At 32.8% G+C, this 72,089-nt stretch overlaps 6 protein-coding genes and 2 long non-coding RNA genes across 9 annotated transcripts in view; 5 read left to right on the top strand and 3 right to left on the bottom strand.

The window, feature by feature from the left end:
- Positions 1 to 1,188, top strand: part of LOC103848822 (probable inorganic phosphate transporter 1-3) — a 9,005-nt gene extending 7,817 nt beyond the window's left edge. Inside the window, exon 2 of the mRNA XM_009125647.3 lies at positions 1 to 1,188. This exon is cut by the window's left edge and continues 5,913 nt beyond it. The gene's annotated coding sequence lies outside the window, so the exon portion shown is untranslated.
- A 10,373-nt stretch (positions 1,189 to 11,561) lies between these two features.
- Positions 11,562 to 12,719, top strand: LOC103848821 (60S ribosomal protein L9-1). The gene is made up of 3 exons (XM_009125646.3): positions 11,562 to 12,006; positions 12,067 to 12,189; positions 12,441 to 12,719. The coding sequence occupies exons 1-3, from the start codon at positions 11,632 to 11,634 to the stop codon at positions 12,525 to 12,527; spliced, it is 585 nt and encodes a 194-aa protein (XP_009123894.1). The 5' UTR covers positions 11,562 to 11,631; the 3' UTR covers positions 12,528 to 12,719.
- Positions 12,720 to 18,087: 5,368 nt separating this feature from the next.
- LOC103848874 (probable inorganic phosphate transporter 1-3) lies at positions 18,088 to 28,397 on the bottom strand. The gene is made up of 2 exons (XM_009125698.3): positions 26,323 to 28,397; positions 18,088 to 26,227 (listed from the first exon to the last, which is right to left on the bottom strand). Exons 1-2 carry the CDS (start codon positions 26,721 to 26,723, stop codon positions 25,063 to 25,065), a joined length of 1,566 nt encoding a protein of 521 aa, XP_009123946.2. The 5' UTR covers positions 26,724 to 28,397; the 3' UTR covers positions 18,088 to 25,062.
- Positions 28,398 to 34,648: 6,251 nt separating this feature from the next.
- LOC117131862 lies at positions 34,649 to 38,408 on the bottom strand. Its single transcript, XR_004455263.1, has 2 exons — positions 38,280 to 38,408; positions 34,649 to 38,209 (listed from the first exon to the last, which is right to left on the bottom strand). It is a non-coding gene; the product is annotated as an uncharacterized LOC117131862 (long non-coding RNA).
- Positions 38,409 to 46,767: 8,359 nt separating this feature from the next.
- Positions 46,768 to 48,707, top strand: LOC103848818 (probable inorganic phosphate transporter 1-3). Its single transcript, XM_009125645.2, has 2 exons — positions 46,768 to 47,226; positions 47,322 to 48,707. Exons 1-2 carry the CDS (start codon positions 46,826 to 46,828, stop codon positions 48,484 to 48,486), a joined length of 1,566 nt encoding a protein of 521 aa, XP_009123893.1. The 5' UTR covers positions 46,768 to 46,825; the 3' UTR covers positions 48,487 to 48,707.
- Positions 48,708 to 58,434: 9,727 nt separating this feature from the next.
- On the bottom strand, positions 58,435 to 67,865 carry LOC117131861. The gene is made up of 2 exons (XR_004455262.1): positions 67,821 to 67,865; positions 58,435 to 65,246 (listed from the first exon to the last, which is right to left on the bottom strand). It is a non-coding gene; the product is annotated as an uncharacterized LOC117131861 (long non-coding RNA).
- On the top strand, positions 65,097 to 67,357 carry LOC103848815 (probable inorganic phosphate transporter 1-3). Its single transcript, XM_009125641.3, has 3 exons — positions 65,097 to 65,173; positions 65,521 to 65,943; positions 66,011 to 67,357. Exons 2-3 carry the CDS (start codon positions 65,543 to 65,545, stop codon positions 67,173 to 67,175), a joined length of 1,566 nt encoding a protein of 521 aa, XP_009123889.1. The 5' UTR covers positions 65,097 to 65,173; positions 65,521 to 65,542; the 3' UTR covers positions 67,176 to 67,357.
- On the top strand, positions 67,780 to 69,927 carry LOC103848817 (probable inorganic phosphate transporter 1-6). 2 transcript variants are annotated; one of them, XM_009125643.3, is made up of 2 exons: positions 67,780 to 67,865; positions 68,201 to 69,927. In XM_009125643.3, the coding sequence occupies exon 2, from the start codon at positions 68,210 to 68,212 to the stop codon at positions 69,761 to 69,763; it is 1,554 nt and encodes a 517-aa protein (XP_009123891.2). In that variant the 5' UTR covers positions 67,780 to 67,865; positions 68,201 to 68,209; the 3' UTR covers positions 69,764 to 69,927. The 2 variants fall into 2 exon arrangements, with proteins under 2 accessions (XP_009123891.2, XP_033140607.1); XM_033284716.1 differs by lacking the exon at positions 67,780 to 67,865 and adding an exon at positions 68,099 to 68,116.
- The last annotated feature ends 2,162 nt before the right edge of the window (positions 69,928 to 72,089 follow it).

The following is a 72,089-nucleotide window of genomic DNA, read 5'->3' as shown; positions in this document are numbered from 1 at the left end:
TGAGATGACCATGGCAGTCAATGGTGCAAGCATCGTGGCTCGGTTAGAGCTGATGAGGGAATGGTCCAAGCAGCAAACATGTAGTTGGAAGCCGGTAGTGGAGTGTTGAATTTTATTAAACAAAAATATTGTAATGGTGGAAATTGAATGAATGTTGAATTAATATGTAGAAAGAGATAAGATGATGTGGAGATTTATTTTCTTAACATCTCATTAATTCATTAATTTAAATCAATCACTAGAGTTGATATATACACAAAACATCAATAATAAACAGACTCAAATACGAAGTCATAATTACAAAGCCAAAAATTAAAAGGAAATGATGAAGAACTGAATTTCTACGATGCTTTGAGAACCAAAGCCTTACTCGTCAAAGGACTTTAAATTTGTTTATTTTCTTCTCCAGAATCAATTACAAAACAATGAAATCGTTACTCCTGGCTATCTCCTTCTCCTGATGAAATACCATGGTCTTCTAATATTATTGATGATGTTCAATATTTTTTATGTTGATTCTTCGGTTCTCCATAAGTGTGATATACTCAGATCTTAAATTCTTTGGTTAATACACCATAGAACTCTTTGAAATTATATCCCGTTGATTGAGATTTTGAATACCGTGCACATGAAAGATTAGAAAGATATTTCATGGAGATAGCGGGTTCATTATGGTTGATGAAATCATAAAGACGACTCATCTCATTAACAAACCATGAATGAATCATCCCCCAGATCGGAGGAAAATATCGGAAACATAATTGTTTCCTTTTGACAAGCAAGAAGTCATTAAACGAGACAAAAATATTTTCTTCGAAGGTTGTGTCCTTCTTCTGATAAAATAACATGGTCCTCTAATATTATTGATGATGTTTAATATATTCTCTTTTGTAAATTTTTGAGTCTTCCATAAGTAAGATAACCTGAATCCCAAATTTGTTGGTCGATACACCATAGAACTCTTTGAAGTTTATACTCAATTGATTGATATTTTGAGTCTTGTGCATCATGAAAGATTAGAAAACAGTTTCATGGAGATAGCAGGTTCATTATGGCAGATGAAATCACAAAACCAACTCATCCCAATAACAAATCATGGATGAATAATCTCCTAAATTAGAAAAATATTAGAAACATAACTGTTCCTTTTGACAAGAAATAATTCGTTAAAGGAGACTACATAAACTATTTGATTTGATGGATGTGTAATAATACCTCTTAAATTCAGATATGCAAATGATAATTTGAAACTAAGATTGTACAAAAAGTACTGAGGGACATGAGTCTGCTGTAAATCTGATCGCTACAAGCATCCAAAATAGAGAAAGGATCAAACAATTGTCTGATGAAAAGAAATCACACCCATTGCAATTATTGTAGAGAATGAAACTAACAAGAGAGTAGAACGAGAGAGAGCCACCAGCAAAATGATTGCGGCCTCAATAGAGTCAGGAAAAAAACTATGTTGATCGCCTTTAGATCACAAGAAAAAAGAAGAGAAAAGTGGTTTTGTCTGTGCTATGATGTGGAGAGTCAGAATGTATAAAAAATATTGTAAATATTGTTTAAAATTAACAATTGTACATAGTTTAACTATTTGAAATAGTATCTTTTGGGAAGAATCAATGTAGTATGGTGGAAGCTTTCTTTTATTGTGGTACTCGAATACAAATCACAAGCACGTATTCTTATTTTTATTTTATTTTGAATTTTTTTTAATTTTAAAAGCAATATTATTTTTGGGGTTTTAAGTTTCAAGCACATCTGCAACCATTGTACATAGTTTAACGATTTATAAAAAAGGACATACCTCTCTACGATCCTGTGAAGATGTTGTAACCTTTTTCTCCCTTTCTCCGGTCTAGCGAGTTCGAACTGAGTGTCCGAATGGAGGAGCGGGAAAAGTGTAGTTCTTCTGTACTGCATTCACCATTCACTATTTTCTGTTTGCAAAAGCAGTTCAAGCGAGAGATCTGCATGCAGTTCAATATTTTTTGTCTTTTTGTGGAAAAAGCATCTCACCCCCCAACATTTGGTGGTGTTGATCTGTTTTTTTTTGTTTGGTCAATAAATAACTTTGTTACAACACAACTTTAAAAATATATTTATCTAGTTTTATGAATACAATATTTTTATTTTATTTTATTTACAACTTTAACAATACAAAATTATCATTCTCTACTTATTATTTTTTGTCATATAATTTTTAATTGTAATAAATAAGAAAATAAAAGAAGTATATGTATCTTATAAAACATTTAAATGCATTTCGGTCAATCCTATAACATCTAAGATATTTGTTTAGATATCTAATTGTCATTTTTATTGTTTTAATATATGATCTATAGTTTTGAATTGATTTTGTCATTCATAAGTTATAATAAATTATTTAATATGGTTTTCTCCTGCATGATCCGCTTGATCTGCACTTGTCCCGCTTGATCTGCACTTGTCCTGCTTAATCTGCATGATCTGCTTGATCTGTCCTGCTTGAACTGCTTTTACCATTCGAAGCATGAGGCTAAATATTCATTCTTCCATTCTTCATATGATATGCATGCTGCTATGGATTCGTTAAAACTCAATCGAGAGATATTTTAAACGTAGATCGAAGGTCTTCAGTCGTCGGTACTGCGTGGAGCTGCGGTGAGGATGACAGAATGCTTGGCTAAGGTAGGGTCATATTTTTTGAAGATATCATTAGATCTGTTTTTCCTATATGAGATCTACAACATTTCATTTTTCACGGAGGCTCATGGTGACGGGAGGTCCCTCATTCATCATGGTTCTATCCTCTGCCGAGGCAGTGATTGCTTTTTCTGGTGGTTCTGTCAGGAGGTTCATCATGGGGTTGGATTTGTTGTGTTAGAGCAGGAGATTTTGTTCGTGTCTAGCGCAGTTTAAATCTTTGTGCTTCTGGTGTACTTCTCTGGCTCGAGGTGGAAGGTTATGGTGGAGCTGTATTTAGTTCCGGTCTTGGGAGGTTCAAGTATGTTCAGAGAGTTAGGTTCACTGATGTGTCCAGCGCCAGATGGGAGATCAATGAACTTTTGACCGAGTGTGTAACCACATGGGGCGGTGCAGGTGCTTTCACTCACGACATTATTGGTCCTTCGACACCTCTCGTTATGTTTCTTTCTTCGCCAAGTTAGATTATGTTTGTGTTTGGGTTCTTCTTGTTGAGTCTAGTTGTGGCTCTCTTTTCCGTTTCCAGTTTGACTCCGCTTCATCTTTGAGTTCTTGTTGGCCCTTTTGCAGCAGTCTCTCTTCTTGTAGTTGATTATTCTTTGGAAGTCATATCTAACCCCTTAATGCAGCAAAATGAAAAAGACGTTCAATGGGTTTACAGTTCTTGGTTTCTTCCTTCTGGTTGTAGGGATTGATCATATCGTCTTACAAATGTCTTCGGTACAAAGCGTTTATTTACTTGGCGTCCTTTCTTTTCAGATGTTGATTCTGTTCCCGCGGTGTCTTGTTTCCTTTTCATTGCTAGTCAGTTTAATCATAAATGTATTGTTACAATTACATGGTTTTTCTTTATGATGGGTGTATTAGTTCCCTTTGTTGGGTCGTGGTTTCCGGGATATATCTGTATTCCACCAGCTTAGGTATCTGTATGGGTTATTGTAAAATTGTGTTGTTCTAATATAGTTTCATTTTGGAAAAATATCGTAGTTGTCTGCAATAGTATCTTTTGGGAAGAATAAATGTGTTATGCTGGAAGCTTCCTATTACTATTTGAATTCAAATCGCAAGCACATCATCTTATTCTTTATTTTTTTCAAAAAAAAAGGCATAGTATATTTTTTTTTGGATTTTAAGTTTCAATCACATCCATAAACCATATAATTATGTACAAAAGCAATGTTGGTTTGTGTTAGCTGTTACATTTTTTTCTAGAATTAAATGCGTTTAATGTCTCACTAGATGGTTGACCAGTATGATTGTACATGTATAAATGTTCTATGTTAAAAATAATATAATTGTTATAAAAACAAATATAATAATTTTTTATACAGACAAATATCTGACTGAATGTCCACTATTTTTAGGATATTTTTAATTAAAAATATTTACATTTAAAATGTAATAAACTTTTTATATTAAATTTGGAAGAATGAAAACAGAAGAAGTCAAAAGATCAAAAATTTGCGAATCACGGTCAATGAGGTTCCATGGACAGGTATATGTACATAGTTACGAGACAGGCCTTGAAAGGCTAAATCATGATAAAAAAAAGTGTGTCGAATAATGAGTTTGGGGACGCAGATTGACCCGGTTACCAGTTTTTGGGACACAAATGACACATTCTACCATAGACGTGTTTTCAGAATGTTGTAGTAGGAAACACCTTTGTAAAGAAATCAGAAGGATTGTCGCATGAAGTTATATACTTCGTGTCCACTTCTTGACTTTTCTCGAGCTCTCATATGTATGAGAAAATCTTGGAGGAATATACGTTGTTTTGTTGTTCTTGATATGGCATTCTTTTGAGTTGAGCGACACAAGCCAAATTATATTCAAACACTTTTGTTAGTTATTTTTGGTAACTATTCCGCTTAATTATTGTATGTGATGACACATTGACCTAAACCATACACATTCTCGACATACTTCGTGAAGCACAATAGTTTATGCATTATTCAAAAAAGTCACAACCAAAGTTTGTTTCTAGGAACATCATGAGATTTCGATTCCACCATAGTAAAACATATCATGTTTGCAACCATATGGAGATTTGATAAGTATCCAACATATGCAAAACTAACCACACCAATCTCATGATTCTAGAATAAATTAAGCCTAAGTCAACTACCTTGGATATGATTTATTCCGTTCCAAGGCATGTGAGTATGAGAATAACTATATCTTGCAAGTAAGTTAGTAGCAAAGGCAATATAAGGTTTTACTACAATTTTCAAGATACATAAGCCCACCAATAGCCCTCATATAAAGTATTTCTGGACCTATTTTCGGTATCGTCACACGGTCTAAAAGCATCTTTCTCAATATCGAAAGATCTATTAACCATTGGAGTACTCACAGGAATTTTTTATCCATATAAAGCGTCTGAATATCCTTTTCGTATAATTTGATTGATGAACAAATATTTCTTCTTGGAAATGCTCAATTTAGAGCTCAAAATAAAACTTTCTCTTTCTGAGATTTTTCATTTAGAACGCTTCTTTTATAGGAGTTCATGCATCATCCTCATCCTTTTGAGTTCCAATTAATGGAATGTGTAGTGGTGATGTGCAAAACCATTTGGAGATGAGGACAAGTATCCATATGAGATGAATAATCATCATCTTTAGCATTTGAATGTTTATATGAGACTAGAATTAATAACACCTGATTGAATAACAATTAAATTAAAAAAGTTAAGAATTGTGTTAAATACATCAAAGGTTCAAATCCAATTTACCTATCACAACCATACATCGCAGAAGTGAAGAGTTACTCTCTTTTGACATAAAATCAAGCATAATTAGTAAAATCAAGTTTTAACATTCTCTAGATATCTAAACATGTAAAAGCACACAAAAGGAGGAAAAAATTTGATAAACAAAAAAATCAGAAAATATTCGATCCTTGCAGACATACTCACAAAGCCAACGAGGAGAATAAAAAAGTTTAAGTTTGACAAAATATGGCTAGATAACGAGGAGTTAAGGCAAGTCATTCTCAAGGGATGGAAATCACCTGATCTTCCTCCTAATGCGACTATAATGGAACACATTTCGAGTTGCCGCAAAGCCTTGAACGAATGGAGGAGACAACATAATGTTAATTCCGCGAAATTGGTGGAGGAGCTTAAGGAGAAAGTGGAGGGCCTATATGCTGATGATAATGCTACAACTGAAGTGATTGCAGCAGCTCTGAAGGAACTATCCGATGCTCTTAAAGCAGAAGAAATGTTCTGGAAACAGAAGAGTCAAGTGTTTTGGCTGCGTGAAGGGGACAGAAATACAAAATTCTTTCATGCTTTGACGAAGCAAAGACGGGTACGGAACAAGATAACGCAGCTCCGGGATGAAAATGGTAATGTTGTTGAGGATGAAGAAGGATTAGTAGCCATTGCTACAAGCTATTTTAGACAGATTTTTGAATCGTCTAACCCATAGGATATTGAAGAAGCATTGGCTCAGGTCCCAAAGACGATTACTTGGAGCAATGAATGACAATCTGACAAGCCCGGTCACTGAATGGGAGATCAAAGTAGCGCTTTTTGCCATGCATCCCGAGAAGGCCCCAGGCCCAGATGGGATGACTGCGCTTTTTTACCAGAAATTCTGGGATATTGTGAAGGATGATTTAACTCATATGGTTAATAAATTTCTTTTTGAGGGGACTGTGGCAGCGGGCTTGAATGATACGAATATATGCCTCATCCCGAAGACTACAAAGCCTAATGAAATGACCCAATTTAGGCCAATTAGCTTATGTAATGTAAGTTACAAGATAATCTCTAAGGTCTTATGCCAGAGATTGAAGAGAGTACTGCCAGGCTTGATATCAGAAACTCAGTCAGCTTTTGTGGCAGGACGACAAATCTCAGATAATATTATGATAGCCCAAGAAATGTTCCACGCCCTGAGAACCAAACCAAGTGGTCGAAACAAAAGGATGGTTATCAAGACGGACATGAGTAAAGCATACGACAGGATGGAATGGTCATTTATTGAGGCTGTCATGCGAAAGATGGGCTTCTCGGAAACATGGATCACTTGGATAATGCGATGCATTACGTCGGTTAAGTACAAGGTACTTATGAATGGACAGCCAAGAGGAAATATTGTTCCCAGTAGAGGCCTACGCCAAGGAGATCCTTTGTCTCCTTTCATTTTTATTCTATGCACGGAAGCGCTCGCTAGCCTTCTCAATCATGCAGAGAACCAAGGGAAGATAACGGGGATGCGCGTAACACGCGCGTGCCCTTCGGTATCTCACCTTCTCTTTGCTGATGATAGCCTTTTCTTCTGTAAGGCGGAGCCCCGTGAATGTGAAGAAGTAATGAAAGTGGTCAGGAAGTATGGCAAAGCATCAGGTCAATGTATCTACTTTGATAAATCATCCTTACTCTTTGGTAAGCGAATCAATGCAAATAGTAGGCAAGGGATTAAAGATGTACTTGGAATCCAAAATGAAGGAGGAATGGGAACCTACCTTGGTATCCCAGAAGACATAAGTGGGTCTAAGTGCAAGCTCATTGCGTTTCTCAAGGATAAGCTAATGCATAGAGTGAATGGTTGGATAGGTAGGTGGCTATCAAAAGGAGGCAAGGAAGTACTGATTAAATTTATTTTGCTAGTGCTCCCAACTTATGTAATGTCTACTTTCCTTCTCTCCTTGGAGATATGCGAAAACCTAGCAGCGGCTATTGCTAAATTTTGGTGGAGCTCAAATCCACCGAAACGTGGAATGCACTCGGCGAAATGGGAAAAAGTCTGTCTACCAAGAGAGGAGGGTGGGATTGGCTTTCATTTGATCCATGAGTTTAATATGGCTCTTTTGGCGAAACAACTATGGAGGCTTGTCCAGTTCCCTGACTCTTTGGTTGCCCGGGTTTTGAAGGGAAGATATTATAGGTTGTGCTCACCACTAAGTGTAATCCCAGCTAGTAGCCCATCATATGTGTAGACTAGTATCTCGGCGGCAAGGGAGTTGTTGATGATGGAAATCAGACAGAAGGTACACTCAGGATATGAAGTCAAGACCTGGCAGGATCCGTGGATTCCAACGGTACCGGCGAGAGCAGCTCACTCTGTGGCCCCAGTTATGAACCCCAACATGAGAGTGAGCGATCTTATTAATCAGGAGTCGAAGGATTGGGATGTGAGTCTTTTGGAGAAAAACGTCAATCGGGATGACATACCTCTTATAAGGAGCTTAGCCATAAGCTCGGCTCACTGACGGGACACATTTTGCTGGAGCTACATAAGAAATGGATAATACACAGTCAAATCTGGATATTGTGTGGCTCGGACTTTATTAAAGACAGAGGAAGAAAAGGAAGTCGTGGAGCCAAGTATTACTGAGCTTCAAGCCTTTGCTTGGAAGATGAAGGCACCGAAGAAGATATGTCATCTTATATGGCAATTGTTAACTGGTCATGTGGCAGTAACAAGAAACTTAGTAAGACGCAAGATCAGGTGTGATAACTACTGTCCAAGATGCGGAGAACCTGAAGAATCAGTAACCCATGCCATTTTTGAGTGTCCACCAGCTATGCAGGCCTGGTTATTATCATCAACTCCAACAAGTCAGAATTTGTTTCCAGTATCAAGCGTCTACACGAACATGGATTATCTATTCTGGAGGAAAAGCATCATTGACCCAGAACAAGACATGGATCCTTATCCGTGGATAATCTGGTATATCTGGAAGGCTAGGAATGATAAACTCTTTAGAGGGATAGACAGAGACCCATTAGAGCTGGTTAGATATGCAGAAAGTGAATGCCAAGCCTGGTTTGATGCGAATGAAGTGCCACAACTAGTGATACAGGAAAACAACACCGAGGAACCCCAAGTCTTAAGCTTGGGTAATATATGCTTGTTAGATGGATCATGGACATCTACTGATCACTTTAGTGGATATGGATGGGTGTGGATGGACAATGGGAGCAACATACAGCTTATGGGGACCAGAAATATCACTAGACGCGAATCAGCCCTGCATTCGGAACTTGAAGCACTGCGGTGGGCAATGGAGAATATGCTCCAACATTCGACATGTCAGAGTTTTGGGACAGACTGTAAGGACCTGATCGCAATGTTAGAGGAACCTCATGCTTGGCCAAGCTTTGCGACGGAACTGGAGAGGATAGAGACGCTTCAAATATGCTTCCCGGAATTCAGCATCATTCATGTACCAAGAGCGCGCAATCAGACTTCAGACTTTTTAGCTAAAACTGCGAGATCCTTCCATAGGGAGTTACTTTTTATTGGTTGTTCTATTCCGGTCTGGTTACCTAGACCACCTCTAGCTTGAGTAATAGAATGACCTTTCGACGTCAAAAAAAAAACAGAAAATATAATTTAAACCAAATGGGAAGAGAACTCCGACTGAATGGAAGCAAAAAACAAAACTGAATAAAACTTTTTCTCTCAAAGATCCAAAGAGATTGAAGCGAGAGAATCTAAAATCGAGTTTTGTTTATGTCAACTAATAATTTGATATTACTTTTTAACAACTTTAATTTGATATTCATATATTTTAATAATTGAAAATTTTACGCGATTTCAAAATTTCTTGAAAAAATCAGTTTTTCAGTATCATTCTTACCTTTTTTCTCTTTAAAAGGCATGAAAATATAATTGAGAACAAAAAATCAAACCAAAACTGAATTGAAATATCCAAACTTGAAACCGAACTCAAAACTGAACCGATGTTCACAAATAACCAAGTGATTCATATATTTCTATAACCAGAAACCAAAACCAAAACGGAACCACAAACCATATAGGTACCCTAATATATATCTAAACATAGTTTATATACCTACAATATCAATACTATTAAAAGGAAAGAAGTCTAAAAATATCTAGCTATAAAAGTTGTTTGGACCCTTTCATTTAACTCATTATTTTTTGGTCTTACCTTAAATTTATCCTAACAATATGTTACCATATATTTCTCTAACAATAATTTAGTCAATTCTTTTATTTATTTAAATCTCACTCCTAAATCATAATCATTACTATTACTATATTTATCATTTTGATTTTTAATCATAAAAGCATTGAAACTAATGTTTTATATTATCACTTTTATCATATAATATATGATTTAAAGCAAGATAAATTAGAAGACATATATGTGTACATTCTAACTTCCTCTTTCGTTTATAATAAAGTAATTATATAAACTTTCCCACTAAAATCTTATATCATATACTAAACTTTCAACCGTCTATAGTTTGATAATATTTTCATATTTAAAAATGATTTTTCTGAATATTCATGTTACCTTCACAAAAATGAAGAAATCCATTGGTTCTATTAAAGCTAACTTGACTTCACGATATCAGTATTGATTATTCAAGATTTTGAAAATTATTTGTTTAGATATTATACGTTTATATACTTTTCACTTAAAACGAATCAATACTATTAAAAAAGAAAGAGTTTAAAAAAAAATCTAATATAAAAAAGTTGTTGGAGTTATGTATAACTATTTATTATTTTTCTGATAATACATTAATCATTCTAAACATACAATATTTTAAATATTTTTAACAGATCTTAATATTATTTCTTATGATACTTTTACTCAGAAAAATATTAAATAGTAAAAAATATTTCATCAACCATGTTTTTGTACAATAACGTTAAAAATCTAATCAAAAGGTTGTTGGACCTGATACGGACGTAATGGGTCCACATCTGTTCGGGTATTTAAGATCCTAAAAGAATTTGAAATATATGAAAAATCTGAAAAATATCCGAAACACGAAAAGTATTTGAAACTCCAAACAAATACAAAAAAATTCAAATACCTAAAAATTTAAAATCTTATTCAAAATCTGACACGATGAACTGAAAATACCCAAAATTTTATCCAAATACCCAATTTTTTTTTTTAATTTGAAAAATTTACCTGAAATCAAAACTCTAATCGTAAACCAAAAACTTAAAAACAATATCCATAATACCAGAAACATATTTGGAATATCCAAATATACCTAATAAACACATTTATGATCTGGTCTAGGGTAGGATCCGGACTCAAACAAATACATGCGGGTCAAAAAAACCCAATAGATTATCTTTTCTAGACCTGAACTAAACCTATAATTTTGGGTCGGTTCGGTTTGTTTTTTTGATCCGGATATAATTCTCATGTCGAAAAGAAACTTACATAAAAGTGTACATATAAAATCTCAAATAAACTAATTTGTAGATTATATACATAGCTGTTAAAAATTATGTTTTTTGATATAATAAAACTTTGTATTATAATATAGTCCAACAACTCCGCGCTTTCCAAGCGCGGATCAAAATCTAGTTAAAGTTTTAATATTACCAAATGTTTTTAAAATACCAATTATATACTAGCTACCAAAAAAAAACTGAATTACCCAAATATTTATTTATCAAAAATATTTTAAAATTACATAAATTATCTGAAAGAATCAAATTATTTGAATAACTTTGATCGGAAATATTTAAATATATTTGATACCCGATATTTAATATGAAAAAACTGAAAAAATCTGATTTTCAACAAAAAATATCTAAAAAAATATACCGAACTGAAATCAAATTGAAAATGAAGATTTTATCGGATTTTTGCAGATTCCTAATATTTTACCCGAACTAAAGTGAAAATCGAACCCGAAATGAAGCCGACTCAATGTTCATAAATAATCAAAATTTCATGTGTCGCTAGAACGAAAAAAATCAGAATCCAACCGAACGTCGAGGACTAGTTAAAAATAATATAAAAAGACGTCAAACATCTAAATAATCTTAAAGCTGGCCCATAGGAGCTCAAAGAGATGGGCCGGGCCATTCTTGATACTAATTTGTAAGTAACTAGGGTTTCTGCTTTGTAGGAAGTACGTTTAAATTCTTCGCCGCTGTTTAGTAGTGAGAGAGAGAGAGAGAGAAGAGAAGTGCGGAAACGATGAAGACGATCCTTTCTTCTGAGACGATGGACATTCCCGAAGGCGTTAGCATAAAGGTTAACGCCAAGGTGATCGAGGTGGAAGGACCTCGCGGGAAGCTCATTCGCGATTTCAAGCATCTCAACCTTGATTTCCAGCTCATCAAGGAGGCCGAGACTGGGAGAAAGAAGCTCAAGATCGACTCGTGGTTTGGATCTCGCAAATCGAGCGCGTCCATCAGAACCGCTCTTAGCCACGTCGATAACCTCATCACCGGTGTGACCAGAGGTTTCAGATACAAGATGAGGTTCGTGTATGCTCATTTTCCCATCAACGCTTCCATTGGTGGGGATAGCAAGTCTATCGAGATCCGTAACTTCCTTGGCGAGAAGAAGGTTTGTTTTCTTGATCATCATTTATCACCGTGGAATCGACACTGAACTTTTCAACAACAGGTGAGAAAGGTGGAGATGTTGGACGGTGTAACCATTGTTCGGTCTGAGAAAGTTAAAGACGAGATTGTTCTTGATGGTAATGACATCGAACTTGTGTCGAGGTCATGCGCCCTTATCAACCAGGTATACTCTTTTATTTAATTTCATACCATCTTTCAGTTTTTGTTTTGATAGATGAAATTTGTTATTATATTTTTAAGTGGTCTTGATTCACTCTTGCGACATTGCATGTTGGTTAGTGTAACCGTATCACTTACTGATCTTAAACTTTAGTGAAGATGGGCTTTTTCTGGATTTTCGTATTACATTTGCATCGTGAAACCACATCACTGAGCGTTTTTGTAATCGCTTTGGGTTTTTATTTAAATGTGCAGAAATGTCACGTAAAGAAGAAGGATATCAGGAAGTTCCTTGATGGTATCTATGTTAGCGAGAAGAGCAAGATTGTTGAAGAGGAATAGACAAATTTTTCTCGTCATCATTATCTTTTTAATGTTTAGTTTTGTTTTACAGACCAAAGCACACCGGTGTCAAAACTCAGCTTGTCCTTTGTTTCTTTTTTGTTCGAGATTTTTATTTACTCAACTAGTTTTGGAGATCCACTTTGTCTTTTTTTTTTTTTTGACAAAACTTTATCTTTGTCTTTACCCCGATCATTCTGTTTTTAGATTGCCTATATATATATATATCAAAATTGGCATAACTTAGTAGCTAACCTAGGTAGCCAAATGAACGCTCCTGAGTGCACTATATCGATCGATATCTTTGTAATTGTGGTCAAAACCTCTTTGTAAGGTTGATCGTGCAATCTCGGTTTTTTGTATATTGAAATTGAGCCATATTTTTATATATATATGAACTGTATCATTATCGCAAACTTGCATGAGAGTGAATCACTTCATAATCACTTACCGGTTTCACTTAGTGCGCACTTCAATTCTTTTTTTATCTTTGTGGTATCCACTCTATGTTTTCTTTCTTCTTGTGCTTCCTTGTTTAGCTCACCGAAATTCACTTCAGCTATCTTGTTTTACTTGTTAATCATTTTGAAACTTAGGGTTCCGTTTCCTTTGATCGTGGAAAACTGATTTCTACCAAACTCTGGTCCTAACGGTTTCCCCGCTACCCACTGCATTTCGAAACATTCATGTAAACTGCTTTGTACCGTTTCGAACCACTTTGTACCGCTCAAAATCAAAAGCTCATTCCCACAAGCGTTTGTGGTTGATTGCGGACGGTTGCGGTTAGATAAAAATATTAAATTTTAAATTAAATTTGGATTTCTTATATCCTAACTAATCACATCCTAACTATAACGTACAAACTAATCTATTTTATTTTTAGTCAGTGTTATATATGTATACTAGGATAACAACTGCGTCTTGCGCAGTGTGAATTTATATGAAAATTATTTAAGAAATATCGTACGAAAAATAAAATTTATATTTTTGATCGAATTTATATTTTTGGCCCTTAAACAATTTTTTTTGTTAATTACATAATTTTTTACTGATGAGCTCATCCCATTTTTAAATAAATTTTAGGTCAAAAAATTACTTATCGTATAAGAACCTAATGGTTAGGCCGAAAAATTTAAGTCATACTATTTATATCATGATTTAGCAATTTAAAAGTTAATTATGTTTATGAGAAGTTTACGTTCACGTGCCAATTCTATCTATCTTCAATATTTTTCCCATTTTTGTGTCGTTTTTTTTATTTTGGTTATTACTCGATATAAACATTGATTTTTAAGTTTATTTTCATTTCGTTATTTTGTTTTGGCCTGAGATTTAGAAAATGTTTAAGATTTAAAATTATTAAACAGATACATACTTAGGTTCAGATCCACGTCTTGTGCAGAATAAATATTTTATATTTACTACGTATTTTATGTTTTCTACATATTATAAAATAATAAAATAATAATTATATATTAAATAACTTAGAAATCAGTTACTATTATGTAATAAATTGGCGTACACATATAAATGAAACTACCGCTTTTGTTTATTCGCAATCATTTTAGGGTAAATAAATCAAAACAATCAATATTATCTATCGTCTATGATATATAATTAAATTTAAATAATAATAACATAGATATAAGATATATAGTATACTTTAAATATGAATATTTATTAAATGAGCTTTCTACTCATATGATTTTATGATTATTTGCATATTTGTGTAACAAAATTTTACACCAACGATTTTTTTAATGTGAAATGTTTAGTGGTTTCAATAATTTATAATCTTTGAAAAAAATGAAGATTTAAAAATTAAAATATGAACGTTTCAATATATGTTCAACGCAAATATCAATATATATATATATATATATATATATATATATATATATTAGCATAAACACCTATTAAAATAAAATTATTTATTCATATGATTTTATAATCATTGTATCTTATTGTAAAAAGAATTAAACCTTGATCACAAAAGTTTATGAGAGAATTTTAACAGTTTTAGTAATTTATACTCCTTTTGAAAAATTCAAAATATAACATATACAAAAAAATCTAATTTTTTATTATATGATTAATGTAATTGTGTAATTTATTTTAATAATAAGTAATTAAACAAAAATGATAGGAAGTATACAGATTGTTAGCAAATTTTTATTACTTAAAATCATTAATTGTCATATATATCTTAATCACATTAGGTAATTCCGTAGGTTTTATTTAAAGAAAGAATATATAATAATTTTAATTTGATAAATGAATGATACATAATGGACATACTATATAATATAACATTCTCGAGCAAGTTAATTTAGAATTAGCAAAATTCTCAATTGATTCTCAAGCTGCCACGTAAGCAAAATTAGCATTCTAATTACATGATAATTCCTCAAGACATTTTTTTAATTAGTACAAACTACAGGTTATAACTTTTTTTAATGTTTCTCTATTAATATAGGGGATTTGAACGGCCTTTAACGCATCACTCTCGTTAGAACTCTTCACACGAGCATAAGTAGTGAAAGAAAATCGAAGACCATTTTCAGATATTGGAAAAGATGAACACCAAGGCTGATATGCACAAGTGTCAATCCCGAAAATAAATGTATCACAATCAATACTTGTATCTGTAAGTAAGGAGACACAAATGTAGTGGGCCTTGGCCCAGACGACAATACAAGTCCAAGCCCACAATAGCATCACGACAAGACAAGGTACACAAGGAACTTTGCAGCGAAACAGAGTAAGGCGAGTACGAAAAAGGAGATGCTCCCGCTGCATAACAAATTTGGTCCTCTTGGTGACTCACCAGAGACAGCTGTAGCTAGAGGATAAGATTTAGATCCTACTGTAAAGTATCTATAAGAAACGTTGTATAGCGATTGTAAGGTTCATCCGAAATAATAGTGAAAGTTCAAAGTCTCTCCGTTTTGCTTTCATTATCATGGTATCATAGCCTCAATAACCTTAACATGTGTTTTTGATGGCTACTATACCCATTTCCGGAAATGTTCATGTTTCCAGTTTCGTCACCCTCAAGCTAAATGGTTCCAACTACCTCCTATGAAAAACTCAGTTTGAGTCATTACTTCCCAGTCATAAGCTAATCGGTTTCGTCAAAGGTGTTGTCATGGCACCACCACGTACTCGTCTCCTCGCTACAGAAGCAGGCAACAATGAAGTCGCAAACCCCGAGTTTAAATCATGGTTCTGCACCGACCAACTTGTCAGGTCGTGGCTGTTTGGTACTCTCTCCGAGGAAGTGTTAGGTCATGTTCACAGTCTTGAAACCAGATCTGGATCTCTTTGGCTGAAAAATTCAACAAGAGCAATGTTCCCAGACAGTTCTCCCTCCGTAGTAGCTTCCAGGTCATCAACATAAAGGACAAGCCTTTCTCCACCTACTGTCGTGAGTTCAAGGCAATATGCGACTCTCTAAGCTCCATTGGCAAGCCAGTAGATGAGTCTATGAAAATCTTTGGCTTTCTTAATGGGTTAGGGAGGGAATATGATCCCATCACCACCGTCATCCAAAGTTCTCTAAGAAAGATTCCAGCTTTGATGTTCAACGATGTTATCTCTGATGTCCAAGACTTTGACAGGAAGCTTCAGACCTACGGAAACACTGTCGCCGCTTCAACTTGCTTTCAACACAGAGAGATCTGACTCCACTCAACCTCAGTACGTGCCAAACAATAGAGGAAGGGGCATATCCAACAGCTATCGAGGACGAGGAGGCTACACGAGTAGAGGTCGAGGTTTTCCTCAACGTCAGACGGCGACTCGTACACCAGGAGAGAGGCCAGTATGTCAGATATGTAGAAGAGTTGGTCATACAACTGTGAAGTGCTACAATAGGTTCAACAACAACTACTACTCAGAGGCCTTTGCTGCTTTACGTATCTCAGACGAAACATGCAAAGAGTGGTACCCATATGCTGGTGCCAAAAACCATGTCATTCCATCAGCGTCTGGCCTGCAAAAAGTCTCATCGTACGAAGGAACATACAGAATAATGGTGGGTGATAGATGGAACTTACTTGCCAATCGCTCATGTTAGATCCACCATTATCTCTACTTCTAAATGGACAGTTCCTCTTCAAGAGATCTTGGTTTGTCCAACTATTAAAAAGTCCTTTTTGTCTGTGTCCAAACTATGCGATGATGTGGAGTTTACTGTGATGCTAATAAGGTGTGCGTTATTGACTTGAGAACTCAGAAAGTGGTGTCCAAGGGTCCTTGAGAACAAAGACTGTGTGGCCTTCAACACGCAGAGACAAGTTGTGGCCAGTGAAGCAACTTGGCATTATCGTCTTGCTCACACAGATCTCAAGGTTCTTCAAAAACTTCATTTCAGTAAGGTCATCAACATCAATAAGAGCAGAACCACCCCCCTTTGTGAACCTTGCCAGATGGGGAAGCGCACTAGATTACAGTTTTTTTCATCTTCTTCACATGTTTCTAACCCTCTTGAAATGATCCACTGTGATCTTTGGGGTCCTTCATCAGTTGTATCTATTCAAGGATTCAAATATAATTTTGTTTTTATTGATGAGTTCTCAAGATACACTTGGTTATATCCACTTCACACAAATCTGATTTCGTCTCTGTGTTCAAGATGTTTCAAACAATGGTTGAGAATCAACTTAACACCACAATTAAAGAATTTCAGAGTGATGGAGGAGGTGAATTTACCAGTCACATGTTGAAGAAACACTTCCCAGACAGAGGAATAGTGCACTAGTTGTCTTGTCCCTACACACCAGAGAAGAATGGAAAGACAGAGCAAAAGCACATACACATAGTTGAAGTCGGACTATCCATGATGTTTCACAGTAACACTCCATTACAATTTTGGGTAGAAGCCTTCTTCACATCAAATTATGTTGTCAATCACCTGCCCTCCCAAACAGATAAAAGTTCCCATGAGAAGCTGTTTAAGAAAAAACCAGACTACTCAATGCTCAGAGTGTTTGGCTATGCATGCTACCCGTTCTTAAAATAAATTTAAATTAATTAATTACAATTCCAAAGCTTATCTAACCAAATCAATATTCATATATTGACCTTTATTAATATTGTACGAATATTACCTAAATCGCATGTATTAAAGGGAGATAATCTTTTCCTATATTACATCAAAATGAATCAAGTTATAAATTTTTTAATATAATATTATGTACAAATAAAGAAAATTATTATCAAACATCTATATTATAAATTAATATATTTTACTCTATATGTAAATTACAAAACATAAAAATATATGGATTTTTTATAAAACCAGTAGTTTATGAGTTTACGTTGAAAACAAATTAAATTAAACATCCGCGTGCGGGTGCGGATCAAGTTCTAGTTATTTACTATACATATATAGAACCAAAATATAAGAGTATTTTTGAAAATGTTTCTTTAGTGATGATAAACAAGAATAATGGTATCAACAAAGTGGTAAACATGATTACTTAACTGTATTTCTTATTTGGTGTAATAAACATTATATATATATATATATATATATATATATATATATATATATATATATAATTTTTATAGCATTCCCATTTTTACTATCTATTCTATTAAAATAGAAGTTGTGACTTCTATTTACTTCTATTTATGTATGATTTTTTTAAAAGTGGGTCTTCCTTTTCATGTATTTCTAATTAATATTTTGGTATCATTAAGATATCACATCTTATATAATCAACACATATAACAACTTCAGAAATTGCCAAAAATACTATACTCATAGTACCACGTTTCATATTTACATTAACCACTTGTATCATCATTTTAAAGAGGGGAAAAGACATTTATAACGCTAGTGTTAACTAATCTAAACTTAGGGTTTAGAGTTGAGAGTGAGAGTAGAATTTTTGGAATGTGGAGTTTAAGGTTTTAAAAAATTTATAAATTATAATAGTTTCAAAAAAAAGATATTTGAATTTCAAAAAGGAAATTTGAAAAAACAGTTTTGAAAACACAAAAAAAAAATTATAACAAATTTCTAATTTGAAAAAGTATAATTCAAAAACATAAAAAATTTATTATTTTTATTTATTTAAATAATTTTTATTATAGAGAAATTGCCAAAAATACCACATTCATAATACCACTTTTCATGTTTACCTTAACTACTTTTACCCTCACTTTTAAAGAGAATATATATATATATATATATATATATATATATATATATATATATATATATATATTTATTTTATTTTTTTGACAGCAAGAAATTTACAAACTCATGTTGACTTTGTAAACCATATTGGTAACTTCGCATCCATGTGAACGACAAAGGACAGTTGCTTTCTTGCACTACATGCTAAGCTATCCGCCCGATGATTCGCCGTCCGAGGTACATGGACGATGTCTGAGTTGAGGAAGCTTCCTTTGAGGAGCTTGATATCTTCCAAATAGCTTTCAAATGCTGGTCATTTTTCAGGTTCCGAAACCATCTTCACCAATTGAGAACAATCCGTTGCAAACGTAACCTGGAACTGTCTTAAATTCTTCATTCATTCCATTGCTCAAATCAAAGCCTCTACCTCCGAATGAAGGGGAAAGAGAAAAAATATATTTATAACCCTAGGAGTAGGGTTGACCAATTTTGACTTAGAATTTAGAGTTGAGGGTGGGTAGGATTTTTAGAATATGAAGTTTAAGTGACTAATAAATATATAAATAAATACTTAAAAAAAGACAATTTTAAGAAAATAGTTTCAAAAATAATTTTCGAATTTCAAAAAGAAAATTTGAAAAAATAGAAAAAATTAAAGAAAAAGAAATTTATAAAATAGTTTAAATTTGAATATAATTCTAAAACATAAAGAAAAATTATTTTGGTTTTATTTATTTAAATTATTATTTATTATATAAATATAGAGTAAGGGTATAAGAGTTTTTGCCTTTAAATGAAGAATGTATTTTTGAAAATGTCTATTTAGTGAGTAAACATGAATAATGGTATAAACAAAATGGTAAACATGAAAATTCCGTGTTATTTATATATATATATATTTATAGAGTAAGAATATAAGAGTCTTTTACCTCTAAATGAAGAAAATATTTTTAAAAATGTCTATTTAGTGATGGTAAACATAAATAAGAGTAACAATAAAGTGGTGTAAACATGAAAATTACCCTAACAACTTCACTATAAGAATGTTTAAATATTATTTTTAATTATAAAAAATATGTTGACAAAAAAATCTAAAAACGTTTTACTAAAATTAAATATTTTTACATAATAATGCATTAATTAATTTCGTAATTATAAGTATAATATTTATAAAATCAATGTTAATTAATATTTTATTATAAAAAAATTAGATGTTATTTTCATAAACTTTCTAATTATAGCCTATATTATATTAACAAGAAGTATTATATGAATTAAATATAAAAATTTAATTAAATTAATAAATTAACATATTTTCTTTTATTTAAAAAAAAATCAGTTAAAATATCATTCACCATTAAAATAGGTTAAAATTTGTAAAACATATATAAAATTTACTTACAAAATTCTGCTATATACTAAAACTGTGGATTCTAAATTATATTTGTTGAAAAACAAAAATAAAATTAAAATGGTCCTAAACAAATATGTGTTCTATAGTGTAGCTAAATAAATTTTAAAATATTTTGTCTGAAATCTGTGAAAATATAAAAAAAATATTTTGAATGAGCTTATCTATTTGATTATTTCAAGTTATGAATTTATTTTACTGAATTAGATGTTATGTTCTATGCAATAACAATTAATAACAAAATAAAATGAATATAACAAATCTTTATATATTAATAATGACAAATAAACATATAAACAATAGAAATATAGAATTACATTATATATAAAATAAATTATAAATTATAGATTTATAATATTTATAATTATATTAAAATTATACATTGATTATACATTTATAAAATAAAAATAATACCCGCCACCAAAAAAAAAATCGAGGGAAATTGAAGCAATTAGGGTTTTGAACAGTGTTTTGAAACCCAATCCGGATCCGCGGTTGAATCGGTAAATACGATGATCCAGAAAAAATCCGGTTTGGGTTTTGTGAAAAATTCAATATTTAGAAACCCGCAAAAATCCACTAAAACCCAGAACCCGACACCGGTTGAACCAATAAATAAATTTTTTTTTTTTTTAGATTATGTTTTATATTCTAAGTTTCCAATTAAGAACTTAGGTGCTGACGAAAAAAAGTTAGGTTTTCCCTTTTCAGTTTTATATTTTTGATTTCAAGATTTTGATGAAGATTTCATTATTCCACCAAAAGAAATGAAATGAACGATGGTAGAGAGAACCAAAATTAGTTGATGTGATTTGGTGTTAGTTTATTTCTCATATTGACAATTTATTACAATGATCTTTTATTTTTGGTTTATTTTGAATTTGAAGTTTTATTTATTATTCACATTAGACATTAAGATTTTCAATCTCAAGTTCCAACTTTTTAAGATCTTCATCTATATTTTGATTTTCTTCATTTAAAATATATTAGTTTTCTTTTAAAAGTTTAAAAACTGAATGATAATATTCACTTATTTAAATATTTATGAATATTATATCTTGATTTTTTAGATGTCATAACTCTTACTTTGTTACACAAATTTTTAAATAGTCTAAACAATTTTTGATATTTTTTATGTCAAATGAAAATAAAAATATAAAAACTAAAATTAAGTATTTTTAAATACTTTTTAAACATAAAATATATACATATCCAAACTATTATTTTATGTTTTAAAGACATTTAGAAAATATTAAACTTTAGTTTTTATATTTTTATAGCTAATATATTATTATATAATAAAATTAATTCATTTATCAACCCGCGGTTCATCCGCGGTCGACCCAGTGATCCGGTTAGTCGTCCGGTTTAGTGTCCGGGTCGGGTTTAAAAACATTGGTTTTGAAGAACTCACTATATTTGTGTAAATTTCAAGAGCTAGTGAAGAGTTCTGAAAAATTATGATTCAAGACTGGGTAAATTTCCCTTTGCCTTCAACCTAATGCTGACCAGATCTCCCATAACCAACTTAAAATGGCCTATGACCAATTAATTGATCGCGGCAACTTAGATGGAAACAGTGCAACTTCAGTTGGTTTTTACTTCGTTTTCTAGCCATGGACTCTAGGAGAGCAAGAGATAGAAGAACTTGTGCTTTTTTGTGCTTGTTGGCGTTGTATACGTCTAACCCACTCGTGAATTCATATGTTTTGATCAATTAAGTCTTCAATGTGTTGTCCGAGTTTTTGGCAAGCGGACGTATTACTTGAGGAGCAAAGCCAAAAAGGAAAAGACTGAAAATGCAAAGATCTAACGAACAGCTTGAACAAATCCTAACACAAGAAATTAGAAGTAATTGTAAGTGTCAACTGGGTAAGAATAAACCATTTTTAAAAAATTAAATCGATTGGTTCGGCAAAGCTATCACTACAAGAAACATGTTCTATTTTATAGATATTTGACATTAATGATAATGGTCGAAAATGGGCTGAAGATTTCCAACAGAATTATTCTATTGGCTTATAATTTTTGGAAATTCTTTGATAACTGAACAACTTGTACAAAATAGTGCACCATTACAAAATACTAGGGGCTTATTCCCCCCGCGCAAGCGCGGGGGTCGGTGATATAATTGTTCCTATAGAAATATGCGTGGGTGATGTTGTGTTTTGGTTTTGAAGACACTTATTTGAGGTGCTTTGAAAGTACCACGTTAATAGCTCTAAGGTCTCACGTATAAACTGAACTGTTGGAGCGTTTGATATTTCTTTCTCTACGTTATATATATTTAAACAGTATTCTGAGTTTTTAAATGTTTTAAAAAATATAAGACCTCTGAACTGATTAGGATGTCATAGATTTTTGATAATTTTATTATAACCCAGATCAATAATCAATATATTATTTTTGTACTCAACGGACTCTATTATCCTCAATGATAATTGACTGAAGAATTTTGTTTTATGTTAGAAGTTCATTCATATCATTCATGTGTTAACACGTCGTCTTTATTTTGCTTCCTTTTCTTTTTCTCATCCGTTAATTTTATAAGGGTTGAGACATTAAATTCGTAGTAATAATATTATGGAATGCGTGCGCCAAACAGACATTATAGCGATTTAAACCGGACATGGTTGTGTACTCCTTTTCGATAGATGAGAGTGTTTCCATTTTTTGTTATTTTAAAAAACATTTCCCCCCGTATAATTTCAATCAATCGATATTTGTTTCTGATTTAAAAACACATAGACCACATAAGTTTTCCACGTGTAAAATCATTAACACATGCTGTGTTTATGCTGCTCTTGTGTTTTTTTTTCCAACGTTGTGTTTTTTGCCAAAAATTTTTAATGGAATGCGTAAACAATATGCTGAATTATGAAAAACCCGTCAACGCTTCATAACCAATTACAAAACAAAATAAATATTCTCCGAATGATAAATAGTTGCAGGAAACAAAAAACACAAAAGTTACAAAACCAAAGTTTCAAATGAGAAAAACAGAGGATAGTAATATTTGAAAAACACTTAATGAAACTGGGGTTGACGGGCTGGTGGAATTAATAGCGTCTTATAATCATCACGACTGCAGTTGCGGCTTTTCTCAACGTTTTCAATTCCAGGTGGATTTGCTGTGTCACCACCCTTCCTAGCTTCGCCGCAACAACCATTTCGCAAGAAGATGCTGTCGATAAACCATCTTCCCCTTCACTGAGTGGAAGCAGGTCGTTCGCGGCCCTCTGTGATACATTTAGATAGGTGTTAAATTAAATCAGGAATAAGTAAAAATATTCAACACAAAGATAACCTAACCTCTGGCTGATTCTCAATGATGAGTTCTTCGGTGATAGTTAATAATTGTAGGGTATCACACGGATTTGAACAGAAGCTCCTTGCCAGTAAGCTCTTCAAGCCAGCTTGGTAACTCCTCCGTTTGCTATCTGTAGTCGGTTAGTAGCTGCAAGGGGGGGTGAGAATTTCTATAACAATTTCAAACGTACTGTAAATGTATTCCTAGATACCAAAAGTACCTCCTCAAGCGCAAGAACAGCAGCTTATTTCTTTGTGAGCTTAGTCATCTTCTTATCGAAGACTACAAACGTAGCGCTATCTTGGCCTTCATCCACAGCAAGCTCAACACGGAATCTTAAAATAAAGAAATCCAATGGTTATTGACTACTAAAAAGAATCTAAATAGAACAGTTTCAGTTCTTACCTGCTCGTGAACTCTTTGATTTCAGGGAGTTCGGTGTCAAATAAAACTTGGTTGCAGGTGTGGAGTTAAGATACAGGTTCCCTGCACAAGTTCGAGTGTTTCCAAGAAAACCGTATCAGGCAAATATATATGATAGATGTCATAACTCTTACTTTGTTACACAAATTTTTAAATAGTCTAAACAATTTTTGATATTTTTTATGTCAAATGAAAATAAAAATATAAAAACTAAAATTAAGTATTTTTAAATACTTTTTAAACATAAAATATATACATATCCAAACTATTATTTTATGTTTTAAAGACATTTAGAAAATATTAAACTTTAGTTTTTATATTTTTATAGCTAATATATTATTATATAATAAAATTAATTCATTTATCAACCCGCGGTTCATCCGCGGTCGACCCAGTGATCCGGTTAGTCGTCCGGTTTAGTGTCCGGGTCGGGTTTAAAAACATTGGTTTTGAAGAACTCACTATATTTGTGTAAATTTCAAGAGCTAGTGAAGAGTTCTGAAAAATTATGATTCAAGACTGGGTAAATTTCCCTTTGCCTTCAACCTAATGCTGACCAGATCTCCCATAACCAACTTAAAATGGCCTATGACCAATTAATTGATCGCGGCAACTTAGATGGAAACAGTGCAACTTCAGTTGGTTTTTACTTCGTTTTCTAGCCATGGACTCTAGGAGAGCAAGAGATAGAAGAACTTGTGCTTTTTTGTGCTTGTTGGCGTTGTATACGTCTAACCCACTCGTGAATTCATATGTTTTGATCAATTAAGTCTTCAATGTGTTGTCCGAGTTTTTGGCAAGCGGACGTATTACTTGAGGAGCAAAGCCAAAAAGGAAAAGACTGAAAATGCAAAGATCTAACGAACAGCTTGAACAAATCCTAACACAAGAAATTAGAAGTAATTGTAAGTGTCAACTGGGTAAGAATAAACCATTTTTAAAAAATTAAATCGATTGGTTCGGCAAAGCTATCACTACAAGAAACATGTTCTATTTTATAGATATTTGACATTAATGATAATGGTCGAAAATGGGCTGAAGATTTCCAACAGAATTATTCTATTGGCTTATAATTTTTGGAAATTCTTTGATAACTGAACAACTTGTACAAAATAGTGCACCGATTGGTTCGGCAAAGCTACCAATACAAACAACAGATCAAGCATCCCAAAACACAGTAAATTGTTAAACAAGAGTTAGTTAACCGGAAGCAATAAAAGGAACTGTAAATATGACGCCTTAATCATTTTTCAACTTCAGTCTCTCCGGAGAGCTCTTCAAGGGACTTACCCTTGGGCTCAGGGACGAGGAAGGTGAAGAGCATACCAACAAAGTTAATGACACCAAGCATGATCAACGAATTCTTGACTCCAATACCCGGTGGGTATCCTGCGTCCGTCTTGGTCTTGTCTTGTGGCTGAGCTGCGTATAAGAATCCAAAAGCTCCCACAATGGCTCCAGCCTTACCTGTTGCGGCTGATATACCATGGCATGTGGACCTTAGCCTGGCAGGGAAGATCTCGGCTGGGACAATGAAAGTGGTTGCATTTGGTCCAAAGTTAGCAAAGAAGAAAGTGAGGGAGTACATGACCACGAAACCGATACGGTTGTCCGGTTTAATCCAGTGGTCGTAGGGAAAGGCAATGGCAAACATAAAAACGGTCATCATGAAGAATCCCATTAACTGGATTGCAAACCTTCCCATAATATCAATAAACGCGACCGTGAACCAGTAACCAGGGACGGTACTGCAAAGTGCAATGAGGGTTTGTGCCCTGGCGATCATGAAAACCTCGTGGATTCCGTTCATGGTTGCTGCCTTTGGAATCCATCCGATAGCGGAGAAAATATCCTTTTGGAACAAGTTTTGGCTATAGAAGGCAATGTCAAGCAAGAACCAAGTCGAGGTACATCCGAGGAGGGGAAGGCCATGTCGTTTGGCGAACTCCTTGGAGAACAAGCCATAGTTAAGTCTAGGGTCTTGAACGATATCTTCAGCTCTTTCCTCCATCTCAAGTTCCACTTGTAAAACCTTGGACATATCTTGTGTCGCCTGTTTGATGTTCTTGGCAACCAAAGCAGTGTAACGAGCAGTTTCTGGCATTTTCATACGCCAGTAATAAGTCAAGGCTGCAGGTAGAGCACCAAACATGACGATGATTCTCCAAATATAATCAGCTTGAGGAGGCGTTGAGAGAGCCCTGTTGACTGCATATGTTGGAGCTGGGAATTTCTTGTCAAATATGGAAGATACTGCAAGCGCCACGAAACCTCCGGCCAAGATCCCGACACCTTGCATGGCGAACACGGCAGCGATGAAAGCACCACGGGTCTTCTTGTTAGCGTATTCAGACATAATGGTGGCAGAAAGAGGGTAGTCACCTCCAATACCAAATCCCAGCCAAAACCTACACAAAATTGTTATTATGTTATTTTGAAATTTTTTGAAAAATGAGATCAAACTAGTATAAACCATGCATGAGTAATGATATGATAATTATACCTGAAGAAGCAAAGAGTGGTCATGACACCCTTGGCTTTGTTACCGAAAGAGAGACCAGAAGCAACGGAGCACACGATCATCATGATCAATGTGATACCATACACTTTTTTCCTACCAAGTTTGTCACCTAGCCATCCAAAGAATAGCTGACCAGCAAGGGTCCCACAGAGAGCCACACCGTTGACCGCAGCCGCAACATGAGGGGGAAGTGAGCCAGGCTTCTCTGACAGTGGATTGAAGTAATAGAGGCGGCCAAGAAGCTTGGTCACCAATGATACGCAAAACAGATCATAAGCATCTGTGAAGAAACCCATTCCGGCTATTACAATCGCCGTGAAATGGTAAAGTTGCGTTTTCGCAACATCAAGTGCCTTCAGCACTCCTAGTTGTTGTTCAGCCATCTCAGTTTTTATTGTCTCTCCTGCTTTCAGGAGTTAAAACTTTAGTATTATATATTTAAATTTTGCCTTCTAGATACCAGTGACCTATATGGCGTTTTCAACGTAACATTATCCAGCAGAAGTGATATTTCAACTCTATTGTTTCTATTTATACTAATCTACATTTATACTTATTCTAATACTAATCTACATTTACGGTCTATTAAGTATCGCCTTTGCACGTGTTAACACATTATGACAAATTTAATTTATGAATACCATCTTACAAAAAGTCTTGTTAACCGAGTTAAATCTTCAGTGATCAAATAATTTAACAATTTACAAAATATATCTTAGGTTATACATATATGTTTGTGAATTTGAATGACGAAATATTATAAACGTGTGGTTAAAATCTCACCGTTACGGTACGTTACGTGAACAGGAGCGGAGGAGCAGGAAGTAGAGAGAACTATTGATAACGAGAGGGACAGAGAGAGAGGGGTCGTGGTGATTGTGGTGGCTTAGGCAGCGCCAATTTATACAGGATGTCTGAGAAGCAAAGTCTCCGGAATCTTAAGGGTATATCCACATCTTAAAATTTTCACTTTCTTGCTTCTCTGGATATGATTAGCTATAATTAGCTAGTATCCATGATATCTATCAAATTGCTATCCATGTACTCATTCCATCTTTTTGGGTCCAACTAGTTAAATAAACTATCGCACTTTTAAGGGGATAAGACCAACCGCAACGGTGAGTCTCATATAGCTCAATTTCCTATGGATTTTTTATTTTTTTATTAGTTTTTTTATTTTTTCTTCTAATTAAAAAAAATTAAAAAAAAAAATAAACTAATCGTGGACCGCCAGCCTGCCACGTATCGTGGGGCCCGCGACACAGTAACAATACTCCACTTGGATCAATCCTTAGGTTCGGACTTTTCGATCTCGATCCGGCACAGAAACCAACAGAATCAAAATTTTAATATTTGTTTTTTTAAGGATTACACCTAGGGACTCGCGTTGCATTTTCTCTAAGTACCTGTAAATATATTCTATTATATAAAAGCGTAGCTCTCCACATAGGGGTCTCTAGGTCTTTCATATAAGTCGATCCAATTTTAACTTGGAACTAGAATAAGACATGCGTCTTGCACATAGTGAATTTATTTGTATATAGGATCGATAATTTTGTTTTTATATATTTGATCATTTTATTTATACATATACAATGTTTCTGTTGTTATTATATAATTTCTTTCAAATAGACCAGATCAACTGATGTCAAAAAAAAAAAAAAAAAAAAAAAGACCAGATCAATTTTTATTAAAAATTATGAAAGTAAACTATAATAAATATAGCATGGATTGATCGGATTGGACATTAAATAAATTATGACACAAAAACCTTGCTTTTTTTTCCACCGAACACATTTTTGAAAAAAAACGAACAGTAATGTTTCCACAGGTATATTATTTTGACTTTTATCTTCCATATGGTTTTGAAAGGTTTCAGATCAACCATTTAATTGATACATGTCAGTATAATGTTTTTAGTCGTATGCTTAAGAAAAACTTACATTTTGTAATTTAAAGTCGTTTTAAAAAAATTAAAATATAACATATATGAAAAATCTAACATATAAGAAAACATATAAAGTTTTCTCATTTTTGTAATTTAAAGTCATTTTAAAAAATTTAAAATATAACATATAAAGTTTTCTCGTTTTTGTAAATTAAAGTCATTTTACAAAATTCAAAATATAACATATAAAAAAAATCTAATTTTTTTTATTATATGGTTAATGTGATTGTTTAGTTTTTTTAATAATATAAAATTAAACAAAAATGAAGAAAGGATGCAAAACTTGTTATCAAATCTTTATTATTCATAGTCATTAATTATCATATATATGTTAATCATATTAAGTAATTTTGTAGCTTTTATTTAATAAAATAATATACATTTCATATATTTTGGGTTAATATAATGTTCCATAGTAATTGAATTTGAACCAACATTTTTTTCAATTGATTGTTAAGCTGACAAATAAGCTAAATTGACATCTGACACCTAAACCGAATTTATCTTTTAATTAGTACAAACTTAAAGTTATAACTTTTTCAGTAATTCTCAATTAATATATACGGATTCTGCAGACTTAGATATTCTTGTTGAAGAATGCCCGGTTCCCACCGACTTTGTTATGAACTTGACTGGGAGCGTAGCTTCATACACTTTTGTTTTGTTTTTTACTTTTGTTTTTTTTTTTTTGTTATTTTCTACAATTGATAAATATTCAAATATAAATGTATTTTAGGACATCATCATCTTACCCAGTTTCTGTCCAAATAAGTAATCAATACTATTAAAAGGGAAGAAGTCTTAAAAAATCTACGTATTAAAGTTGTTTGGACCCTTTCATTTATCTCATTATTTTTTGGTCTTACCTTAAATATAGACTAACAATATGTTACCATATATTTCTCTAACAATTATTTATTCAATTCCTTTATTTATTAAAATTTCACTCCTAAATCTTAATCACTACTATTATTATATTTACCATTTTGATTTTGATTTTTAATCGTAAAAGCATTGAAACTAATATTTTATATTATCTTTTTTATCATATAATATATGATTTAAAGCAAGAGAAGTTACACGATATATATGTGTACATTCTAACTTTCTCTTTCCTTTATAATAAAGTAATCATATCATATATAAATTTTTTCACTAAAATCTCATATCATATACTAAACTTTCAACCGTCTATAGTTTGATAGATATTTTTATATTTAAAAATGAATTTTCTGAATATTCATGTTACCTTCAGAAAAATGTAAAAATTCATTGGTTCTGTTAAAGTTAACCCGACTTCACGATATCAGTATTGATTATTCACGATTTTGAAAATTATTTGTTTAGATATTATACTTTTATATACTTTTCACTTAAAAACGAATCAATACTATTAAAAGAGAAATAATCTTTAAAAATCTAATATAAAAAAGTTGTTGGAATCATGTATAACTATTTTTTTTGGTAATACCATTAATCATTCTAACCATACAATATTTTAAATATTTTTAACAGATCCTAATATTATTACGTATGAAAACTTTTACTCAGAAAAATATTTCATCAACCATGCTTTTGTACAATAACGTTAAAAATCTATATCAAAAGGTTGTTGGACCTGATATGGACGTAATGAGTCCACAAATGTTTGGGTATTTAGGATCCTAAAAAAAATCGAAATGTCTAAAAAATATTCGAAACTCTAAACAAATACCCAAAAAATTCAAATACCTAAAAATTCAAAATCTTATTCAAAATCAGACACGATGAACTGAAAAATACCCAATTTTTTTTTAATTTGAAAATTTACATGAAATCAAAAACCATAATCATAAACCAAAAACTTAAAAAAATATCCATAATACCAGAAACATATTCAAAATATCTAAAAAATCTGAAAAATATTCGAAACTCCAAACAAATACCCAAAAAATTCAAAATCTTATTCAAAATTTGACACGATGAACTGAAAAATATCCAATTTTTTTTAATTTGAAAATTTACATGAAATCAAAAACGATAATCGTAAACCAAAAACTTAAAAAAATTATCCATGTCGAAATACCCAAATATACCTAATAAACACAACATATTTATGATCGGGTCTAGGGTAGGATCCGGACTCAAACATAGGCCTGCGGTTCAAAAAAAACCCAATAGGTTATCTTCTCTGGACCTTAACTAAACCTATATTTTCGGGTTGGCTCGGTTTGTTTTTTTGATCCGAATATAATTCTCATACCTAAAAGAAACTTACGTAAAAATGTACATATAAAATCTCAACTAAACTAATTCGTAGATTATATAACTGTTAAAAATTATATTTTTCGATATAATAAGACTTTATATTATAATATAATCCAAAAAACCCGTGCTTGGAAAGCGAAGGTCAAAATCTAGTTAAAAATTAAAAGGTATGAAAGAGACACAAAATGAGAAACATTTCTGTAAGAAATTTTAAAGAATATAAGAGATTATATATGTATAATCTCAAAATGTCCATATCTCACTAGTTTATATTCTTACAGTTTAAAATTTAATTTTTTTTAGAAAACACCTTTACTTCATAATATAAGTTGTGTTAGAATTATTATTTTTGTTTCAAAGTATAAGTTGTTTTGACATTTTGTATTTCATATATGTATATATATATATATATATATATTATATAACCAATTGGACTATCTCCAATGTATTTCCCTATTTTCTACTATAGACGAATTTAAGAAAAGTGATGTGTTTATTTACAATATATTTTTCTATTTTTCCTCTATAAGAAATATTTTTGATATATTATATTTTGACTTTACAACTAATACCTTATAGTTATGAAATTTAAAAATTAACCTTAATATTTTCATAAAACTAAGATACTATTTACACTAAACCTTTATTTCACAAAGGTACATTATACAAAATAATAATACAAACTAGACATTATTATGCAAACAAAATTGTATTTTAAATCTGTATAGAATATTTGTATTTCTCTATAACTATTTGTTTTACTTATATATATATAAAAGGTTAAAAGTGAAAGAAAATTTATGAAAATATGACTCTATAATAAAAGAATACTATTTTCTTTTAAATATAGAAGAAAATAGCAATCTCTATTTAGGAAATAAACATATGTGGGTTAGAGTCAATTTTCTCTATAATAGCATTTAGGTCATGTTCGTTTTTGTATCTAGAAACTGCATATCACTGCAAATCAATATTCAGATGTTGTGTATTTGGACATAATTGCATCAGCATCTAGATACAAAATCTATAATATCTAGATATTTAAAATGCAACAAAATGTAGAGCTTGAATTCTACATTTGCATCTCAAAATCCAAAAGACTTAATACCTTTTAATACAAATATTAAATTTTGTTATATTGCTTATGATATTATTATATAATATTTTTAATCAGAAATCAAAATTTTCCATAAAAACTGGAAAGTCAAGTTTTTCGACAAAATCGGAAATCAAGTTTTCCCGCCAAAACCAAAAATCAAGTCTTTTCACAAAAATTTCTTAATTATATTTCTCCACCAAAACCAAAAAAAAATGTGTTTCCCACAAAAACTACAAAATTGCGTGTTCTCGAAACTGAAAACTGAGTTTCTCGCTGAAACAAAAAATGGGTTTATCTGCTGAAACCGTCCAAGTTTTCTAGCCAAAAATAAAAAAAACAATTGATTTTTTTAACTAAAACCGCAAAATTAAGTTTTCACTCCGAAACCAAAAATTTGTGTGTTTCCCGGCAAAACAAGAAAATCAACCCCCCCCCCCCCCCGAAATAGAAAATGTGTTTTCTCACCAAAACCAAAATAGCATTTTTCCGCCGATACCAAAAACCAAACTTTTATGCTGAAACCGCGAAATCTAGTTTTCCCGCTGATACCAAAAAACTATGTTTTTTCTGCCGAACTCGAAGAATTTGAGTTTTCCTGCCCGAATTGAAAATGTGTTTAACCATCAAAACCGCAAAATAATGTTTTTCCGTCAAAACTAAAAAATCAAATTCTTTTGCCGAAACCGCAAAATCGAATTTTCCTGCCAATATCGATAAATTAAGTTTTCCTGCCAATATCGCAAAATCGTGTTTTATCAAAAAAATGCAAAATTAATTTTATAAATATTCTACCTATTATAATTAATTCAATATTAATAATTTAAATTATGTTATTTAACTACTAATATTTAAATGCTATTATAAAATCCAAAGTGAACAATATACTCCCTCCGTTCCTAAATAATCTATGTTATAGTTTTTTCATACTTATTAAGAAAATATTTAAAATTGTATTTCCAATACATTTTTTTCCTTAATTAACTATTTCTAATAACTTTTAACCAATCAGATTTTATTAAATATAATTGTATTTTTTTAAAGAACAATTTTTCATTAATTAATGTCTTGAAAATGTAAAAAATGTATCTTTTTAAAACAAAATTTTTTTCTAAAAAATAGCTCTATAAGGAACAGAGGGAGTAGCATTTTGATGTTTCATCTGGATGCAACATACATATGTTGTATTCAGATGTCTCATTTAGATGTTGCATCAAATATAAAACGAACATGGCCATAGAGATAATTAAAAATAACAATTGATTGGAAATACTCTAAAGTTATGCATATTTTTATCATTGGTTTAATTACATCTATTTTATATATTAAATGCTACTTTTTAATATTTGTATTTCCAGCTAAAACAACTTACACTATCAAATAGAAGGATAATAGCAAAATATAGTTGAAATATTTTAGAAAGAATATTTCCCACTAATAATACTCTTAGACCATTCTCATTAAGGAGTTTTGAAAAAAAATTCTCAATATTATTAAACATAAATATTACAAACCATTGTGTTTGGGTATCTCAAAATATGAAATATTTTATGCCGAATTTCCCAACATTGTATAATACCAACAATTAAATAATATATATGGAACTCAAAGTTAAGAAACTCTTATTGGAAGTGTTCGCAGGTCCTTACGTAACTTTTACCAAAGCTCGAGTTAGATATCACTAAAGCATCAGACAAGTTATCATCTCTTTCAGTACTAAAGTCAACTTTGTTTTTTCTTCTATTTTGAAAAAAATTGAAAGATTTTTACTATTTTATTCTGAAATTTTCTTGTTACTTTTTTCAAGTATAAATCACTTTAAATATAATCTTAAACTCTATCAACAGAAAAAATGGGGAGAAGACAAAAAAAAAATAAAAAAAAAATAAAAGGGGAGAAGGCAAAGTGAAACAAAAAGTCTACAATCTGTAGATATAAATAACTTTTATATTCTGAATTAAATCTACATTATGTGGATATCATTGAATGATTTTTAAATTGTTTACTAGAAACCATCAAACAAGCTATCATGTCTTTCCGTACTAAAGTCAACTTTTTCTTTCTTCTATTTTGAAAAGAACAATTGAAAGATTTTACTATTTTATTCTAAATTTTTTTTTCTGAAATTTTCTTGTTAATTTATTTTCAAGTATAAAACACTTAAATATAATCTTAAACTTTATCAACAAAAAAAATAAGGCTAAGAAAAAGTAAAATTAAAATTCTATAATATGTAGATATAAATAACTTTCATATTATAATAATATTTTAAATGACATTTGGTTATGCTTATGAATCCGAATTATTATTTTTTAAGAGAGAGCGTGAACAGCAAAAACAATTGAACAGAAATTTTGTAGGTCAAACTATTTCAAGTGACAAGGCTCCCACTAAAATGACTTATAACTAATAAAGTATATGTTGTTTACATTTGTGTTGGAAAAAGAAAGTGTTCGATAAAAAAAATGTTGTTTACATTTTATCCTGCGGATTAAAGAATATCTTCAACATAAATATAAATGAAATAACGTAATAGCATGATAAGTAATGCCCACCACGTATGATTTATTTAAGGAGCTACAAGCCTACAACGATCGATCACACGCATCATTATTCTTTAATGTAATTTACACTTTAACAGGTGCTGAAGTGACAATTTTTTTTTTATTACAGGTGCTGTTACAAACGAAGCTTTATTATAGGCTAGTTGCAAAAGTCAATGGGCGGTCATATTGTACGGGTTGAATTAACCGTATATTTATAGGCTAGTTGCAAAAGTCAATGGGCGGTCATATTGTACGGGTTGAATTAACCGTACAACACATTTCTAGATAAAAGGCAGAAACAGGGTTGCCTGCGGTCATATTGTACGGGTTGAATTAACCGTACAACACATTTCTAGATAAAAGGCAGAAACAGGGTTGCCTCTGAAAATTTGGGATGCCCAATTTACAACAAAATATTTATTTTCATTTTGAAGTAATTTTTTTACAGTTTTAGTTTTTTTAATTTAAATTATTTAATGAATCAACTAAAACTCAAAACATTACATAAATATATAGATTTGACATTCTCAACCATTCTGTTTTCTTTTTAATCACTTAGGACTATTTTTATATTTTGTTATTTATTTGTTTTTATAATTGAAATAAATGTTATTATTATTTATTAACCTATCATAAAATTTACTTTCTTGGAGTAAACTATTTTTAATGGGGACTTAAAACCACTTCAATTGTTTATGCCCACAACAGCATCTTTTTTTTTTTGGTGTAAACCACAACTGCATCTCGTGAAAAGAAGAGATCGCTTTCAAATATAAAATTTACAAAGTACTACCAACATTTACACCAAAAAAGATACTAACAACATATTATAGATAAATATCAAAGTTGACTTTTTGTTAAAGGTTTACTTTTGACAAAGTTGACATTTTTTCAGATGAAAAACAATCTTTTGTTGTTGGAAGTATTCCGTATTTGTAGTTTTTTTTATCAGCATTTGAATTTTATTTATAATGTAGTGATCAACCATTTTCCAGCAATATTACATAATTTATCTAAGGGGGTGCTATTCAGGGTATGACTGGTTTCTCCGGTATCACCCGCAAACGCAGCTTTCGCGGTTGGTAGCGGTTGTTGGCATTTAGCAACAGTCACTCAAACCGTTCTAAACCACTCCAAACTGCTCTAAACCTCATAAATTCAAAAGCTGACTCCAGCTAGCGTTTGCGGCTACGGGAGGACAATTTTTTTCTAAAAACAATATAAATAAAAATATTCAATAAAAATTTTAAATTGGGATTACAAAAGCACTAACATATATGTATTATATGTTAATTAATATAATAAAATTTTAAAATAGAAATATTTTCTATAATTTTTGAAAATTTAAAACTATTACTTTCTAAATATAATTTTTATATTTATTATGATATTATGATTTTTGATATTATTATAATTATATAAAATATAAATATTGTTAATTTATTATTTAACCGATGTTGCGTTTGATAGTTAACTAGTCATAAATATCCCGCAAAAGCACCAATTTATAACCGCAGAATCAGTCATACAAATCTCTTAAAACCGCTAGAAACCGCAACCACCCACATCCGCAAATTCCCGCAACCGCAACCGCTGCGTTTGAACCAGCCAGGCCCTCAATCAACAATTTAAAATCAATTGTCAATAATTTGTAATCAATTGAATTTACAATTTTAAAGATAGTTTTAGTTGGTGAATTCTAAAATTTGTAGTATGCATTGGATTTTAACTTTAGTCATTTGTTCATGAGATTCCAGAGTAAATGATTTGAATATTATGATGTGTGAGATCATTCTATTGTGTTTTGTACGTGCTCCTTCCATAGATGAGTACACCCAACTTGTCATCGTCAAAACTTTTAGCATTAAACCAACCTTTTATAGAGTGAGCAACTTATTTAGATATTTTTTTTTTGCCCAAAAAGGACACTTATTGCCTAAGACACACAATTCTCAGAATCGATGCGGATTGTGAACAATTATACCTTTACCTTTGGCCTTTAAAAACCTAGTTGGTCTTTTGTTGGGAAAAATAAACATAGTTTTTTTAGTTACTTTTATTTTAGTTTGCCTATTAATTATTGTTAGGTTTATAAATCACTGGGATTAGATTATAGCCACACGATTTAGAAAGCATTTTTAGAGCTAATGGTTGTTGTGGCTTATGTGTGCTTGAATAAAACAGACAAGTGACGTGACTTAATGTTTGTGTTGGTGGTTGACGAAGAAGAAGGTCTCTCTAGTCTATTTTTTTGGTGATTGAGTTATGTTTGATCGTGTCAACTTCTGTGTTTTTTGAGATAGTAGTGAACGTGTTCGTTTTTTGTTGCATGATAACGCAATGGAAGAGAAATGTACAGTGATTTGTTGGGAGTGGCTGTGTGAGGTGGAGGGAACTGGAATTTTGTCGTCGACAAGCATCATATGGCGGTGTTGGTGCCTGTTTATGAGAAAATCAGCTTGAAGGAGCTTAAGAGCAGTTTTTTACCTGAGTTCAATGTTCATGAAGCCCTTTGTCTAGTTTCGTTAAGCTACTGGCCCGCCTAGTACTTTTGAGCTTTCCACTGGCATGAAGACATCACCGGTGTTGTTTAAAAGCGACGAGTCTATAATGCACTCGTACAAGTACTTGCAAGTGAAGAAGCCATGAACCTTTCTGCAAGTTTGATAATAGGGTAATCTTTAAAGCAAAGGATAATGTGGATGAGTCCGGTTTACTTTGTAATCCCAACTATAGGGATAAGGAAGATGTCAACCGATATTGATGGGAGCTCATCAAAAAGGGGTTATGTTTCATGGTTGACTCTAAAACACATGTAATCAATTTGGATGATTTTGAGATTGTACGTGCGATGGAGAAGGTGGAGGAAGAAATAAAAAGTGAGGAGTACCCACAGCTTTCAAGAAAAAAAAGCAAGAGGTGGAAATAATGGTGAAGACATTTTGGATATCGAAGATGGTGATTTGGATGAAAGGGATATCAGACCTAGAAGCAATGATAAGGGGTTTTGGAGTCCATTGCTAGAAGGTGATTTTGGTGGTTCAAATGTTGTCAAAGTTGTTTTCAAAGAGGATAAAATCGTGGATAGTCTAATCAAAAAGAGAGGGCCACGTCAACGAACAATGCTTTTGATATTAGGTGAAAGTGTGGGGCTCAAGCAGTGGGCCGCAACAAGGGAAGTGGTCGAAACTTGAGGATGAGAACCCGTGGAAGAGTGATGGAGTATATGCGGCTTGCATGGACTGGGCTTCCCGTGGATGTGGACATAAGCTAGATTAGAGGGATGACGAGGAGTTTGATATACCACTATTGTTTGATGATATTGCATATGATGCAGCCAAGATACCGGATATGTATGTGGATGAAGGGGATGGAGGATCTACGTTGGGAAGGTTTTTGGTAACAAAGTCGATAGACAAATCTTGCTGGATATATGCAATTAAGAATCAGTTCTAGTTCAAGCGTCAAGAACAAAAATCTATTCATTTGTGGCTGAGTGCCCCGATGAGGCGATGTGACTAGCGTGTGATAGTGCATGAGATAAGGGGTTCTGACTACTATGAGATTAGGAAGGCACATCCCGAGCATATTTGTCTTATTAAGACTAGGAAATGGTACAAGAATAGAAAAAAATCACAGGTTATAGATTCTGTGTAACAAGTCCAGGTTTGGGGATCCTAGGAAAGGTCTTGTATGTAGAGATCTACAACGGCTTGTTCTAAAATCTTACATGAAGTGCTATACGGCTAAAGAGCATGAAATATTTGGTATTTAAAGAACAGATGATAATTCTTGCATTAAAATGTCTGAATAGCTATACATGTTACAACTTGCTAACCTAAGTACCATTGCTGATTTGGAGACTTAATTGGGTGAGGAGGGTCAGGGCCGGTTTTTGTACCTATTCCTTGCTTTTGGTGCGTCCATAAGCGAGTTCAATAATTTGAGACACGTGCAGCCAATAGTGCGTGTGGAATATATTTGTTGAAGATTGGTGTTGCTCATTGGTCCAGTGAAAATATTCCGGGAGACCTATACAATATAATGAAAATTAATATTGTAGAGCAATTTAAAAAAGCTTCGAACAAAGGGAGATCATCACCTATATTAGATCTGTAGGTTTTTGGCGGATGACAATGTGAAAAGGAACTGTTTTAACTGTGGTAGTTTGGAAAATCAATTAGGGTGTGTGACTCAAAATCTAGAAATTTAGGAGCAATCGAGGATGGGGTTCGAGAGGGGTTAGGGCTAGGGATTAGAAAGACATAATTGGGAAAGTGTTTTTGTTTTACATTTTTTAAATTAAAATCATAAAGAAATTAAGAAAAAAAGAGAGAAAACCAACGGTTTGGTTAGGAAAAAGAAGTAACTAGTGATCCTAATATAATAAGGGTATAATAAACAATCAGCACGAGAGTATGATATTCAATAAAAAAACTTTAGAGCAGTTCGTCCTAGCCGCTCTCAAACATAATAATCGAGTCAGATCCTATCTCCACCTTCTCTGGCACCGGTGAATGAAGCTAGATCTCTCTGGCGCCGGTACTTCCCGTCTCGTCTCTCCTGCCTCCTCGTCTCTTTGCTCTTCTCAAACCTTTCGTGTATGTTCTGTCCGTTTTTGATTCTGCTGTTTCGTGGTGACTGGAGTTTTCATCGGTTCTCGCGACGGAGGTGGAAGCAAAGCCGGATGAATCCGTTTCTCACTGTGATGCTCCCTCTTTGGCTACTTATTCTCTGTTCACCGACTTCAGTCTCCTCTGCCACTGTGTCTGACAACCACTTCTCGAATGAAAGCCTCAAAGATATATACTCATGAACCTTTGCTCAACGTTTATTGGTGGGGTTTGAGGCTGCTTCTTCTAGGTGTAGCTTTCCTATCTCACACCAAGATCTCTCTGTTCCTGTAGCACTGTCGGGTGAATCTGTCGGCTTTTATTTCTTATGATATTTCCTCTTGACAGATCTACTTTTTCACTGGTATGTACCATCGACTTTCTGTTCGAGGACCAATCTCCCTACGGGGGAGAACTGCTCAAACTTATTATGGCGTGAAGGCAAAAGGTTCAGTAGCTTTGTTTCAAATCTTGCCATAACCGAGTTCTTTTTTGGCTCTGCTCATATGGATCAATCTTTCCTAGGCTTTGATAAATCTGTATACTGACTCGCATAATCTGATCCTGCAACCATTGGCATATTCATTTTATGTTCAAGAGGACATCTTCGGGAGCCCTCACAAGACCTTTGGAGCATTTCTTCCAACAGTCACTTGCCTGGTCTTCTGGTGTTCAGGAATCAATCATTATCAACTAGCTCTCTCTCAAGAAAATGTCCATTATCAGTTCCATCACTGAAGTGCCTAAAGCTAGAACCAACCAGCCCTCTAAAACTATCTTTTCTAGATAAATTTTGGTCAAACTTCCTCTCGACAAGGCCGAGAGAGATCTTTCTCCACTTCCTCCTAATCAAAGGAGATGATATTCTCACCACAATCCCTCTTTGTAAGAGGTGACCACTCTACGGAAATCAAAACCGTAAAAATTCACCGATTTCCTAACCGTTTGTTATCTTATGTGATGGTCAACTTGGGGCTGGTAGATACAACAATTCTTATTCCGATGAGAATCGAGATTCGGGATGATGTTGCGACGTCACATTTTACCGTGACTAATAGTTTATTACTTGCGGAGATTGACGTGCAGTGTAACTCTTTCATAGAAAAGATCGCAAGTGGCAACTTTGATTTTTTTTATAACATTTAATCAAACTTTGACAAGTTTGTGTCTCTATCCTTGTACTACTTTGATTTATATGTTAAGGATCTTGCCTTTTGGTTTGCATATCGTGTTATGAGCGATGTTGCTTCTACTATTGTAATCGTTTAATCTAGTAATGAAAAAAATGGTGCACAAAAAAAACAATAAACACATAAGAAGTGTGTATCAAATAAGAAATGTTTCTTTATGTAATTAGAAAGACAAAATGTGTCTATGGGGTAAATTTCTCCTCTTTATAAATATCTTTAATTTTTGGTCATATTTGATGTTTACAAGTTATAAGTAAACACAACCCTACATAATCCAACTTGTAAATTCATGAGTTTTTTAAGAAAACATATTTGACTATCCTATATATTCCATAAGTATAACTAAATCATAAAACTAAATGATAAATATAATTGTATTTTTTTAATAAATTAATATATTTTAGAGGATATAAAATAAACTTGAATAATCATGCACAACAAATAACAAATATTATATTTCTCAAATTAGTAATATCTTTATATATTTTTACTAGTATAACTAAATTATTGAATTATATGATAAATAAGATTAAATAATTTAATATAAGAACTATTTTATAGATTATAAAATTCAATTATGTTATTATGTACATATGCCACTATAGAAACATTATATAAAAATAAAATTTTCTACCATGTAATTTACGACATATGCCATTAAAAATATTTGTTTATGAAGAGTTTCTTTAGCATATTTTAGTTGTTCCTTATAAACTAAAACATTTTAATACAATACACTATCATATAAGATTGTTATAACATTTAAAAGCTACTATATTCTCATATAAGATTTAAGCGCAGATATATATATATATATTAAAAACAATTAATCTATTTGTACAGTTTTGGGTTATTTGTAATAAACATCCTTAATTTTGTTTGAAGTAAAATTATCGGTTTTAGAAAATATAATAGGTTTATTTTACTAGATTTTTGAACTTACTTTAATACACAGTTGTTAAACTTTTATTAGAATTCTGTTGAAAAACTATTTTAACTATTTCATGTATAATTTTTTCTTGTTCAAACTTTTTCTAGAAATACAAAAAAAGATAATTGTTTATTAATACTTCAACCGTAGCCTGATTCACCATAAAATTTAATAATTTATATCTACTAAACTTTATATTTTATAAGATATAAATATAAAAGATATTTATCTAGTATGAAATTTTTTAACTTTATAAATCTCCCTTTTCAAATTAATAATTATATAATTTTAGTTAAATATTTAAACTTGTAAAATAAGTATTTATAAAGTGGGGAATCTGCAAAAAACAAAAAATGATTCAAAATTTTGATTTTCCAGAAGTCTTACTTTGTAAATATTAGCTTACTTTTGTTTCTTTGGAAGACTTCTCGAAAGACTTAAATTTAAAGCGTAAGTTTAAAATATAAGCGGGAAATTAAAATTTAAGCTTGAAACTTAAATTTTAAGTGAAAGCTGAAATTTTGAATCTCATGAAAGTTAAAAAAAAAATATCTTATTTTCTAAGAAAACAGAATAAACCAAATGACTTGATATTCTTGAAATTATTTAACATATTTGAAAGTTAAAAATCATATGTTAAAGTTACTTAATAGTCTTAAAAATACAAGTTTACAAAAACTAAGTCTTCTCGGATTATCTAGAAACATTAATAAACATCAATGTTGGTAACCTCATAATTTTCACCAATTAAACTCATTTACCTTTGTATCTTAGCACCAACCTCAAATGAATCAATTTCATTCAGTAGGCTCAATATTGACCAATATATATATATATGAATTAACAAGAAAAGTTTAAAAAGTCTTTATAATTTTAAAGAAAATGAAACTATATTACACAATGACTTAGAAGACTTCCACAAAAGTCTTTCGGTAGAAGACTTCTAGGAAGTCTTCCATTTAGATAATTTTTGCAATTGCAAATTTACAAAGGAAAACTTCCCGAGAAGTCTACTCTACAACAGACTTCTATGGAAGTCTTACTTTGTAAATATTGGCTTACTTTTGTTTTCAAAAAAATTTCGAAAATACCAAAGAAGACTTACTGCAAAGTCATCTCGTATAAAAAAAGTTAATTTTGCAATTGACTGAATTGTGTTATAAATTTAACTTTCTCTAGAAGATTTTAACAGAAGTCTTCTGTCGTAACTAAAAGTTTGACCAGAATCTCGGAATAAAAATCGGAAGTCTTCTAGATAAAATAAATATTTAAGTTTTAATTTTCAATTGCAAAAGTAACCTAAAACGACTTTTAGAAACAATGAGAAGACTTCCACCGATAGTTGAGATGATTTCCATGTAAGTCTTCTAGAGAAAGTCAAATTTCTGACACAATTCGGTCAATTAATTACAAAACTAACATGTTTATCCGAGAATACTTCCCAATAAATCTTCTGTGGCTTTTCAAGATTTTTTGTGAACAAAGAAAAGTTGGAAGATTTACAGGTAGTCGTCTCTAAAAACACACAAGAAATCAATTGCAAAACTAACTTCTGCATTCACCAGAAGACTAAAATCTTCTAGCGAACAGATCTGGAAAAAAATCCAAAAATCATTCTTAGATCCAATGAGGTTCATGTTTAACTTCTCCAAATACACATAAGTTCTTAATGAAAGTTACCCACTTGTTCTTGACCAAGTATCAAGAAATTGAGTATCTCTAATAAGCTTATAAATCAAATCAAAGAGTTGGGATTTTGGGATGAAATAAGAGAGGAAGTGAAAGGTAAATGGTTTATGTGTGTAAGAAATAAGAATATGAAGATATTGGTTTGCTCATGAGAGAGAGAGAGAGAGAGAGAGAGAGAGAGAGAGAGAGAGAGAGAGAGAGAGAGAGAGAGAGAGAGAGAGAGAGAGAGAGAGAGAGACACACATGATATGACTTATATAAAAAATATGTATGCTTTTACCAATATAATTATTTGGTTGAATTATATTTGGTCCAACAGATACATATCAAATAAAATTGTCAAGAGGGAAAATAGATAAAAAAAACAAAGGAAATAAGAAGACGAAAAATGGATCGATGATCTAATGGTTGAGGGTGATCAAGGGTAACACAGTAATATTATACTACCTCATTTTCATAATAAGTGTCACTTAGACCATTTCACTCATATTAAGAAAATAATAAAATGTACTGATCTACCATTATTTATTATACAATTATTTAAATAAAATTGATTTAACTAAACATCTATTGGTTATTTAAAAGGGTAAGAAAGAAATTTAATGTATAAAATACTATAGCATGTTTTTTTATTATGTGTATAGCTTACTACTCTTTTTTTTTTACGTCAAACGGCTATTCTATTACTCAAGCTTGAGGTGGTCTGGGTAACCAGACCGGAATAGAACAACCAACAAAATGTAACTTCCTATGGAAGGATCTAGCAGTCTTAGCTAAAAAATCTGAAAACTGATTGCGCTCTCGTGGAACATGAATGATGTTGAAATCCGGAAAGCAAATCAGCAGCGTCTCTATCCTTTCCAATTCTGTCGCAAAGCTGGGCCATGCATGAGGATCATTTATCATTGCTATCAGCTCCTTGCAGTCTGTCCCAAAGTTCTGGCACGTTGAGTGTTGAAGCATATTCTCCATTGCCCATCGCAGAGCCTCTACTTCCGAATGCAAAGCTGATTCTCGTCGATTGAGATTTCTTGTCCCCAACAGTTGAATGTTTCCTCCACTGTCCAACCAGGCCCATCCACATCCAGTATACTGAGCGGAGGCTGTCCAAGATCCATTTAGCAAGCAAATGTTCCCCAAGCTTATGACTTGGGTCTCCGCTGAAATGACTTCTTGTACCATAGGTTGTACCACTTCATTCGCATTAAACCATGCCTGACATTCACTCTCTGCATGTCGAACTGTCTCCAAAGGATCTCTATCTATTCCCCTGAAAAGTTTGTCATTCCTAGTCTTCCAAATGTACCAAATTATCCAGGGATAAGGATCCTTGCCCTGTTCCGGCTCGATAATGTTATTTTTTCTCCAGAATAGGTAATCCATATTTGCGTAAATGCTTGATACAGGAAATAGGCCAGGACTTGACGGAGTGGATGCTAAGGTCCAGACCTGTAGAGCCGGTGGACACTCAAAAATAGCATGGGTTACAGATTCTTCTAGCTCTCCACATCGTGGGCAGTAGTATAGCTTACTACTCAATGTATAGATTTAGTGTTCTATTCTATTTTGATTTAATTTAGATATAGTATAGTAAAAGATTTGTTTGACAGTGTTAAAAAAATCCTATTAAATTTTTTAAGTTATGACTTATATAAAAAATATGTATGTTTTTACTAACATAATTATTTGGTTGAATTATATTTGATCTAACAGATACATATCAAATAAAATTGTCAAGGAGGAAAAGAGATTAAAAAAAACAAAGGAAATAAGAAGATGAGAAATGGATGGATGATCTAATGGTTGAGGGTGATTAAGGGTAAACAAAGTAATATTATATTCCCTTCTTTTTATAATAAGTGTCGCTTAGACACATTTTACGCATATTAAGAACATAGTATAATGTATTGATCTATCATTATTTATTATACAATCAATTACAATAAAACCGATTTAACTAAACATCTATTGGTCATTTTAAAGGGTAAGAAAAAAATTGATGTACAAAATACTATAGCATGTATGTTGTTATGTGTATAACTTAATTTTTTTCTTTTGCTATGTCTATGTGCCCTAATTTCTCTTGTTTAATTATACTCGAACAACTATGTTTTACAAAAAGTTATAAATTTTAATAAACTTATCCATTATACTTTTAAAACCTGATAAATTTACCTCAAACAAAGTTAAGCGGGTTTATTACAAAATAAACTAAAGCCAAGCTGTTCTACAAATAAATATAACAAAATTGTCAAACAAATATTTTTTTATTAAATCAAATTATATAAAATATGATGAGAAACTAGTTTCTATATAAAAAAAATTAAATTTGATTTTATGTTTGTTCTTACGTTAGATGTTGATTATTTTCCAAAACTGTTTTATACGTTTGTAAGATCTATTCGCTCTTTCTCTTCCTTAAGAGCATCTCCAAAAGATATTCTATTTTGAAATTTGCAAACTCTATATTTAAAGTTTTAATATTGTTTTTTTCCAAAAATAAAACTTTAAATTAACTTCAAAATTATTTATATTTTACATTATAATCCTTATATTTTTCATAATTAATGTAAAACATTAAATTTTTATACATAACTACCACAGAGATAAAACTATTACAACAATGTTAATTTAAAGAAATCTTACACTTAAATATAAAATTATAAATATAAATACATAATTAAATATTAAACTACAAGCAAAATACCACATTATTCCATAAAATTATGTTCATAATTATATCTTTAATGCTCTATCTTCGGTTACACAAAATTTATTTGGGCAGTATTTAGGAGATTGTGGAGGTTTCAAAGCAAATTTACCAGACTATTAGTGTTGTTGTAATAATTAAATTTGTGCAATAATTATGTCTTTGTGTATCTTTTTTTTTAATATTAGTTTTCTTTTGTAATATTCTTGTTGTATAATTCTAATTTTAAAATTTTATAAATCTTAGTTTAGAATTTTAATTTTATTTTATGTGTAAAAATTAAATTTATAAAAACAAATTTGAAATATTTATGAGACATAAAAATTTTAAGGATTAAAACGATAAACGGAAAAATATTTAAAAATCATAAATGTGATGTATATAATTAACTAAAAGGACCAAAATGAATATAAAAATGAAACTTCAAATTTAAAATTTTGAAGTTTTATTTTGGAAAGCAAAAAACATCTATATTTAAAGTTATAGAATTTTTTTGGAGATGGTCTAACACGAAAATGAGCCACATACAATATTTTGACCTGGTTTTAATTTAAGCGTTATTTTCTTTATGTTTCTTTATTTTTGATATACCATATCGACTGATCTGGTTATTGGTAAACCTCATGTTTCTCTTCTTGTTTTTCCATTCTTGATATATTCTTTTTAACTTAGTATTGTAAATTTTTGATAGATCTTTTTTTCTTCTCGAAAACTGACTTGAACATGCTAACATTTTGAGATTCTATAGTACCTCTCATAGCAAGCTTTCTCCCGTACCGTTTAAAAGTTCTAAATGACCATATATGCTGAACAACCTGATGATGTTATTAATTGACAGATCAAACTGGGACATACAACTGGATCAGAAAAATATATAGTTTTTGTTTTTTCTCCACGATTGATTAGTGTAAGACTCTTCACATTCATACCCAAAAAAAGATTAGTGATATACCAAAGCAACGACGATCAACAGATTCAAAAGATTTTAATTTCGAAAATTCTCAATATGGACATGTTTCCTATTTGACGAGTATGTGACATGAATATAAGACATAGAGAGTATATACCTAGTTCTAAGAAAAAAAAATAAACAAGTGATGATATTTTTCAAAAAATAGTAAGTGAGGATATACCTAACAAAGATACCGCTCGCAGATCAACTAGCCTTCTATAAATTCTCTAACATTTCTGTACTCATACCATCTCTTCATTCTCTCTCACCCAGGCTTCTAATTTAACAAGGTTAGGAAACAAAATTGTGTTAAGATTTACTTATGGTTTATAAGCATCGACATTTTAGCGTATGTAATCTCATTTTTGGGTATTTAAGATGTTTCTTTCTTGTCTCTCTTTTAGACCTGAACCCTAATAAAGAGACAAACTAGCTTTTCTCTCCTACCCGACAGGAGGATCAGAATGTTTCTGCATTAAATTATTCATATTTGCAAGATATATATCGATGCAAAAGTATTAACGTTTTAACTCCTGAAAGCAGGAGAGACAATAAAAACTGAGATGGCTGAACAACAACTAGGAGTGCTGAAGGCACTTGATGTTGCGAAAACGCAACTTTACCATTTCACGGCGATTGTAATAGCCGGAATGGGTTTCTTCACAGATGCTTATGATCTGTTTTGCGTATCATTGGTGACCAAGCTTCTTGGCCGCCTCTATTACTTCAATCCACTGTCAGAGAAGCCTGGCTCACTTCCCCCTCATGTTGCGGCTGCGGTCAACGGTGTGGCTCTCTGTGGGACCCTTGCTGGTCAGCTATTCTTTGGATGGCTAGGTGACAAACTTGGTAGGAAAAAAGTGTATGGTATCACATTGATCATGATGATCGTGTGCTCCGTTGCTTCTGGTCTCTCTTTCGGTAACAAAGCCAAGGGTGTCATGACCACTCTTTGCTTCTTCAGGTATAATTATCATATCATTACTCATGCATGGTTTATACTAGTTTGATCTCATTTTTCAAAAAATTTCAAAATAACATAATAACAATTTTGTGTAGGTTTTGGCTGGGATTTGGTATTGGAGGTGACTACCCTCTTTCTGCCACCATTATGTCTGAATACGCTAACAAGAAGACCCGTGGTGCTTTCATCGCTGCCGTGTTCGCCATGCAAGGTGTCGGGATCTTGGCCGGAGGTTTCGTGGCGCTTGCAGTATCTTCCATATTTGACAAGAAATTCCCAGCTCCAACATATGCAGTCAACAGGGCTCTCTCAACGCCTCCTCAAGCTGATTATATTTGGAGAATCATCGTCATGTTTGGTGCTCTACCCGCAGCCTTGACTTATTACTGGCGTATGAAAATGCCAGAAACTGCTCGTTACACTGCTTTGGTTGCCAAGAACATCAAACAGGCGACACAAGATATGTCCAAGGTTTTACAAGTGGAACTTGAGATGGAGGAAAGAGCTGAAGATATCGTTCAAGACCCTAGACTTAACTATGGCTTGTTCTCCAAGGAGTTCGCCAAACGACATGGCCTTCCCCTCCTCGGATGTACCTCGACTTGGTTCTTGCTTGACATTGCCTTCTATAGCCAAAACTTGTTCCAAAAGGATATTTTCTCCGCTATCGGATGGATTCCAAAGGCAGCAACCATGAACGGAATCCACGAGGTTTTCATGATCGCCAGGGCACAAACCCTCATTGCACTTTGCAGTACCGTCCCTGGTTACTGGTTCACGGTCGCGTTTATTGATATTATGGGAAGGTTTGCAATCCAGTTAATGGGATTCTTCATGATGACCGTTTTTATGTTTGCCATTGCCTTTCCCTACGACCACTGGATTAAACCGGACAACCGTATCGGTTTCGTGGTCATGTACTCCCTCACTTTCTTCTTTGCTAACTTTGGACCAAATGCAACCACTTTCATTGTCCCAGCCGAGATCTTCCCTGCCAGGCTAAGGTCCACATGCCATGGTATATCAGCCGCAACAGGTAAGGCTGGAGCCATTGTGGGAGCTTTTGGATTCTTATACGCAGCTCAGCCACAAGACAAGACCAAGACGGACGCAGGATACCCACCGGGTATTGGAGTCAAGAATTCGTTGATCATGCTTGGTGTCATTAACTTTGTTGGTATGCTCTTCACCTTCCTCGTCCCTGAGCCCAAGGGTAAGTCCCTTGAAGAGCTCTCCGGAGAGACTGAAGTTGAAAAATGATTAAGGCGTCATATTTACAGTTCCTTTTATTGCTTCCCACTACAAGAAAACACAAGTTTTACGAGGGCAGTTTTCCTCGTGATTTCGTCGTAAAAGCAGTGTTACGAGGAATTAGCGAGGAAACCCGTTTCGTCGTTATACGTTTGTCGTAACACATATATCCTCGCTAATTCGTCGTAACATAGCGAGGAAATAATTTCGTCGTAAAAGCGAAGAGGAATATTTCGTCGTAAAGACCACGTAAAGCTTCCACGTAAGGACGTCGCTAAATTTCCTCGTAAATACCACGAAAGACGTTCCTCGTAAAACCCACGTAAATAACTCGAAAGTAAATACTCGTAAAGTAAACGTAAATACCTTGATAGCTTTTCTCGTAAAGACCACGTGAACTTTCCACGTCATTTCCTTGTAAACAATTCCTCGTAAAAACCTCGTTAAGCTTCCACGTAAATAAGTCGCAAAATTAGCTACGAATTTACTTCGTTTCGTTATTTTACAGAAATATAAAAAATTATAATTAAAAAAATAATTTAAATAATTTAAATTATTAATAAAATTAAAATTCTAAAAAAATCAAAACCAAAATATTTTATATATAAATAATTTTTGAATTCATAATACAAGAACCGAAATTAAAAAGAACTAAGGGTCGTGAATCGCCCGATAGAATTCATCACTCCTCGCCGTTACATCCGCCTCGGCATGTGTGTCGGATGTTGACTCGCCTGGAATAGGATTTCGTTGTCGCATGGTCATCGGGGGAGGAGGAACCGATGGTCCTCTAGAAGAAGGAGACCCAAAGACTCTCTGAGTGTACTGAGTCTCGGGGACAGTCTCTTGTCCCGAAGAACCGGGAGCTGATGAAGACGACGGGTCTAAACGATTACCCGGCTCACCGAACATCTCTATGTAATGGGCAGTAAGTCTACCTTTTCGAACCTGAGAAAAAAATTTAGTTTTTTAAATTTTCGTCAACAGTATATTTTCCAACATTATCCACCTAATCAACACTAAATAACATAAGATCCGTAAACTTATCTAAATTCCCTATACTAACCACCTAATCTACCTAAACTAACCAAATTAGAGAGGAATTAGAGAGGCTTACCATTGCAACGAAACAGGGAGGAAGTGGAGAGGAAGTAGAGAGGAAAGAAAGAGTGAGCGCTTGGGGTGTATATATAAGATTACATTCCGTCGCAAATTCCTCGTAATTTTACGACGAATTACAGAGGCCCGTGTTTTTTTTTACGACGAAACAGCGAGAGATTACAAAGGCCCGCGTTTTATTATACGAGGAAGTTACGAGGAATTACAAAGGCCCGTGTTTTTAGGTACGAGGACGTTACGACGATTTTGCTTACGTGGAATTACCGAGGAAAGCTTCCCTATAAATATACATGTAACTCTCCTTCTCAACCCACACCCAAACTCCCAAATCACACCCTATCTCACATCATACTCTCAAATCCAATCCTATTCAAATTATAAAAATTTGAGAAAAAAGGAAGAGAAGATGATATTGGAATTTATGTTGGTGAGACTTAAGTAATATAATTGCTGGAAGTCTTGCCACATGTAAATCCAGTATATTTTTTCTTTTTCTTTTTTTTCTAGTTTTTACAGTACGAGGTGTTTACGACGATTTTGGTTACGTGGTATTTACGACGAATTTGTCCTACGTGGTATTTACGACGAATCTCTCTTACGTGGAATAAACGAGGAATTTGTCCTACGTGGTATTTACGACGAATTTGTCCTACGTGGTATTTACGACGAATCTCTCCTACGTGGAATAAACGAGGAATTCGTCGTAAGTTCGACGTCAACATACGAGGAATTAACGAGTATTCCGTTTAAATCCCTAAAATCCCAAACCCCAAACCCCATATTCCTTATCTTCTACTTCATATATTCCAAACCCTATCTTTATTTTCATTCCAAACCACAATTCCTTATCTTCTAATTCATATATTCCAAACCACAATTCCCACTTTTACTTATTCATAAAACAAACTCCCACATTTTCTTATTCTCAAAACAAACTCCCACATTACCTTATTCATAAAAAAAACTCTCACATTACCTTATTCATAAAACAAACTACACAAAATCGAGTATATTTCTTCTTTTTCTTTTTTTTTTTCTAGTTTTTACAGTACGAGGTGTTTACGACGATTTTGGTTACGTGGTTTTTACGACGATTCCGTCCTACGTGGAATTAAAGTGGGCCGCGTTCATCATTTATTTTACGTGGTATTTACGACGAATCTCTACTACGTGGTATTTACGACGAATTTGTCCTACGTGGTATTTACGACGAATCTCTCCTACGTGGAATAAACGAGGAATTCGTCGTAAGTTCGACGTCAACATACGAGGAATTAACGAGTATTCCGTTTAAATCCCTAAAATCCCAAACCCCAAACCCCATATTCCTTATCTTCTACTTCATATATTCCAAACCCTATCTTTATTTTCATTCCAAACCACAATTCCTTATCTTCTAATTCATATATTCCAAACCACAATTCCCACTTTTACTTATTCATAAAACAAACTCCCACATTTTCTTATTCACAAAACAAACTCCCACATTACCTTATTCATAAAAAAACTCTCACATTACCTTATTCATAAAACAAACTACACAAAATCGAGTATATTTCTTCTTTTTCTTTTTTTTTTCTAGTTTTTACAGTACGAGGTGTTTACGACGATTTTGGTTACGTGGTTTTTACGACGATTCCGTCCTACGTGGAATTAAAGTGGGCCGCGTTCATCATTTATTTTACGTGGTATTTACGACGAATCTCTCCTACGTGGTATTTACGACGAATTGTCCTACGTGGTATTTACGACGAATCTCTCCTACGTGGAATAAACGAGGAATTCGTCGTAAGTTCGACGTCAACATACGAGGAATTAACGAGTATTCCGTTTAAATCCCTAAAATCCGAAACCCCAAACCCCAAACCCCATATTCCTTATCTTCTACTTCATATATTCCAAACCCTATCTTTATTTTCATTCCAAACCACAATTCCTTATCTTCTAATTCATATATTCCAAACCACAATTCCCACTTTTACTTATTCATAAAACAAACTCCCACATTTTCTTATTCACAAAACAAACTCCCACATTACCTTATTCATAAAACAAACTCTCACATTACCTTATTCATAAAACAAACTACACAAAATCGAAAATACATCAATCGGATTCATCGACATTCTCGTCATCACTAGAAATGTCTTCATTTTCATTAAACTCGTCTTCAACAGCTTCGTCTGTGGCATCATCGGTAAGATCTTCGTACTCGTGATTATGCGGATCAATGAGAAGGATGTCATCTATTTCTTGTTCAGGTTCCTCGACTTCATTTATCTGTTCTTCTTGCAATGGTGGTTCTTCTCCACTGATGATTCGTCCTCGAGGTGTTACTTTGATCACTGCTAACCAATTTATACCTGAATCTCTCATCCGAGGTATGGAAGGAAGCTAACTTGGTCTGCTTGTGAAGCTAAGATGAAAGGCTCGAATTGTTGTACCGTCGTCCACCGTTGACATCAACTACACCGAATTTGTTAGACCGAACACCTCTGTTGACGACGGGGTCGAACCATTCACATTTCAAGAGGACGCATTTCAGCTTCAGTATCCCTGGAAATTCGACTTCAATAATCTCCGTGTGTCACTTACAAAGTTGGTGGATTCAAAATTAATTAGGTGCAAAAAAAAAACGTGTGTCACTTACAAAGTTTGTGGATTCAAAATTTCCTCGCTAAATCCACGTAAATAGTTTCCTCGTAAATAAGACGCGAAGTTTACGTCCACTTTACGAGGAACGTACGTGAAACATGATATCATCGTTATTTCCTCGTAAATGACACGTCACATTACATCGACTTTACGACGAACGGTTTTTGTCGTTAGTTTACGAGGAAATAACGATGATACCGTTATTCACGTAAAATCCTCGTAAAGTTGACGTAAACTTACGAGATTTTTTTTTCCTCGTTAATATTCCTCGTTAAGCTTGAGTTTTCTTGTAGTGTCCGGTTAACTAACTCTTGTTTAACAATTTACTGTGTTTTGGGATGCTTGATCTGTTGTTTGTATTGGTGCACCTCTCATTTTTATTGTGTGACAAAAATTTGATCATTCACTTGGTCATATTGCTATGTTGATTGCTTATGTCCATAACACGCTATTAATTTCTTTTTAAGTTTTTATTATTGTTATGATGTTTATATTTCGTTTATACGTGTCTACATCTTTGAAAACATGAATTTATCCATATAGCTTATGCAGGTATCCGCAAAGATCATTTTTTAATATCAAAATTAGTTTACAAGAGAAATTAGTTTATTTTAAATGATTTACCTGACACTAATAGATATGATTTGGTCTGAGTTGGATTAATGGATTGAAAAATATTTACTATGATATATGATAGAAACTCCCCTAAGACATCAACTTACATATTAAATGGAAATACATCTGCCAGTGTTCTTCCGGATATCTTACGTATATCGAATATGCTTTGTTTTAACAATGATTTTGACTTTTGCCAAATGATAGCTAATCTTCATTGCTATATGTATCCAGATTGTCAATCCTCAAACGTCAACTATTAGAGTTGAACAACTATTTTTCGAATTGAATATAAAATTTATTCAAATTAAAAAACGTTTGTCAACTATTAGAGTTAACCGATTCTTTTTCGAATTGAATATAAAATTTACTCAAATTAAAAACCGTTTTGTCACATCAAGTGTGGTTCTTCTTTAGATTTAAATATACACAAAGCTTTAACGTAAAGAAACTGAAACTTGAAGGATTTGAACTTAGATTACCTTGAGCTGCAAACTATGTTAGAAGAATTAAATGATTCGACTACAAAGAAAATGGAGAAATATGTAACCTCTTGACTTATGTTGGCACTAAAATACCCTATAATCAAAACTCCACATAAAACCATAAATGTTAGTAAATTATTCTGTATGGGCTTGAGTTTCGGTACAAGTAGTTAACACGGTAGACCGTAACAGACGATCGATCAACCTTTTAACATTAATTGAAAAGTATACCAAATTCGAGTCAGACAGTGTAGTACGCTTTTGAGTTAGTCCACTCTAAATTACTAAATGCGTTCCTCTCTGGGCTGACCGGATCAATCGGCAGGGTTTATAAAAAAACCTATAAATGGTAATAATCCTTTTTTAATTATTTTCTTATTTAATTTAAGAGAATTATTGTTTATATTGCAGAAATTAATAATTGCAAATTTGAAATCAATCATCGTTTATATATAATTAGTTAATATTGGTCACAAGTAATGCCATATGTGTGCATGTGAGAAACTAAAATCATGTTTAATATATACTTCTTTCGTGTAACTCAAAGTCTCAAACGGGACGCTTGTGTTATTTAATCATAGCCCTTTCAATTTAAAAACTTATCACCAAAATAAGAGAAACCAATAAACTAAAGAAACAGATAAAAAAATGACTAAATAATAGTTATTTAACAATCTAATAATTAAAAAATATTTTTTAATTCTATATGTTTATATTAAAATCAAACTAAATCTAAGGAAAAACCATGAAATAGAACTAAGAAAACTAAGTGAAATTGTAAAGATAAAACAAAATAAAGATGGCCATTAAGCAAAAAAAAAAGAAGTCTGAATGAGAATGAGAATGAGACTAACGGATTTAGTGGGTCCGGTCATTTGCGTTACTAGCGATACAACCATAATTCGTCGCAAAAAAAAAAAAATAAAAAACCATAATTCGTCGCACAAAAAAAAAATAACGATAAAACCATAATACTCTATGTTTTTGTTCTTCCTAGACAGCTCTCAATTAGAAAAAAAACTAGACACCTCTCAATTAAAAAAAACTAGACACTTGGCCCTGAATCGGAGTACCACTTTGCGTTAAATCACTATGTTTTTTTGTTCTTCCTCCACAACTTTTATGATCATCATATCCGGATTTAGTGCGCCATTTGGAGCTCCGACATTGCACACAAACTTCAACACTTTTTATGGTGGGTATCATTGCATGCCATTACAGTGAAAGCAAATCTAAGACGCCGTCGAATTAACATTTATGTTGCACAAGAGAGGAAACAAGGGACCGTTAGTTTTTTTTTCTGTCCCTACACAGAAGTAATATGGCGGATCTCTCCAATCCACCCCACACATATTATTTGTTACCCAACAATCACCATTGGCAATATAAAATCGTTTTTTCCTTCCACAACAACACCAATGCCCATATGGAAAGCCATTATCTAACGGTTTGGGTAATATGTCATATTTGGAAAATTCAGAATGATCTAATATTAAAATAGAGGAATGTAACAATGGAAGATATGGTTAAGGGAGCGAGTGATGACGTGAAGTACTGAATATCTATGCTTCATTAAGGTAAAGACAAACACGTCGAATGGAATTCAAAATATAAATCGACTCAACCAAATTTAATGGCACAACTCACTAAAAATATAGGTGAAGTGTGAGTATGAATTCCATTTTAGAGGTATGATAAAGTGGAATTCAAAAGTGATAACTTGAATATCAATCCGATAATCAACGGAAACGCCAAGAAGTTGAAACTAAATTGTATCTATACTATTTGGGTTTGGACAACCTTGTTTAGTTTAGTTAATCCAGCTCATTACGGCTGATTATACGTAAATCAGCTGTAACTATCTCACATAAGTTAGTCATAAATTTAATAACTCAGCAATTCGATGATCACTAAATTAGCCAGAGAAACATAATTCAGCCGTGTCTTATCTATAAATCCGCCAAATTTTCGACAAATCAGTCTGATGATGCATACGTTAGCCAGAACTTGTATTCGTAAGTCAGCCATTATCTAATAAATCAGCCATATTTTTGTAAATTGGTAGATTATGGATTTGACCCATTTTCATCCATAGTTTATATGTGTTTTTACCAATATTTATATTATTATAGAGTTTATTTATTATATTTATAAGAACAGGAATGTTTTGGAGATAAGTGATGATTTTGGAGCATTTTGGAGAGATTTGGAGTGATTTGGAGTAAGCATCCGAGATGACCATCGAGATCGACAATCGGTCGATATTGGAGAGATAGAATCGATCGATACACAAGTCATGGTGTCGATCGATAGCGAAGCGCGCAGAAAGCCCGTTTGGTCACAGTCGACTTGAAGCCCAAGATTTCACTAGTTTACAAGATTGCCCCTGACGTGTTTTACCCTAACTATATAAGCTTTGCCGCCATGTTAGAGGCAGGTGATGCCTTTCTTTGTGTTTCATTGTTTTATTGATAGATAGGAGAGAAGATCCAAAGTTATAATTTGTGATTGGAACTCCATTGATATTTATCTTATTTATTCTATGAAGTTTTTATACATAACCATTGTTATGAATTGCTTAGCCATGTCTAAGTAGTTCTTTTGTTAGATTTTAGAGTTTAAATAGGTTATGAGAGATTAGCCCCAACTATAGATTGCTGAGTTGTGATAATCATCTTTAGAATCCCCATATACATTAAAAGAGAAGTCACTTTAGTGATTTCTGCTGAGGTGGCACTCATATAGAGCTTCTCAGGAAAAACGTTATAATTCTATTGGCTGGTTTTTTTGAATTTTTCTTTTTCATTTATTTTAATCAATCACTTATGTAGACAAGCCCAAAACTATTGTCGATTTCGTTAAGCCCATATATAGCTAGGGGATAATAATTATCGATTTAGTTTAGCCTTGGGTAACCGTTCGGGTTCGGGTCGGGTATTTCAGATTTTCGGGTATTTCGGTATAGAGGTGTAGAACCCGTTCGGGTATTTCTGTACTTCGGGTCGGGTTCGCGTATTTTTAGTTCGGATTCGGTTATTTCGGATCTGGTTCAGATATTTAGATTTTGAAAAAAAAAATTAAAATTTTCATTTCTCAAGTTTCTTATATTTAAAAATATAACTTTCAGTTAGTGAAGAAGGTATTTTTGAATATTTTAAATATTAAAAAATTCAAACATGTTTATTAATATTATTTTTAAATTATTTATCGTTGTTTAAAGAATAAATTTATCATAATTTTAAAATAATTTACAGAATGTTATAAATTATTAATAAAATTAAATTTACTTTATATTGAATATTTGTTTATTGTTAAATATTTTTTAGAATTTCTTTTTGATTTATATTTTCCATCGACACTATTAAAAAGGAAAGCCCTCTAAATACTTACCTTATTTTGTAATTTCGATATATCATTTAATTCATCGATCCCACTATAATAGGAAATTACCATTGAATACTAATTGCAAGGAAAAACATAATTTAATGAGCAATTAACATCACTTTCCAAATGACTTACATAATATTATTAATAACTATTTATGATAACTAATTGTCGAAAATATGGTATATAAATTCATTTTATTAATTCAAATAAATAATTTGGATTCCAAATGACTTACATAATATTATTAATAACTATTTATGGTAACTAATTGTCGAAAGTATGGTATATAAAGTCATTTTATCAATTCAAGTAAATATTTTGGTTTATTATTTTATGTAGTCTATAGATATATTAGAATATAAAGTCATTTTATCAAATCAAATAATTTATTTTAATTCATCGATCCCCTATAAAAGGAAAGTAACATTGAATACTGATTGAAAAGGAAAAAATAATTTAATCCCTCTATTAACATTACTTGCGCAACAATATTAGTTAATACATGTAATAATTAGTTTCTTTATTACAAATGGAAAGAATTCTCTTGATTTTGTTGATTGATTTTTTAGAATTTTTTTTTCGATTTATTTTAATCATCGACACTACTAAAAATGAAATCACTTTAATACTTAACTTTTGTGTTTTCTCGATTCAAAGAACATCTTTTTGCGATCATTTCTCTGTTTAATTCATTAAATACTCACTAAATATTTTAGATGTTAGAGAAACAAAATTAATTGACAAGATATTTTCTCTCCTAAAATCATGCATTTAAAACTTAATATTTATGGTGAGACTTGTCAACCAAAATTCTGGTGCAATCTATTCACGAGATGTTCTCCTTTAGCTTTATTAACAAGATATTCCAAAAATAATATTACCTTATAAGTATAAGATTTATTGAGAATTTATTAAATAATATTCTACTTCTTAGCTTATCATGCAAGCTAAATCAATGAGAAACGTCTACCAATTTACTATAAATAAAACATTCACAGTAGAAGAAACGAAATAATTGAACTTTGTATTCTGAACTTTTAATGTTAATAATGTTCTGAACTTTTTTTTCTTCTTATTTTAGAACATTAAGCTTTTATATTTCATGAGAGCTGATTTTTCTTTTGGTTTATATGCAGATACCCTATTATGACGATTTCTCCACTGAAGCTATATATGATTTGATTGTACACATCTTTGATATATCATTTCGATAACATCTTTGTTCCTCAATCTGGTAAAAAAATTTTACTCAATTTGATAACATCTCTCAGCTAAATCATTTCAATAGCATCTTTTTGTGCTGCGAATATTTTTCTTTTTTTGATTTGTAGATTTATATTATTGTTTAGAAGTATAAGCTTATATATACACATATTTGTTTTTTGGTTTGCTGATTGTGATTTTGTTTTATATTTTTTCAGAGATGATTTGAGAGAAGTGGTCATATTTCAGACCTCTAAGAGTTCACCATTCCGATCCTGCAAAAGATGTGCACTTAGAATGGTATTTTCTCTACTGTACATCAGAATTGGATAATCAATTATATTTTTAAAATATCTATAGTAGGATGGTATTTTCTCTACTGAAATAATATCTTATTTCCTAATCTCATGCTTTAATATTTAAACTTTAAGGACAAGATTTGTTAATTAAATCATTAGTGTAAACTACTCCCGAGATATTCTCTTTTTTTATTTATTTAAAATGTAATTTTAGTAACAATATATTCCATAAATAATCCTAACTTATAGGTAGATACATTTTTAAAATTAATTTGAGAACATTCTATTACATAGCTTATTGTGAAAGCTAAATATTTTAGTAAAGTCTAGCATTTTACTTATCTTTTGTGTTTTCTCGATTCAAATAACATCTTTTTGAGATCATTTCTCTGTTTAATCCATTAAATACTCACTAAATATTTTAGATGTCAGAGAAACGAAATTATTTGACAAGATATTTTCTCTCCTAAAATCATGCATTTAAAACTTAATTTTTATGGTGAGACTTGTCAACCAAAATTCTGGTGCAATCTATTCACGAGATGTTCTCATTTATCTTTATTAACAAGATATTCCAAAAATAATATTACCTTATAAGTATAAGATTTATTGAGAATTTATTAAAGAATATTCTACTTCTTAGCTTATCATGTTTTTATCAAAAGACAACGTCAGTAGATCAAATTAATTTTTACATGTTCTTTCAGGCTTGAGTTTATCAGAAGATCAAATTAAGAGTTTATCTTTGGCGGAGATTGAATCAATCATGCGTTTGAACGGAAGCTCATTTACATTGTTTAAGTTTTGAAACGTGTTATCAATAGTATACTCTTCTATTGGTTAAGATGTGGCTTTTGTTAGATTTTCTATTAATTAATTTTTTTTGTTTTACTTTTGTGGAATTCGCGATATTGTAATGTTGTAAATCAATAATAAAGACATTTTTCTCACTATTAATAGGTGAGAGAGAGAGGGAGGGAGAGAGAGGGAGGGAGAGGGAGGGATGGAGAGAGAGAGAGGGAGGGAGGAGGGAGGAGGAGAGGGGAGAGAGAGTGGGAGAGTGGGAGAGAGGGAGAGAGAGGGAGAGAGAGATTAGTGTTTACGGTATATCCAAAAAATTTGAGTTTATTGTTTATGATTTACCCGGTAAAGCCAAAGGGTTAGAGTATATTCAAGAGTTTAAGGTTTACCAAGAGTTTAGAGTTTAAAAATTAATGAATGTAATTTGTATATTTTACAATAAAAAATAAAAACTAACAGCAAAGTAGATTGCATTATATCTTGAATTAAATAATATTAAGAAGATTTATAGTTTTCAACCACAAATAATGAATCATAACTATGTGATTATTATACATATAATATATATTATGCATACACATGTCATTGTATGTAAAAATTAACTAACCATGTAAAATTAAACTAATCATAATATTAATATCCGCATATGCGATAAAATATCCGCATATGCGATACAATATCCGCAGTCACTCCATAGAGAGCTGTATATTTAATCGCCGAGTTAATAGTTTTGATAAGCTGACAGAGTCTGATTCGAAAATCACCGACTGCAATTCGTATCTTCTCTCTGCTCAACCCATTTCTAACATTATTTATTCCATATTTATTACATATTTTGAACTTTTTATTCCATATTTTGAATTTTTATGTCCTTAATTACATTTTGAAATGGTAAAAGAGGGTTTCAATGGGAATGTAGTGATAATATAAAATATGTTACCTCTGAAACTATACACTATTTATTCCAGATTTTGAAAATAAAATATCTTCTTAAACATACAAATTATTTTGGAACGTTGCAATTATACGTACACACAATAAATACCTCTTGATACTAAAGTTACTTTGTTCCATTTCATCCATGTAAAATATTGAGTACCAACATTTTTTTGTACCTGATGCTTTCTCCCAAGGGCGGTGGTATTATGATATAAAATTCGTAACCTATAAAACTATGTACTACTTAGTTAATAATTTGAATATGTTTATGTCCGCACAGGGTGCGGGCCGGCCACCTAGTTGTTCATTAATGCATGTGTCTATATTAGCTACCTAGAACTTGTCCTAGGATTGATTGATAAAAGCCACAGCTAATTCTCATCCTGAAAACATTCTAAATGAACTTTGTTTCTTGCTATGAGCAAGGCGAGAGCTGATCTAGTGAGCTTGGTAAGCATTTATTCAACTTGCGCATAAAGCTTGACTAGAGCGCGTCGATCGATATCATACTTGAATAATCGATCGACGGTGCAAAAGGTGTATCGGTCGATACGCCCATTGGAATATCGATCGACACTTTCTATAGATCAATATAACGAGAGTTGAGATCATAGATCTAGTTAATAGTCAACAAGTCAATGCTCGCAAAGGCCGAAAGACTTGTTGATCAAATAGTTGAGCTTTACATTATCATGCATGCAACTCATTAAGCATCTATAGGGTTATAATTTCAACTTTCCTGAATAAAAACCCTAAGTCTAGCTATTTCTTTTTTAAGCACCAAAACCCCAAACATCTGCTATTGAACAAACTCTTGTTCAATATAAAACTGCAATTTACTTTTAAAAACTCTTAAAACATCCTTGCTTAACAAATCATATTAGAATCCCTAGGTTTCCTAGCTCCCTGTGAATTTGATCCCTAAGTACTACAACTCGATCTCTTATTTGAGAGAGTATAAATCACTTCTTACGGTAATTTGAATGGTATCATAAATCAACCGTAACTTACATCTGATTTATGTTCGTAAGTTAGCCCACATCTCATAAGTTAGCCGTGTTGTTTAAATCAGCTGCAATATAACCATAATCAACCTTAACTTACATGCGTTTTCTTCATGATGATCTGACCTTGTGCACTAAAATATTCCCTTGCATTCTGTAGAGGAGCAATATTGTGGTTATACACTTCTGAGAGATCTGGAACGTGTTTCTTCATGATGATCTGACCTCGTGCATTAAAATATGAGTCATTGAGGCCAGCCAAGAATTTAATAACCTTCGTATGCTTTATCTTCTTTGCTGTAGCCTTACAACACTCACAAGATTGACAGATTTTCACACAATCTACTCCATCAAGATCATCCCATAGAGTTTTTGAGCTTCGTATAATAGGAAGAAAGATCCAAAGAACCTTGTTGGAGAGATCAGATTGTTGTGTTAACTGATAGGAACGAGGTAAGTTTGTGATATGAAACCAAGATATCAGATCCTTCCATACCTCGGATGCATCATTAAACCTCAAGATACTTCCATAGATCGACTTCGTAACAGAATTCATAATCCAAGATTTAACCATACTGTTACACCTTCACCAGATCCTATAATGTGGATGCCATTCAGAAAGCCTAGGCAACGAACCATCTACAAACAAAATCTTGTTCTTCTCATCTGCAGCTATAGCCATCGCAATGTTCCAAGTATTATAGTTAGATCCATTGAGTACCTCATAGATTAAAGACGTTCCTGGATTGTCATCGCTTGTGAGAAAGTATGGTGAATACTGATTCCCTCCGAAATCGAGTGAATCTGATGAAGTGTTGATAGTCGGAAATGATGGAATAGGAGCTTGCGTTGGTGTTGGATTCGCCGATATTGTCACCGGAATAGGTGGATCAGGATGTGATTGCACCGGAAAGGTGTTTGATGAAGATGTGCGAGCTGGATTAGCTGATTTTTCAGCTGATCCGCCAAGTCGGACTGATCGTCGCGTCGAACGACGAAGAGTGACCATTGTGAAATGAGATCGAAGCGGAAGATGAACAAAAGATGATGAATCGATGAATCAGAAGCTGGAGATTGTGATCATTGAACTTTTGACTCAACGCTCTGATACCATGTTAGCTTCAAAGAATCGAGAGCAGAGAGAGTTTGTTACACTGAAAAAAAATCTTATTCTCGTTAAGTTTCTGTTACAACGTAAAATGCCTTTATATATAGGCTTGGTCTAACCAGAATAAGTAAACCAATTAATACACTGAACCAGTATTGAGCTTATATTATAATATAAATCAAAATCAGTTGCTGGTTTTTGTATTTCCACGTTCGTTTTGACAAATCCCCTATATATTAATCTTGGAGCATTACAACATGTTTTCGTAGCCACGTGTCATCACGAGAATGATTCTTAAAATTGTTAGACAAATAAGTTGGTCCATATAAACATATACTATGCTTTTTATTAAACTAACTAACAAATTAATTAGCAGTATATAAAAGAATATTTTTCTTTCCTTAAATAAACGCTACAAAATTACCTAATATGATTAACATATATATGATAATTAATGATTATGAATAATACATATTTAATAACAATTTTTCTAACCTCTTTCTTTTTTGTTTAATTTTATACTATTAAAAGAAAATAAAAAATCACATTAAGCATATAATAAAAAAATTTAGATTTTTTCTTATATATTATATTTTGAATTTTTTGAAACAACTATAAATTACAGAAAAATGGTAAAAGTCTCACTTTAAAAATTTTGTGATTAATGGTTTAACTTTTTTTTTGTTCAAGCAAGATACAAATGATCATATATCGTAGGGGTGGGCGTTCTGATACACGTTCGGGTTCGTATCAGGTATCAGTATAAAGGTATAGAACCCGTTTGAGTATTTTTACGCTTCGAGTCGGGTTCATGTATTTTATATTCGGGTTCAGATATTTAAATTTTGAAGAAAAAAAAATTATTCATTGTTTAAGTTTTTTGTATTTAAAATATATTTTAACTTAACTGGTTTTCAAAATTTTTAGAAGATTAAACTATTAATAGGTTTGAGATAATACTAGAAAGACACTAATTTAGTTATTGTTTTGAAATTTTAGATGTATTTTTTGTTAATGCGAAAAACACGAGCTTGATATGTATTTTAAGTGAGTAGCAAATGATTTTGTTCATAATTATATGTATATTATCTAATTTTGAGCAATAAGCATCATTAATATAAATATTTTGAATAAAATAAGAGAAATAAACTATAAATATAGGGTTAAGTATACTTAAGTTTGGTTATCTTCAGATATCCATTCGGGTTCGAATATTACCCCTTCGGATTCAAATATTATCCGAACTGGTAAAATAAGTAATTTGTTTTGTTGTTCTAGAATTAGATGATTTTTAGACCGAACTGGTGAATATATACTAGACAAACATTTATATTTCGAGTATGCACTTATATTCTATAACAGCTGATTTGAACACTAACCTGTTAATATAGTTTGCCGGTGGTTTTTTTTTCAAAATTTTGATTCTTAGATATGTATCTTGAGTGAAATTAATTTTTGCAAATGTCCATTTTTTAAAACCAAAATTGACACTTATGTAATTCACCGAATTCATAGAAAATTAAAAAAAAAAACTTAACAAATATCAATGAAACAAAGACGAGAACTTAAATACAATTGTATAGAGTTAGAAAATAAAATCACTTATTGAGAGTCAATAGTAAACAAATGAAGGGCATAAAACTTAATTCTTTTTGTGTTATTATACAATCAATGCTGCCTATTTGATTTTGGTGATTTGTGTCCGCCGTAAAACTTAATTTCTTTTTGTGCATAAAAAATCTTAAAATAATTAAACTATAATATAGTTAAGAGACGAACATTTGTATTTGTCATTTTATAGCCGATAAAAATTATAATGTTACAAAATGTTAAAATCATTTAATAAATAAATATTATTATAAAAACTTACCTTGCGCATGTGCGCGGGTTATCTTCTAGTACTGAATTAAAAAGGGAGTGCAAACAAAAATGATTGCAAATGTCATCTTTAATTTGATATTTAAAAAGGGCAAGCTGGATATTTAAAAATGGTAGTAATTAAAGAAAAGTTTACATGCTTCTGATCATATTACTTAATTTTGTGTGCTGATTAAGTTAATTTCCTTAAGTTTTTAGCGATTGTTCTTTCAGTAAATAGGGCATACATATTAGCTAGAAATTTTTTTCTCATATCCTTTTATGCTTGGTCAAATTTCCTTCAAACTGTAGTAAACAACGTTATGATTTGGAATATCAATGCAAGAATTAGCCGACAAAAAACCCAATAAAATATAATTTTTATTATTAGAAAGCACACATCTTGGTCAAGTCAAATAATATATTTTCAGAAATCTAAATATTCAATATCAAATTTTATAATTTGATTTGATTTATTTTTTAAATTTCATCTATTCCACAAAAGTTATGATATATATGTTAGATATTACGAACAATTATAAGTTTTGTTAATCTAGTTTCGTTAATCTTCGAATTTGTACTTTTGGAAATATATGGAATTCCCGACTTCTTAATGTAAGGTAGAAGTATTAATAAATTGTTTACTCAATTGCTAAGCTATAAGATTTCTACAGATCGATGTACATATTCCAAGTTGAAAGATTAAAAAAATTAAAGATATAAACGTAAAATTAGAAGTTTTTAGGTGTAAATTATTATTTATTTATATGTTGATCGCGTGTCGTGATATGGTTAAAATATATGAACCAGCATGGGTTGCACTGGTATAACTATAAACATATATGACAAGTTCTCTTTATATTGATTTCGTCAAAATATGATATGTATATCATAGCTTGTACTTTTTACTTTATTTTTAATTATTGAAAACGGTTTGACAAAAAAAAATCAATTAAATAAAAGCTGTTGTTTTGCGGCTACCAATTATATTAAATATTTGACGAAAATCCAAATAAATGACTTGCCACTTGAATAATTAGAAAAGCAGGCGATCACGTTGCTTGTATCTCTTTCTCTTTTTAGAAATCGCTTTTCCTTTTTTATTTAATGTATGCTTTCCCCTTCTCTATAAATTGCAACCATAATTGTTCATTTCTAGTCACCCCATATCTCTCTCACTCTAACTTTCATAGAGGTTCTTAGTCTCCTTCAAAGCTGATTAAGGTGAATATTACTTGCCTCCATCTGATTTGTTGTCTATATACCTTATCATGTAGGGCTTTTTCAGTGTGAAAATCTATCACCCAAAATAGTTTTTTTCACTATTCGATCTTTTACATTATCTTCACCATTTTTTTTTTGAAACACAAAAAAAAACGATCGTACCATGATCTTTAAAACTTAATACCGTTTTTTTTTTCTAGAAAGAACGTACAATGTAAAAAAAACCTTTTACAAAAAAAAAAGAACGTACCAAAATCTCTAAGAACTTACATATATATGCTTTTCTTATATATGTGGAGGTTATACACAGCAGAATTTATTAACTGAAATCTATAATTCTTACCTAGATTGGACATATAGCTCAGGGCAATGGCTGAACAACAACTAGGAGTGCTCAAGGCACTTGATGTTGCGAAGACGCAGCTTTACCATTTCACGGCAATTGTCATCGCTGGTATGGGTTTCTTTACCGATGCATACGATCTCTTCTGCGTCTCTTTGGTGACCAAGCTCCTTGGCCGTCTCTACTACTTCAACCCGTTGTCAGAAAAGCCTGGCTCACTTCCCCCTCATGTTGCGGCGGCCGTCAATGGTGTGGCCCTCTGTGGAACCCTTGCTGGTCAAGTCTTCTTCGGATGGCTTGGTGACAAGCTCGGGAGAAAAAAAGTTTACGGTATCACTTTAATCATGATGATTTTGTGCTCTGTCGCTTCCGGTCTCTCCTTTGGTAACAAAGCCAAAGGTGTCATGACCACTCTTTGCTTCTTTAGGTAATACGCAAGATTTACTAACATATATTTCTTTAAGAAAACATATATATAACAATCTTTCTTTTAGGTTTTGGCTGGGATTCGGTATCGGAGGTGACTACCCTCTTTCCGCCACTATCATGTCTGAATACGCAAATAAGAAGACCCGAGGTGCTTTCATAGCTGCCGTGTTCGCTATGCAAGGTATTGGTATCTTGGCCGGAGGGTTTGTGGCACTTGCGGTATCTTCCATATTCGACAAGAAGTTCCCAGCACCAACCTATGCTGTCAACAGAGCTCTCTCAACGCCTCCTCAAGCTGATTACATTTGGAGAATCATCGTCATGTTTGGTGCTCTACCCGCAGCCTTGACATACTACTGGCGAATGAAAATGCCAGAAACCGCTCGGTACACCGCTTTGGTGGCAAAAAATATTAAACAAGCAACACAAGACATGTCCAAGGTTTTACAAGTGGAGCTTGAAATGGAGGAAAGAGCGGAGGATATCGTTAAAGACCCAAGACTTAACTATGGCTTATTCTCCAAAGAATTCCTTAGACGCCATGGTCTTCCCCTCCTTGGATGTACATCCACTTGGTTCTTGCTTGACATTGCCTTTTACAGCCAAAATTTGTTCCAAAAAGATATCTTCTCGGCTATCGGGTGGATCCCAAAGGCATCAACCATGAATGCCGTCCATGAAGTTTTCAAGATTGCTAGGGCACAGACTCTCATCGCGCTCTGCAGTACTGTCCCTGGCTACTGGTTCACGGTTGCATTCATTGATATCATTGGAAGATTTGCGATCCAGCTAATGGGATTCTTCATGATGACCGTGTTTATGTTTGCCATTGCCTTCCCTTACGACCACTGGATCAAACCAGACAACCGCATCGGATTCGTGGTTATGTACTCTCTCACTTTCTTCTTTGCCAATTTTGGACCAAATGCGACAACCTTCATTGTACCAGCTGAGATCTTCCCGGCTAGGCTAAGATCCACATGCCATGGAATATCAGCAGCGACAGGTAAAGCTGGAGCCATCGTGGGAGCTTTCGGGTTCTTATACGCAGCTCAGCCCCAGGACAAGACCAAGACCGACGCAGGGTACCCACCAGGCATTGGAGTCAAGAACTCACTGATCATGCTTGGTGTCATTAACTTTGTCGGTATGCTCTTCACGTTCCTTGTTCCTGAGCCCAAGGGAAAGTCCCTCGAAGAACTCTCCGGTGAGACTGAGGTTGAGAAATGATCACGATAAAAGTGTTGTATTTCATTTTCAAATTATATTATTTCGAGTGTCATGTTTGTTTTTATTTTCTTCCCCGGTCTTGACGTTATGATGTTCTATTTGTTACTTTTGTCCATTATGCTTATGTATATGAGTATATCAGTATATCTTGGATTTAATTGAGTTTTGTGATCTTTGGAAAATTAAGTCCCTCTCTCCAAGCCTTCAAAGCCTACATTACACTACCGGGGCCTTATTACATATTTAATTATTGGATCTTTTGGACTATTTCTTCATTTTCGGTCACAGACCTAAACCCTCAATATTTTTTTTATCATAAATGAATGAAAAAAAACCGGAATAACGTAACAAAAGTTACCTACATTTTCGGAAGTAAGCCTGAGGATTTAATTTCCGTATGGAAGGAAAATGAAAAAAAAAAGAAAAGAATATACTCAGTAACAGTATTTTACCATCGGATATCAAGAAAAAACAAATCTCTCCCAATATTTATCAAAAAAATATAGATCTGAAAATATAATTTTTTCAAAAAGTTGTTAGAATAAACACTAAACAAAATAATTAAGTTATGGCATTATGCTCCTTTTGGAAGAGAATATACTCATCTATATTTCTATATATATATAACGAACCCAAAACACTTACTCCTCAAGAGTCTTCAACTACAGAGTAACAGGATCTCGACCCATTGTAATCACTTCGTTCCTAATTTTATTTAGTTTCTAACCAAACTTATACATATTTGTGTTTGCAAATACTATCAGATGTTTCAACACGGAAACTAGTTTGTTCTATGAATCATGAATGTTGCATGAGAGAAACCTTGGCACATGATCTTTCTGTGTTTAATCTCCTTTTCTTGTAATATTTGCAGCTCTAGTCTCGACTCCCTAATTTTTTTCTTTATATAGTTTGTTGATAGATTTTTGTGTTTCAAAAACGTATATTACTTTCAAATGCTTAGCTAGCGTATCTTGTTATAACAACTTTCTCTAATAATAATAATTTTTTTTGTCCACTTGCAGAGTCTAGACATGGCTAACGAAGGACAAAGCAGCATTTTGGGAGCTCTTGACAGTGCAAAGACTCAATGGTATCACGTTACGACGGTCATAATCTCCGGTATGGGTTTCTTTACGGACTCATACGATCTCTTTGTGATATCTCTCATCACGAAGCTCCTCGGGCGGATCTACTATCAGAAACCTGGCTCCTCCTCTCCGGGAAGCCTCCCTGACGGTATCTCTGCCACAGTAAGCGGTGTGGCTTTTGCCGGAACGTTTCTCGGACAGATTTTCTTCGGGTGTCTAGGAGACAAGCTGGGCCGTAAGAGAGTCTACGGCTTGACTCTCGTGATCATGACCGTGTGCTCCATTTGCTCTGGTCTTTCACTTGGCACCGACCCCAAATCTGTCATGACGACGCTCTGCTTCTTCCGCTTCTGGCTAGGGTTTGGCATTGGTGGTGACTATCCTCTGTCGGCTACGATCATGTCCGAGTATGCCAACAAGCGTACCCGTGGTGCGTTCATAGCATCGGTTTTCGCTATGCAAGGGGTTGGGATCTTAGCCGCAGGAGGTGTTTCGTTACTCGTCTCATACATTTTCGAGCTTCATTTTCCATCTCCAGCTTATATGGTCGACCCGGCCACCTCCACCGTCCCGCAGGCAGATTACGTTTGGAGGATCATCCTGATGTTAGGAGCCATACCGGCTCTCCTTACTTACTACTGGCGTGTGAAGATGCCTGAAACCGCTCGTTACACTTCTCTAATCGCTAAGAAGTCGGAGCAAGCTGCTTCGGATATGGCTAAGGTTCTTAATGTAGACATTGAGGCCTCTTCCGCGAAGCATGACCAAGCTAGGTTTTCTTCAGACGAGTTTGGCTTGTTCTCCGCGAAATTCCTCCGCCGCCACGGACTTCACCTACTCGCAACAACAACCACATGGTTCCTCCTCGACATAGCTTTCTACAGCCAAAACCTCTTCCAGAAAGATATCTTCACCACCATTGGTTGGTTACCCCCACCAAAAACCATGAACGCAATCCAAGAGCTCTTCATGATCTCTAAGGCACAATTTTTAATAGCTCTTTGCGGTACCGTTCCTGGTTACATTGCTACCATAGCTACCATCGACTGGATGGGACGGTTCAAGATTCAGGTCTTTGGATTCTTCATGATGATGCTTTGCTTGATTGGTCTAGGCTTACCGTACCACCATTGGACCTTACCTCATAACCGGATTGGTTTCATTGTTCTCTACTCTCTCACTTTTTTCTTTTGTAACTTCGGACCTAACGCAACTACTTTCATTGTCCCTGCTGAGATTTTTCCGGCTAGACTTAGGTCCACTTGTCATGGTATCTCGGCGGCTTCCGGTAAAGCCGGTGCGATGGTTGGGTCTTTCGGTTTTGCTGCTTTGGTGAAAGCTATTGGGATGAGGAACACGTTACTAGTCATGGCAGGAATCAGTCTTGTTGGCATGTTGTTGACGTTGTTTCTTGTTCCGGAGCCTAAGGGAAAATCGCTTGAGGATCTTTCCGGGGAAGTTGAACCGGAGAAAATCAAGGACACAATTGTTGTTTAGATTTTATTTCCCTTAATTACCGGGCTTTGTTAGGAACTTTTGTTTTGTTTTTTTTTTCTTATATCAGGTTTTCTGTAGTTCGTTTTGGTTATTTTCTCAATAATCGTACTCTATTATGGTTTCTTTAATCAGATTTATAAAAAAAATAATTATTTTCAAATTGATATCTGATTTATTTTTCTTCTTTTTCTAGTGCAAAATAACAAAACATTTTTTTTATTACTAGCTCTCACATACACTAATTTTTATTATGTTTCCTCTAATACAAGATTTGGGAAATTAGCAAAATGGCTGTTAAAAAATAAATATTAGAAACTAATATTTTTGGAGGGGCAAAACAACAAAAATATAGGTTATAATAGTCTCCGAAAAACGAATAATAAAGAGAGATGATGGTCTACTAACCTCGTTGTAACTGAAAAAAAAATATTGAAAAACAAAACCTTCTATATTTTTTTCGAAATTAGTATCGGAAATGGTCTACTAACCTCGCAATTACAAGATGATACTACACGGAAAAAAAACCTTCTATATTTTCAAATCATCATCCATTAAGTATCCCAAAAGTACGTTATGCATGAAACTTCACGGCCAGGCTCCAAACAATCACTCTTTTATTTGGTTATGTATCCATCCACTAGCCCAAAGCTCTCTCATTCCTGCGTCAACCGAAGAATCTTGTCAATATTAAATCCGAAGGGTAAACTGAGGATGACTCAACAAAAACCGTTATTTCTTTTTTTTTTAGCCTGAGTGATCTAAGATAAAGATTTAAAACAAATTTAGGGCTAGTATTCTTTTAGCCTGAGTGATCTAAAGTGGTGTTATTCAATTATGTATTTTAATGGAGTTTAAATTTAAACATAATCCAAAGTTATTCAAATGATGATTCTAAATTCTATTTTGAAATCTAGTCTTATTCATTGAATGATTTAAATCCAGTTTTTAAAATCTAGTGTTATTCAACTTTCAAGGATTTTAAAATGGAGAGAGAGAGAGAGAGAGAGAGAGAGAGAGAGAGAGAGAGAGAGAGAGAGAGAGAGAGAGAGAGAGAGAGAGAGAGAGAGAGAGAGAGAGAGAGAGAGAGAGAGAGAGAGAGACCGACACAAGAAATGGAGCTCCGGCGACAGAGAAGCTCCGGTTATTTCATCTCGGCTTGTAAACTTCACAGATCAAACATGCATGTACAGAGATAAGCTTCTCCATCTATTCTTCTAAGTTTTTCATGTTATATTTTCAAGTTCTTTATCCATCAAACTCTCTACTCTAAACCTCTAACGATTTACTCTGGTATATTATGTGCAGGTTGTTAGCTACCTAAGGAAAGAGATCCGTAAGATGCATGCAAGATCCGAATAGATGTAAGACTCTCTTAGACTCTTAGTATGATGATTATAGATGATCTAAATAGACTGTTGTGTCTCTTGTTGTCGTTTGCAGTTTGAGGTTAACTCGACTGCTATCTTATTGTCATGTCTTGAGTAGTGTAGTGATTTGTCCCTTCTTCCTGGTTCTCAGCTTTTCGTTTGTTGTTTGTTGTTAACTGCTATAAGTATGATGTTCTGTCTATGAAGTAAACTTGTATTACTTGATTATTAGCTTGAAGTTTATTACATGTCTGTCTGTCTTAATATAAAACTCTTCATTTATCAGTTTTGTTTGATGTTTAGTTTCAATTTCCTCTGTCTTGGTTTGCTTGAACTTTAATTGTTGTTTGAAATTGTGAAATTGTGAAGTTAAGACAGGAGTAATGTAGTTGTTTAGTTACATTAGTGTACTCCCATATTGTTTGTCATATGAACTGATATATCTTTCGTATTGGAATTGTGATTTACTTACATAACTTTTCTTCACTTGATTCAGTCATTTACATATCTTTTTTTTGTAGGTGAGCAAGGAGGTGACCGTAATGACCGTGAAAGCCAGTGTAGGCTCAAAACGATATAGCATGTTATGGTGTTTGTAGATCCTAAAATCTACAATAAGTATTTAGTAGTGATCAAAAATTTAATCTGGGGAAGAGAAGATGATGTTGGTAACTATATCTTTAGAACACAACAATGTAATCAGATTCCGGTAGGTAAAGATGGATTTTATTGATGGATTGATAGACCATGAATTTTACCAATTATTAGCCATGGTATATAAGTGTTTTAAGGTATATTTACTACTATATAGAGTCTTTTTAGAGTAATTGCATGTTCAGGTACTTACTAGAGGAAAATGATGTATTTTGAGCTATTTGGAGACCTTTTGAGTTTTGCTGGAAATAGAAGATGGTCGATTATTTGTCAAAAAATCGACCAACGGTTACAAAGAATAATCG

This window comes from Brassica rapa, chromosome A02 (genome assembly GCF_000309985.2).
Source record: "Brassica rapa cultivar Chiifu-401-42 chromosome A02, CAAS_Brap_v3.01, whole genome shotgun sequence".
Classification (NCBI taxonomy): domain Eukaryota; kingdom Viridiplantae; phylum Streptophyta; class Magnoliopsida; order Brassicales; family Brassicaceae; genus Brassica; species Brassica rapa.
Note: the sequence above shows the minus strand (reverse complement) of the source record. Positions and strands in the feature narration are given on the sequence as shown.

Excerpts from the sequence above, each read along its gene's own strand:
- LOC103848815 (XM_009125641.3), top strand. The coding sequence starts at position 65,543 with ATGGCTGAACAACAACTAGGAGTGCTCAAGGCACTTGATGTTGCGAAG. Across the intron at positions 65,944-66,010 it reads ACCACTCTTTGCTTCTTTAG|GTTTTGGCTGGGATTCGGTA; the intron begins GTAATACGCAAG and ends TCTTTCTTTTAG.
- LOC103848818 (XM_009125645.2), top strand. The coding sequence starts at position 46,826 with ATGGCTGAACAACAACTAGGAGTGCTGAAGGCACTTGATGTTGCGAAA. Across the intron at positions 47,227-47,321 it reads ACCACTCTTTGCTTCTTCAG|GTTTTGGCTGGGATTTGGTA; the intron begins GTATAATTATCA and ends AATTTTGTGTAG.
- LOC103848821 (XM_009125646.3), top strand. The coding sequence starts at position 11,632 with ATGAAGACGATCCTTTCTTCTGAGACGATGGACATTCCCGAAGGCGTT. Across the intron at positions 12,007-12,066 it reads ACTTCCTTGGCGAGAAGAAG|GTGAGAAAGGTGGAGATGTT; the intron begins GTTTGTTTTCTT and ends TTTCAACAACAG. Across the intron at positions 12,190-12,440 it reads CATGCGCCCTTATCAACCAG|AAATGTCACGTAAAGAAGAA; the intron begins GTATACTCTTTT and ends TTAAATGTGCAG.
- LOC103848874 (XM_009125698.3), bottom strand. The coding sequence starts at position 26,723 with ATGGCTGAACAACAACTAGGAGTGCTGAAGGCACTTGATGTTGCGAAA. Across the intron at positions 26,228-26,322 it reads ACCACTCTTTGCTTCTTCAG|GTTTTGGCTGGGATTTGGTA; the intron begins GTATAATTATCA and ends AATTTTGTGTAG.
- LOC103848817 (XM_009125643.3), top strand. The coding sequence starts at position 68,210 with ATGGCTAACGAAGGACAAAGCAGCATTTTGGGAGCTCTTGACAGTGCA.